General features: G+C 45.4%; 8 protein-coding genes across 17 annotated transcripts in view; 6 read left to right on the plus strand and 2 right to left on the minus strand.

Moving 5' to 3' along the window:
- LOC105697727 (AP-1 complex subunit sigma-2) overlaps nt 1–2,176 on the plus strand; it is a 6,475-nt gene extending 4,299 nt beyond the window's left edge. The window contains exons 5-6 of one of the 2 annotated variants that reach the window (XR_001103874.2): nt 312–453; nt 820–2,176. Coding sequence is in view for 1 of the 2 variants with exons in the window: in XM_012421331.2 (XP_012276754.1) it covers nt 312–356 (45 nt within the window). In the remaining variant the exon portion in view is untranslated. Of the gene's footprint in view, nt 1–311 lie in introns of both variants that reach the window. The other variant, XM_012421331.2, reaches the window with a different exon arrangement.
- Nucleotides 2,177–4,853: 2,677 nt separating this feature from the next.
- On the plus strand, nt 4,854–19,424 carry LOC105697733 (diacylglycerol kinase theta). Of its 4 annotated transcripts, XM_023432560.1 has the most exons (18): nt 4,854–5,319; nt 7,588–7,667; nt 7,743–7,845; nt 7,912–8,132; nt 8,213–8,399; nt 10,185–10,328; nt 12,594–12,734; nt 12,949–13,083; nt 13,161–13,278; nt 13,355–13,542; nt 13,628–13,840; nt 13,917–14,051; nt 14,137–14,311; nt 14,399–14,721; nt 14,792–15,080; nt 15,167–15,323; nt 15,536–15,643; nt 17,691–19,424. In XM_023432560.1, the coding sequence occupies exons 1-18, from the start codon at nt 5,184–5,186 to the stop codon at nt 17,802–17,804; spliced, it is 2,967 nt and encodes a 988-aa protein (XP_023288328.1). In that variant the 5' UTR covers nt 4,854–5,183; the 3' UTR covers nt 17,805–19,424. The 4 variants fall into 4 exon arrangements, with proteins under 4 accessions (XP_023288328.1, XP_012276766.1, XP_012276767.1 ...); XM_012421343.1 differs by lacking the exon at nt 10,185–10,328; XM_012421344.1 differs by lacking the exon at nt 10,185–10,328 and having other exon boundaries at nt 8,213–8,384.
- A 2,420-nt stretch (nt 19,425–21,844) lies between these two features.
- Nucleotides 21,845–24,594, plus strand: LOC105697498 (protein toll). The gene is made up of 3 exons (XM_012420857.2): nt 21,845–23,022; nt 23,159–23,468; nt 23,596–24,594. Exons 1-3 carry the CDS (start codon nt 21,845–21,847, stop codon nt 23,923–23,925), a joined length of 1,818 nt encoding a protein of 605 aa, XP_012276280.1. The 3' UTR covers nt 23,926–24,594.
- LOC105697546 (cation-independent mannose-6-phosphate receptor) lies at nt 24,265–40,069 on the minus strand. Of its 6 annotated transcripts, XR_001103850.1 has the most exons (17): nt 39,756–40,069; nt 39,308–39,515; nt 39,073–39,224; nt 38,653–38,930; nt 38,323–38,461; nt 38,101–38,219; nt 37,924–38,039; nt 37,603–37,847; nt 37,298–37,501; nt 37,050–37,196; nt 36,800–36,964; nt 36,556–36,739; nt 36,413–36,483; nt 25,889–26,006; nt 25,673–25,827; nt 24,509–24,783; nt 24,265–24,414 (listed from the first exon to the last, which is right to left on the minus strand). XR_001103850.1 is itself a non-coding variant. In XM_023432565.1 (16 exons), exons 3-16 carry the CDS (start codon nt 39,124–39,126, stop codon nt 24,691–24,693), a joined length of 2,088 nt encoding a protein of 695 aa, XP_023288333.1. In that variant the 5' UTR covers nt 39,127–39,224; nt 39,308–39,515; nt 39,863–40,069; the 3' UTR covers nt 24,265–24,690. The 6 variants fall into 6 exon arrangements, 5 of the variants coding, with proteins under 5 accessions (XP_023288333.1, XP_012276338.1, XP_012276340.1 ...); XM_023432565.1 differs by having other exon boundaries at nt 24,265–24,783; nt 39,863–40,069; XM_012420915.1 differs by having other exon boundaries at nt 24,265–24,783.
- LOC105697545 (protein toll) lies at nt 28,443–36,404 on the plus strand. Its single transcript, XM_012420914.1, has 5 exons — nt 28,443–29,201; nt 31,779–32,998; nt 33,129–33,447; nt 33,556–34,161; nt 34,269–36,404. Exons 2-5 carry the CDS (start codon nt 31,809–31,811, stop codon nt 35,412–35,414), a joined length of 3,261 nt encoding a protein of 1,086 aa, XP_012276337.1. The 5' UTR covers nt 28,443–29,201; nt 31,779–31,808; the 3' UTR covers nt 35,415–36,404.
- A 97-nt stretch (nt 40,070–40,166) lies between the features above and the next one.
- LOC105697550 (uncharacterized protein C630.12) lies at nt 40,167–42,730 on the plus strand. The gene is made up of 8 exons (XM_012420921.1): nt 40,167–40,350; nt 40,600–40,721; nt 40,806–41,015; nt 41,086–41,248; nt 41,310–41,441; nt 41,538–41,672; nt 41,735–41,966; nt 42,057–42,730. The coding sequence occupies exons 2-8, from the start codon at nt 40,705–40,707 to the stop codon at nt 42,230–42,232; spliced, it is 1,065 nt and encodes a 354-aa protein (XP_012276344.1). The 5' UTR covers nt 40,167–40,350; nt 40,600–40,704; the 3' UTR covers nt 42,233–42,730.
- A 322-nt stretch (nt 42,731–43,052) lies between these two features.
- Nucleotides 43,053–47,416, plus strand: LOC105697549 (transmembrane protein 135). Its single transcript, XM_012420920.2, has 9 exons — nt 43,053–43,458; nt 44,040–44,170; nt 44,498–44,624; nt 44,697–44,851; nt 44,993–45,251; nt 45,348–45,515; nt 45,610–45,750; nt 45,831–45,997; nt 46,080–47,416. The coding sequence occupies exons 1-9, from the start codon at nt 43,312–43,314 to the stop codon at nt 46,192–46,194; spliced, it is 1,410 nt and encodes a 469-aa protein (XP_012276343.1). The 5' UTR covers nt 43,053–43,311; the 3' UTR covers nt 46,195–47,416.
- Nucleotides 47,417–47,454: 38 nt separating this feature from the next.
- On the minus strand, nt 47,455–49,895 carry LOC105697547. The gene is made up of 6 exons (XM_012420918.1): nt 49,780–49,895; nt 49,596–49,688; nt 49,199–49,532; nt 48,937–49,124; nt 47,857–48,836; nt 47,455–47,757 (listed from the first exon to the last, which is right to left on the minus strand). Exons 1-6 carry the CDS (start codon nt 49,830–49,832, stop codon nt 47,477–47,479), a joined length of 1,929 nt encoding a protein of 642 aa, XP_012276341.1. The 5' UTR covers nt 49,833–49,895; the 3' UTR covers nt 47,455–47,476.
- Between the last annotated feature and the right edge of the window lie 14,569 nt (nt 49,896–64,464).

Raw genomic sequence — 64,464 nt, forward strand, 5'->3', positions numbered from 1 at the left:
TCCTTGGAATGGTCGTTATCGCAACGCAGATTTCTGAAGCATGTTACATTGATAAGAATGGACGCGTGCAATTGGCACGACGACGCGTTTAAATGATCGGTCATATGAAAAGGGTTCAGTTCACCATTTGAAGCTGCAACCGGAGAAGATAACTTGTTACGAAGTAGGTACGTGCACTTATATTTTTGGCTAATTTACGTATCCGCACAATGCCTTAGTGCGCAGCATCAAAGTAATTGACCCCTATTCATATCTCGACTGAAAGCGCGGTTAGCCATGTACTCAACTGGGATGTTTCTTTTATGTTCCAGGAAGAAACTCCTCAAGGATTTTTCGAAGACCACGGATTAGGATAATCCTTTCCAGCAGCATACCGGCCGCACTTTTCCTTACTTCCTTTTCTTTGTCCCTGACCCTTGGCGTGAGGGTTACACCCGAAAGAGACTATAAAAGGTAATACGGTCTTGCATCCTCGGTTGTAAGAGTCATACCGATCATCGCGTTCCCATATCCGTGGGATTTTCTCTCCCCGGTGCTTTTCGGATTCTCCTCGGGTTATTATCACTAAGGAATGGCATTTATGGTTGTTCAATCGGAGCCGGGGAATTTGCTCCATTTTTCCCACGATCGTGTAATCGCTGGGGACGTTCCTTTTTAGATGAGGAATTTTTTTTTTTTTTTTCATTCGCAATTACTTCTGGTATCGTTGATATCGATTGATATTGTGAGATCTTCAAGAAAATTAGCTTGTAATCGAGAGGTCCTAAGAGAGCGCCCTTCCTGGCCTACCGCAACGTTATGCATTCCTTCAATTTGTAGGTTTTAATTCTGGACCAATGTACTCTACGTCCTCGTGGCGGTGGAAGAAATGGCCTTTATAATTATGTACTTACAGCAAGCACCGTTTCTTGCGGTATTTTAGTTTAAGTGAATTTTTCTCTGATTTCCCACAAATGTTCTGATGAGAACTAATGTAAACCGTATACGTACACTTGGGACGTTGTATTGGCTCTTGAAAGATTATTATCGCGATTAATAGGTTTATCAAAGCACTAGTGATATATACATATATTTTTACATCACATTTTCAACCATTGGACTCTGGCAGGAGTGAGAGGAATCTAGCGTGTTACACTTGTTACTGCTGAAGTAGGGTTTAAATTAATCGAATGTTTAACCATTCCACTGCCCTTGGGAGGGAGGAATAGCCAGTGATGAGTTCTTCGAATTTAATAGAGTAATGGATTTTCTTCATGTTTGCACCACGCGATGGTGCTAATAGGCGGTCGTATAAATAATTCTTACAAATATCTAGATATTCAAGCAGGCTCAGTGTCTGAGAAAAGCGAATAACCTTTCATTTTATCTCGTCGTATCGATACCCCGATGAATTAATATTAGGCTGTAATCAGACGTAATATCGTTATATTTTTAAGGAAGCTCGAAATGTCCATGGTAATAAGGTCTCCCGGTACTTAATATTTACAGATTGAAGCAGATTCTTAACAGGTTTGCATCGCATTTAATAGCGTTATTTTTTTTTTTTTTACTATCGTGTATATGCGATCCTAATCTTATATCTGCACAACTGACAATTTTTTTTTTGATGATGCGACTGCGAGCAGGGCAGCATTAATCAAAATGTATAAGGCGTTAAGTACGTGTATAAGTTTAACTAATGACTGTAAAATAATGTCACCTTACACACGTGCGTTCGTTACAATGGCAACTAATACAGCTGCACGGATACATATTTCACGATTTCCTCGCCTCCGTAACTTGACATGTTATTGCACTTATATTTACTACTCTACGAATTTATTCATCTTTTTTTAGAATTAGCTACTAGTAGGCTTGAAAGAAATTGCATTTATTCTTAAAGTCGACGTTGAAAGTTTTAACGTACGAAGTTAAAATCGAACGTCGCATCGAAGACCGCGCTTCAAACTCCGTCCATGAGAACCTATCTAGTGTAATATCAATTGCCACTAACTACACCGAGTACATTCTTTACAACGTTATGCTACGTTATCGTCAATTATGCACCTCGTTAACGTGCACCCTTCGCTAACTCACTAGGCATTAATGCTATACATCAAGATATATATACACATATGCTGTAACAGTGTACACGGTATGGAGTAAAATATAAATTATCGGCGAGTTTTAAACCATACCCGATAAGTACCTCGAATGTTACGGCACGGTAAAAATATGTCCCACGGCCTAATTATAAAATCCGAGAAATTACCATTTCCTCGTATTGTGGAATCTTCGAACGATCGAAATAAGTATTACATCCGTAAAATCATGCGAAATGACAGCGAAAGTGTAATTGCAGCTGCCGCAAATTGCGTCACGTGTTTCGCCCCAAAACGGAACGCGCGTTGGCAATATTGTAGACATGACCCAGTTTGAAGAACGGCAAGCCGCGATACAATATCGAAGACATTCCGAAATCGTTTCTTACGTGGTGCATGGACCTGCTACGGACTCTACCGCTGTTTTTTTTTCTGTGACCCATTTTTTTTCCCTCGGTGCCCGGCTACTTTACATATTTTTTTCTCTCGTTCTTTACGCGGCGTCGACCACCGTCGGTCATTAGCGGCTTCGAATTGATGGAACCGAGTAGTTCCGTTTTGTACATTTTTTTTTTTTATTTACAGCGTTGGGGTGCAAACGGCAGGTATAAGTGGAGGACGTGCGATCAATCGCCGATCGATACGTCCGACTATGTCGCGAGCTCTCTACTAATTGTCCGGAAATTCCTCGAGTTTTTCTCAGGACGAGTGGTTTCGGGCATCGATTCGTCGGACGGGAAGGATACCCGGTCTCCCCGGCGTCGTGCCGCCCTCTCGGCCGTGCATTGGAAACTGTCTTAAAATCTGGAACGTTCGTCGGCGAGCTCTCAGCGCGTCGTCGCGTTCCGCGATCGGTCGTCGTGACGTCACGGACGGTGTTTCCTCGCTGGCCCAGTTTCCCCGAGAGGGAATTTCGGTCAAGAATACGCGACGGCCGGATCGGAGGGACGACGAGGAGCCGAGAACGTCACTCGGGGAAGGAGCTTTCCGATTTACGCCGAAATATGTCCCCCTGTAGCCGAGACTTTACGGGGATGAGATAACGAGTTCGACCCTGTATCGAACGACGGACGATTCGATATCGTGGCACCTAATCTTCCACGTTACGCGTCCTGCCCTTCGACAGGAGTCTGCGGACGAAATCATTCGCTCGTCGATACGCATATTTCGGGTCGTGGGAAAAAAAATTCGCCTTATCGATACGCATATTTAGGGTCGTGGATGAAGCGCGTGGAGGTATACTCCGTATTTTTGGAGGGCCTTCGAGAGACTCGTCCGTTAAGTTGATTAGGATTTTCTGAATAAATATTGGGAGGCGTTTAGGTTTTCCAGCGGTTTCGAAGGATCTCTTCCTCGGGGTGAACCGAAGCGATACAGGTTACGTGGCCTGACGTCACTCCGGGGCGCCGACGCTTCCTCGCTCGGGAATATGGAGCGTCTCCCGCGCAGGCGCGGACTCCGCAGCGGGACGCGCTCCCCGAGTACGCGGCTTCTTCCCTTCGGAGAGTAAAAATAAAAAGTCCGACGAGTCGGAGAAAGATTTCGGCCGGCGACGAATTCTTCCTCCGGTCCACCTAGAACGGCCGTCCCGCTCGGGCTGCGCGTGGGTGGCAGCATTGGGAATTTCGACTCGCACTCGCGAAGAGATCACGTGCGAGCCCCGATGCTTATTGTCGAAACATATTTTTACGTGGGTTGAGTGGCGTATTTTTAAAAGACGCGCGAACTTCTGCTAAGTCTTACCTCGACCAATCTCTTCCCGGATCCGAACGGATCTACGATTATTGGCATGCTTGGCTTAATTGCCCCCGTTATGAGAGGAACCTTCTCGTAGATCTTAAAACGAGACTCGCGGTATATCCGGTTTAAATGGTGCATGGCCAAAAGGCCGGGCCAAAGAAAGGAAAAAAGACCCGGTCGCTCGAGGCATAGCCGGAGCAGTGGTCATGTATTATTCGGCACGAAGTACAATCGACGCCCCTCGGGTTCCGCATCGAAGCAAAGGAACCGAGCTCGAGCTAACCTTAAATACCTGCGGAAAGGTTTTCAACGTTTCATCCAAATCGTGCCCAAGCCCCTGATAGCGCAAGCTCGAACGAGATGGCCTCTGCGGTCGATCGTTTTTTTTTTATTCGTTTTTATCATTTTTCGCTAATATTTCGGAAAAACGGTTACTACGTAGTCGGTAGTTCGCGCCGGTCGATCCGATTGGCGCCGCCATGTTTGATGGTCGCCCCGCGCAGGCGCGGAGGACCTTCCCTAAGCCAGGAAACGATTCGCCAATCGAATCCTAGAGGACGTTTGCGCGCTCGATTTGTCGCGGCAAGTTTCAAGCGCGTTCGAAGACCTTCACCGAGAGGACGACGGATCGCCCTGCCGTCCGTCGAATCCTATTCGCCGAACGTCCCGAGAAAATTCCAGCCCCGTCGAAAGTTTATCGTCCCAACCGGCAACCCGGTCCGGTGGGGGCCGATGACTCGAGCGCGACAAAAAACGAGGTAGAAGCCTAAAGTATAAATAAAAGATGAACGTTCTCCCAAGGAGTCGATATTCTCGGTAACCCGCGGGACGTATCCCGGTTACCGGGGCGGTTATCTTCTCCGATTTAACGTTGAGAATTTTCGAACTCCGAGGGTTCGGCTCACGGCCGGCGGCTTGGGTGGCGCTGGCGTCGCTCGGGGCGCGGTGGGGTCGGTTGGCGGCGCTGGGGTGCCGGTCGGGTGGCGCGTGCGGGCCGCTGGCAGTGCAGCCGTCCGGCGCCCGCACCGTATCTCGGATGCGCGGCGGCCCGAGCTTCGGTCCACTCGGCCCAGTGATGCTCGGCCGCGAGGAGGGTACGGTACGCTGCGGGCAAGCATCCGGAAATGCGCCACGGGCATGTAACTGAGAGCGGCGAGGACTCCCCTGGACATCGAGATGCTCGCCTACGGCTGCGAGATCACGTAGCCATGTAAACGGGCGAGCGGGAGAGCGAGGGAGAGAGAGAAAGAGAGGGAGAAAGGGAGAGAGAGAGAGAGAGCGAGTGTCATCGATGCGAGGTGCGAGCAGTGCGGCCTCACGGTGAAAATCTGGCGTGAACGGTGCCGCGGTGGATCGGGGATCATGGCGTCGGCCCCGGCCGAGCCTCCGGCCAGTCACGGGCACAGCTTCAGTAAGAGGACGTTTCACAAACCGACCTACTGCCACAGCTGCACCGACATACTCTGGGGCATCATTCAGCCGGGGTTCATCTGCGACGGTACGACGCCAGGAGGAGCGGCGAGCCCCGAAACCCACCCTGGCGGCCGGCTTCCCCTCGGGCCCCGGGGACCGGCCGGAAGTCCCGCCGCCCGGGCCCGATCGCGCCCGCCATGGACATATAGCGCGATTACGCTGCCCTGATCGATAACCGCGGAGTAACGAAATGTCGACTCCTCGGGACCTTCGCTCGCTCGCGGCAGGCCAAACCTGGCTGACCTCCAACGGGCGATGAATGGAAAGTGCCCATTCAGGGTCGCGTCCGCTTTCCGAGGGTGGGATTCGCGCGGTGGGTGGGAAGGAGGACGCCTGGCTCTGGCTTCGGGACTCGGGCCCGACGGGGCCCGTCGACGCCGCGCTCCGGGAACGAAGGGGCGCGCATCGAGAGAGGCCCCGACGGCCACGAAGCAGGAGGAGAAACAGAGGGCAGAGGGTGCGCGCATCGCGGCACTCGCGAGCATTGATCGAGGGGGTGAGGTGGGGAGCGGTGAACGCGAGACCAAAGGGGTGAGAGGGGTGAGGAAGGGCGAGGAGTGGGGAGCAACGAGGATCGACGGATGAATACCGATTTGTCATCTCTGGGAGGAGAGCACGATGTCGGATGCGACGTGCCATCCGTTCGTTAGGACGTCGGGGGTGAAATAGGTGGCCTGGTGGGAGCTGGAACGCGAAGAGACGACTCTCGGCGACGGGAGACCCCGAAGACGAGGACGGAGGACGCGAAGAGGGAAGATCCGAAGAGAAATTAGAGATTTAAAAAATTATTAACTCCGGAATTTCCATGAAGGCCGATCGGGGATCGCCGAGACTCGTCGCGTCTCCATCGTTGAAGGAGATATAAGAACGATGTCGGGAAAATTCGCGTAATGACGTTGCACGGTGGATCGATAATGATTTTTATTTACCGTGCACCGTGCTTCCGTTATCCGCTGGAAAATAAGCGTAGACCTCTGAAAGGGCCGCAAGGGTGCGAATAAATTCCGATTCGCCCCTCGAGTGGAGGCGCCTCGAGCTTCCCTGAAACCGCCCCGATCCGTGGGGTCTCCCGTTTCCACTCTCGTGTGGGATCGCTTCGAGGTGGAGTGCCGGGATCCGATAAAGAAGAAGGTGCTCCCGACTCTTCCCCTCGCCGGAGAAATTTCGGTTTGCCGTTTGGAGTCGAATTTTTGGAGGGATCCCGGCGCCCACTTTGACTCCCACCGTGCATCTCGATTCCATGGCCGGATGGAAGGAATCGTTTTACGGAAAGGGGAACCGCCTCTCGGTGGTGTCGTCGGGCGGAAAAGTGTCGCTGAAATTTCGGAAGAACTCCTTCCTGCCCTTTCGAACCCCCTTAATTATAGACTCGGCTCCCCGTCCATCGGCCAATCACGGTCAGTCGCCTTCGCTTTTCCAGCAGCCCTGTGACGTCAGTGCGCCCTCCAACCCTCGATTGTTCGTTCCGTCCTTTCCACGTCCACCAAACTGGACAGACCCGTGATCAAGAGGCTGAAAACGTTGCATAACTTCTTCCAATGCCCCCGCTTCCACGTTAGCCACCGAAAAACTCCACGTACCTGACAACGACATTATTAATATCGATGTCAATATTATCCGATTCGCAAATTTATGGGAAATATGTGAGATTCGTTCCTCGGAAGAGCACCTAAAATCTCGTACCTTCGTCGAATTTGTGGGATTCTGAATTTTAGAAATTTGGAAAATTGGGCCTACGAGGGCCAATCGTACCGGATGAGCGGAGAAAGTTCTTGCAGTTAACCGAGTCAAAGGCGTTGCTTTTTAATACGAGGATTAGTCTCCCGGTCGCGTCACGTAATGTCGAGGTTGGCGGGAAAATCGAGGCCGCTTCCTTTCGCTCCGGACTCGCGGAAAAGATTCAGGAAAAACGATACGATATCGGCGAAAAGTCGGACGTAATGTCTCCCATTCGGCGGTCCGTGTTGCCGGTCTGCCGCGCTTTGTTATGCCAGCCAATTGTTCGGTGGCATTGTTCCAGCACGCCATTGAGCACCGATAATGTCAATAACGAACACTGAGCGTCGAGACCAACCGGGACGGCCAGGCTACTTACAAGAGGTGTCATTAGTTGCGATTTTTTCTTTCTTTTACCGGGGGATACGGATGGCTTTTACCGAGACGCGACTTCTCGATATAAGCGTCGGTCTCGCCGTCGGTAGCTCGAAATAATATTATAATATCGGACTTGGATATCGTATCCTCCCCTCTGTACCCTGCTGATCGTTAATTCCGTTTAATTTTAATGTTTCAGTGTGCAACTTCGTGGTGCACGATCGCTGTCTTAAGGCCGTCGTCTCTCCCTGTTCCAGCATCGCGGCAAGCCTGATTAAGGTAAGAAACAACTGCGTTAAATTAATCTGCAGATTTTTTGGTGCACCCTGTTAACAACCGATCCCGTCCTTTCAGAACCCTGTGGCGCACTGCTGGTCCGAGCAGGCACACCACAAGAAGAAATTCTGCAACGTGTGTCGGAAGCGGTTGGAGGACAATCTGTCCATCCACTGCGAAAGTAAGTCCTAGAGGTAGATCCTGAAAGAGCTAGGAGACACCCATCCCCGTGAATTTCTCTGTCCAGTATGCGAGTACTTCGTGCACACCGACTGCCAGGATTTCGCGGTGGCGGACTGCAAGGAGAACGCGACGTACCTACCTGGGAAGGACTTGGCGTCAGTGAAGCACACGCATCACTGGCGCGAAGGAAACCTCCCTAGTAGCTCGAAATGCGTCGTCTGCAAGAAAGGATGCTTTTCCGCCGAGTGCCTCTCAGGAATCCGCTGCGAGTGGTGCGGCGTCACGGTGAGGAGAATAACGAAAAGGACCTCTTCGGCGCCTTCTCCGTCGTCTCGCGATTGATACGGTGCCCTTTGTCCTTCCAGTCGCACGCGTACTGTTACAAGACCATGCACACCGTTGTCAAGATCCCGGAATGCACGTTTGGCTGTCTGAAACCGATCTACCTGCCGCCCCACGCAGTCAGCATCCCACGCACCGAGGTTCCCATGGAAGCCATCATTGGAGTGCAAGTACGACGTAAGGAAGTCCTGGCGCGTGAGTATTCCTGCCGTAAGTGTCTGCCTCCTACGTTCACGATAGCGAGTAGAGTGTCATGGCGTAGATATACATATCCTGTCGCAAAGTAATCCGACGTATCGTGAGATACGATGGGACGTAATACACGATTGGAAGAGTGGAGGCGCCGATTGTTTCGTTTCAGGAGGAGCCCTGACGGAACGATAATTATATGCGTCAGCTTCACTTTGCGATAGACGAGGTTCGATCGATCCGTTTAGACCAAGACCCTTCACTGATTTGCAAACAAGTGGAACGGGGGTAATTCTTCGCCGACACCTCAAACCGACTCGCCGTCCGAGAGGAGAGAGAAACGGGCGTCTTGTCGTTGTTTCCTCTTCTTGTTTTTGCCACCCTACTAACGAGCGGACCGAGGTTTCACGGATGTTCCCTTGAACGAGGATGCGAATAACGAGGAACGATCGCCCCGGTTTAATGTTGCTCGGCGAGACAAACGGTTAAAGGATCACCCGGTGAAGCGATTTGCGGAACGTGCACGGTCACGTACTTCGTTATTGATTTACTGTCTCTGTAATATTACGCGGTGATTTTACAAAGAGTCCCGCCTCCTACGAAAGTCCTCTTTCATCGGCGGCGTCCGAGGGTCCGTACGGTGCGTTAACGATGACACGATTCGTTTTAAAAATCGATTTGGGCATGTCGGGTTCTTACCGTACGAGCATATTTTGAATTTCGCTCCGGACCGAGCTCTAGTCTCTGTTATTAATTTTTATTTGGAGCTGAAAAGAATTCCCAGTAAAGAGAAAAGTAGATAAAATATGTACTAATTTAAGGCTGGAAAGGTCGACCCGGGGCGGACGTCGAAGAGGAGGACTCTTCTTATTTATGAATTTCGCCTCCTCGGAATTGGTTAATCCCTTTCGAGACTCTCTCGACCGAACGTTAATCGCTCTCGCTCTCCTTTGTCGCCCGAGATAAGAAACTTTGCCGTGTCGTTCGGTCCCCATGAGTATATCCGTAACCATTCGGATCTGTCAGTCGTCGCGTTTCCTCTCTTTTATTACGCACTGTTGCACGATTATGAAGTCTAATGTCTAGTTTACTGCACTAACACCGTTAAGTCAGCGACCCGTAAAGGTGCTCGGTGCTGCAAGGGTAGGTACAGGGCCGTCTTTACATAAGGGGCGAACAAGGCTGTACGAGAAAGATACCATCTTCCGTTCCGTATACTCGTTCCTCTTTTTCTCCCTGGAGTATTTACGAACCTCGCGAAAGCTCGAAGGTGCAATTTGTCTAAGGACGGCCCTAAGTAGTCACGGGGATGAACTACGCCTTTACATTTTTTTATTTCTTTTTTTTTTTTCTACAGAATCGTATCGCTCCCAACCCCGAGCCCGGATCGAATTTCCTTCCGATCGGGGCTAAATCACAACCTAGTCGAAGAGTTCGCAGCCGATGTAGAATAGATCGATTTCTTTAACTAGAGGACGGCTCCTTGCACGTGAACTTCGATAATTACACGTACATACTTAATCGAGCTTTGTGTACGTTTTTAAGATCTTTTCTCCATGGCATGTCGAATATCCGTTCCCTTTGGAAAAACAGTCGCCATTCGATCATTCATTTGCACTCACTATCAATGGCCACTCGAGCTAATTGTCGCAATTAACGTGGAAAGTTATGAAAACCAGGAGATACGTAGGTTTAAAGTGACACTCGAGACGACGCGATGGTCGCTACGGAGATCGCTTAGAAGACCGTCGTCCTAAAAGGCGAGCCTTTTAAAGAATTCGGACCACCGTCTGCTTCTATTTGAAGATTTCACCGGCGAGCGATTCGATTTCGCCGAGAGCGAACAAATCGGGGGTGCAGGCCACCTGGCCGAAGCTTTGAGGCGCCTTTCACTAGTTTTGCCACGTAGCTGCCATGGAAATTGTCATGCTTCCCCTCCTTATGCTCGAGGTACTTAGATTATTATCGTCATCGTGCAACCATGTGTGTGAGCGTACCGACTATTAGAGATATACCTGCGCTCTTTATTCGGACCACGTTGCGGGGAGACTTAGTTGGCGGCCGATTACTTTTCCGCGTTTTCGCGCCTCGGGAATGTTTTCTGCCCTCGATGGAAGAACGAAGGGAAATGGGGCATTCTTAACCCCTTGCCGGTCGATTTAGATCGACCCGGGTGACGAGTCCGTCATTGTAAAGGCAAAGGGTTGAAAGCGCGACGACGCGTGGCAATGATGGCGCCAAAAAATTCTCTCCGTTAACCGTAGCTGTTATGACTTCGCGTACGTATTGTTACTTAGACCAGTGACTAGTCGGTAGACTCATCCGAACGACGCTCTTCCTTTTTCAAAGTTTACAATGCTTCTATGTATCGTCACCCTCGATGGAAACTACTTCCGAGATCCCTCGTTAATTCGGCACCTCGTTGATCAAGGAACTGGTATTGAAATTAATGTCGGCCTGGCGGGGTTTCTCGAGGTGTTTCCACCGGAGGCTTTTGAGTTAACGACAACGCCGGAGGCACGTAACACGTTATAGGTGAAACTAAACCTTTGGAAATTCGTCCTTCGGATTGAGCGGTTTGATCGCCAGGTGGAACTTACTTTTTCATCGGGCCGATTCGATACAAGGACGGCAGAATTCATCGCCGGTTTATACACGGCCGCGATGAAAAATGAACTTCCTCCGTTTGAGGGCTGTGCGACCTAACCGAGTTTAACTTTTTCGCCACTAAGCTTCCCGAGCTGGTCGCGGAATCGCGTGGATCTTACGGAAAAATGGTAATCGATTGCTTGGAGGGATTCGATACTTTTATAGTCCACGGGGAATCCGGTCGGTGCGATTCGTCCTTTCTTTTTACGATTTGCAGCTTTTACAAAAGGCATATCGATCCCTGCACGGTCATGAGATCATGTTTTATCCGAGGATACGGTTTCGATGTGACTAGAGAATGGCAAAAGGTTTTTCGATGTAAAAAAAGATTGAGTGAAGCCAACACCCGCGAACTCCCCTCGATGTGTCTCCTTTCAGAGAATTACCGACGTACCTGGGACAGGTATTCACTGATTTGGATCGGGATAAAATCTCGAATTTATTATTGAAATTTTTTTTTTAACACTTTGATACATTCTCATCGTACACCGTACTTCACGTACATCTTAGAAAATTGCTTCGTGTACTTTAAAGCGTGTTCGCTTCTCTGTGCCACATCGCATTGTACGTATACCCTCCTCCACCGCAATACGTGCTCCTACGACCAGAGGTGTGACTTTAAAAATTGAATTTCCGGATGATCAGGAAGTTCTCGTTGTGAATAAAAAATAATGTGTGCCGAGGGGATGATTTAAAAACGGAATTAATTAATGGAGGAACGAGCTCTGGACGCAGGAGCGCAAGGAACGCAGCACAGTTTCTCAAAACGCACGCTTTCGTTCTAAGTGTTGTTTAAATCGAGCAGTTTATTTGAACGTGCGCCCTTTCACATTGTTTCTTCAATATTTCGTTATTGGCCATCTCGTTTTTAGCATGTAGACGTGTTTCGCTTCGTTGCATGCGCTGTCACTCAGCCCGCTGGATGCCGTGTGAGATTCTGTCACGCTTATCAGACCAATGTGCTGTGAAGTCGAGAGCAGGAATGCCACTGAGCACCCCTAATATCTGTGCTTCGAAAGAACCTTCGTAAGCCTATCGATGGTAAGAGGATCAGCACCTTAATTAGAAAACGACTAGAAGAGAGATAAAGGCAGTAGTATCCTCGCGTTCGGCATTCTCGAAACTCTCCTTCGAGACTCAGTCCTTTTTCTGTGCCATGCAAGTTCGCGGACAAATTTCTAAAGGTTTGAACATTAATTTATTAATTTATTAATTTTTTTCCGGTAAACCGAAACAATCGAGCGATAATTAGATTCCCAGCACCGTTGGTCGCTTCTTGCCACCTGGAATTTTTCTTCGGGCGTGGAATTATTTCCAAGGGAAATTTGCTAGAGAGAAAAATTTGTCCGCGAACATGGGGAACGAGCCGGTAATTGGTAATTATAAACGTGGAGGGGTACTACTGGTTTAAGCCGGGAGGGCGGTGATCCAGCCGAAATGGAATCAGAGGATACTTTTTGATCCTCCCCGAGCCGGTAACCGAAATCGCCCTTTATCTGGAACCTCGTAGTCCGGACTTGCAGTTTCTTTGACCTGGAACCTTTAAAAATGACCTCTTTTCCGCAGCGCGAAGCATATCCGAGGAGTTCAGCAGCAACGACACGCGATACCGCGATGCGGCCGACGAGCCGGCACAGTCGAGCGGAACCCACGGCCGTGATCCCAGGTCTCCGAAGGAAAAGGACGATAAGGAACGAGGGGACGAAGGTATCGCTCCTAAAAAGGTTATACTCGAATAGAACGCGACGTCACGAACGAAGATCTAGAAGGAAAGATGCGCCGACCTAGGACTAGGATACCCGACGAGACTCGTTCTCACCTGGTCGAAAGGACGAGGGGAAAATACCGATTCGAGGGTCTTAACGTATAATTGAAGAGGCTCGATGACACCGCGATTCATGTACCATTATTACACTTTCAGAGACGATGAAGGTGTACGATGGCAACAATTCTTTGAGAAGGCGCATCTTTCGAGTTGTCACGGTGTCCCGACAAGCTACCACGGAGCAAATTCTTACGTCGGCCCTCCGAGCGTTTCACATTACAAAAGATCCGAGTACGTTCGTTAACGGGGACGCCTCCAGTGGGCCGTGACAATGGCCCCTCGGTTTACACATTAATCATTCATTTCAGGCAATTTTTACTTAACCGATTTGTACGCCCCGGACGAGACTCCCCTGTGCGACCCGTTACCGGTGCAAAATTTACATCGAATGGAAGGCAAGCGTCCCGCTGTCTTCCTCAGGTTTAAGTAAGTTACGATTTCGGGTCGAAGGACGATCCTCGATTTTTCGCCAAGCGATCTAAACTCTTGTACGTTTCTTCAGGGATAACGACAGCGGAGAAGTGAGAGTCTATCCAGGGAAATTGCAAGTTTCGGAGTCCTTCTGTTTGGTACCCGTTACGGAAACCACCACTGTCGACGACCTGATTCGCGAGGCTCTTCATCGTTTCGGGTTGCAGGACATCAATTGCGAAGATTACCGATGCAGTGAAATTCTTTTGGACCGGGGTGGTTAGTGCTCGTTCCTTCATTTTTTTTCTTTTTTCCTATCTGTTAACGCTTCGGAAATAATCCGATCGACGGCGTTTCGTTTTAGTTTCGGAGCGGGTGCTCTCGAGGGAAGAGAAGCCGTGGGAGATCGTCAAACAATTAGGGAAGGATTCGATTAGACAAATGGAATTGATGCGATTTTACCTCCAACTTAAGCAGGACCCTCACGGTCCCAATCTCGCTCTCTTCGTTGGGAACTTACCGCCGAATCTGTCCGAGCGCAATTACGAGAACATGTTGACCGAATTCTTAGGAAAAGGTAAACCACTAGTTCTCGAGATGACCGATCGCTCACACTCCTCGTTACTAAACGTTACCATTTCTTGCCTTATCAGAAAATAAGTTTTCGTCCATCGGTCCCATTTATTACGAGTACGGATCGATGGTCATTATATACGAGGACTCGAATACGGCGGTCAAGGCGTTGTACGCACTGCGGGAATCCAAATACGAGGACAAACATCTCTTAGGTGAGCATTGGGGAAACGTTTTAGAGAACCACGATTCGCTCCTTGTTACCTCGAATCGGAGACAGACGTTGTTAATTATTTTCAGTGATGCTCCTGCCCAGTATCGAGCCAAGCATGGTACCACCTGGTGTTCACCCATTACTGGTATTCGTAAACGTTAAATCTGGTGGTTGCCAGGGACTTGAGTTGATCTCTAGCTTTCGTAAACTCTTAAATCCCTACCAAGTATTCGACTTGGACAATGGCGGACCTCTTCCGGGGTGAGTCTTCTACACCCTACTTGCAGCGAGGCCCTTGCCGTTTTGGATGCCAATCGAGTTATTGTCTCTAATATTTTTTATTTTCAGGCTATACGTCTTTCGGCACATAAAGAATTACAAAATCTTAGTTTGCGGCGGGGACGGTACGATCGGCTGGGTGTTACAATGCCTGGACAACGTCGGCCAGGACAGCGAGTGCTCGTCGCCTGCATGCGCAATTGTTCCACTTGGTACCGGAAACGATCTTGCGCGCGTATTACGCTGGGGTTCGGGATACACCGGAGCCGAGGACCCCCTGAGTCTTCTGCGAGACGTCATCGATGCCGAAGAGATAACCTTGGATCGATGGACGGTAGTTTTCCACCCCGAAGAAAAGGAAGACAAGTCGCAACAAGTGGCCAACCCTGCAGGTAAAGGAGGTACCGCACGAGAGGGGAAATTTCTAAAACACAAAGGTTCACACGCTTTTGCGGTTTTTAGGAGTTGGGTCGACCAGCGAAGACAATACACAGATATTCGTGATGAATAATTACTTCGGGATCGGAATCGACGCGGACTTGTGCCTCGATTTTCACAATGCACGAGAGGAGAATCCGAACAAATTCAACAGTCGGTTTCGTAACAAAGGTGTCTACGTGAAAATGGGTCTGCGCAAGATGGTCGGGAGGAAACCGTGCAAAGACTTGCACAGGGAAATTCGGCTGGAAGTTGACGGACGGGTGGTGGATCTTCCGCAAGTCGAAGGCATCATCATTCTCAATATTCTAAGGTAGTCCCGAGGCAAGACGTTTTTTAACCCGCGTCCAGAGTACCGGTCCAAATTGTTCATCGTGGCCCTTCTTTTCCGCAAATCAGCTGGGGCTCGGGAGCGAATCCTTGGGGACAGGACAAGGAGGATCAGTTCAATAAGCCGAATCACTGGGACGGGATGTTGGAGGTCGTCGGCGTTACGGGGGTGGTGCACTTGGGGCAGATTCAATCTGGTCTTCGCACCGCCATGAGGATAGCTCAGGTTGTCGAAACGTTTGTTAAATATTTATTTATCGCATAAACTCCGTGATCCCGTTTCCCTTAAATCTTGCTTCTACCTCCCTGCGATATTCCCTCTCCTTTGCCGACCCCTTAATTCACCTTATGCCCTCTGTGATCGTCCCCGGTGAAGCCGTAAGTCTTGAAATTCGTCAACCTGGAAAATCATTCCGATAACAATGGCACTGTTTCCAGGGAGGTCACATAAAAATCCATTTATATTCGGACATAGCGGTGCAAGTGGACGGCGAGCCGTGGATTCAAAGTCCAGGGAACGTCGTGGTCCTGAAGTCGGCACTGAAGGTAAGCTTCCTGCTGCATTTAGGCCCTGAGTTTTCCCAGATGCGATGGACGGTATGGTGTAGATATCCGAGAGTGCACACCTTCATAGGCAACGCACGTATCTCTAGGCGAGAAAAGAAAATGCACGCACGCTTTGACTCTCATTTCCGAGCTTCTCGATCGAGTCCGACCAAGCCACGAGCGAGAAAGAAAAATCAGAAGAGACCCTAAGGGCGATTCACGCCAGCCGCTTTAGCCGAGCCCGAGATTGTCCATTCCCAAGTATCGAAGCGCATCTTCCGCGTAAAGGAATCATTTGAAACGGATCCCCAGGTCCATTCTTCGATTCCTAGCTACCGTGAAGCCAAACCATGACACTCTTTTCATCGTTGATACAGTGCACTCTGCACACCGTAATCGGCACGGTAGACTCCAGCTTATTTCACGTAGCGGCGCTCCAGGGCCGCCACACTGCACCGTCCAGCGCTTCGCTCGTGATACCGAGTTTCCTTTGTGATAACGACCGATCGAACGTGGCACGTAAATCCGATTCGACGGAGAACTATCCCGTACATCCTAGAAGTAGATCCCCACGTACCTCGTCTCGCGATCGCGCGTAATCCCGCCAGGGCGTTACCCAAATCCAAAGGCCGATGGTCCGCGAGCGCATGCGTCCTCCCTTCCGCCCAGTCGCACTCTACTAATGACTCCTTGTTCCTCTGTTCACTCCAGGCTACCATGTTGAAGAAAAATAAGATCAAGCGTCGGAATACCGAACCGTCGATCCTACCTGCTAACGGGGAGGGGGGCAAGAGCACAGACGAGTAGACCAACGGCCATTCCGGCAGCTCTCGCAGATAGAATCGGTCCATTCGATGTCGTTCCTCGTTCCGTTCCGCCGAGTCGGGCAACCTCTCTGCCTAGACTCCTCCGTGCTAAAAGCGGCCAAGGGAACTCTTCCGGGTGGATCGAGGGGTTATTCGCCCACGAAATCGGAAATCGCTCGAAACCAGGGGCAATAAGACCCGATACGATTTATTCGAAATCCGTGGGAGATTGATCCGGTTCGAAGGAAATCCCAAGCGGAACGTCGGATATCCCTGAAAATCGCCGAAACGTTGTTACGGAAATTTTCACGCCGAACGTCGGATATCCCTGAAAATCGCCGAAACGTTGTTACGGAAATTTTCACGCCGAACGTCGGATATCCCTGAAAATCGCCGAAACATTGTTACGGAAATTTTCACGCCGAACGTCCCTCGGTATTTAATTACATCGTTGTTTGTCCTATGAAATCGGTGGCGATCGGCCCTCGAAGAAGGACGTCGTTTTCTCCGATTTCCGAGCGAATAGCCCCTCGGGGTGTATCTATCGTCGACCGATCGAGCCGCGATCGGTTTTCCGAGCATGCGACATCCGCTGTCTCCTGCGAACGCGACCGTCTCCTCTCTCGTTATCTCTCTTTCCCCTCTCACTCACTATCTGTCTCTTTCTCCGATCCCTCTCGTGTTAGGAAGCTATGGGACCGTGGTCCGAAAATGCGGTAGAAAACGGTGCCCGTTTCCTTTCTCGTCCAGCACTTCGTCGGGTTTGCCAGGCGAAGGAGTAGACGTTAGAGCTTTTCGGCTTCTTCATTCGGAAGCAATAAGTACGTTGTAACGATTAACGCACACGCGTGTACGCGCATAGACGTGGAAGATGGTAGAACGCTGAAATAAATTAGACGAAACTAGAGGGGTTCCCGGTTGGATGCAGGTTTTTTTCTTTATTTTTTTTTTCTACCCATAAAAGTTATCGATCTAGCGTCAGTCGTGCGAGGAAAGGTGACAGGGTGAGAATAATTCGTTTTTTTTTTTCTGGGTACGACTTTTAGGCAGGATCGGTGCGTGGATGTCACGGTTAAAGTCCTACGAATCGGTCGCGCGAGTACCTCGATTTTCCGTCCCCAATTTGGTTGCCGCGAGCGGGTCGTTGCCCTTCTACTCAATATACCCTGGCCGTGTTCGAACGTATTGGCTTGTGTATCTGAAGGTCCTGTGTGCGATCCCCTGATCCTCTCCCTTCCTAGGCCACGATGCTGAAGAAGACCAAGGGCAAGATGAAGCGGCGAAACACGGAGCCGAGCATGCAACTGGCCCTGCAGGCAGCGGCCTCGAACGAGCCGGATTCCGAGGTCTTCTGAGCACGGCCGCCCTCGAGGCTCCTCTGGATTCGCCCCGAGGAAAGCGAAGGAAAATCTACTAGAGGTCGAGGGAAAAGCGAGGCCAAAAAACGGGGCCTCTTCGGGTTCCTTTTCGGGGGCCCCGCGTAGCGGAGCGTCGTGCGGGGTGCCAGGCGTCCCAGGTATATAAGGGCGCGCGAGGAGCGCGCGGAGGCCAGTCGGCGCCCGGTCGGCCGCCGGGAAGGACCTCCCGGGCTCCTCCGCGCGACCCGCGACCCTTGACTCGCTGTCGAGTGCGCTCTCTCTCTCGCGAGGTCTCGCCGCGCGTCCGCCGGCGACCTCGCCGTCCCCGAGTCGACGACCGGGACCGACGTAGATCCCGTTTTTCAATGTGACGTCACACCGTACCATCCTACCTAGCTCCACCGATGAATCATTATTTTCTAGAAAGGAGTGCGCCCAGCGTTAGAAAAACCGCCGATACGGGAGGACTTCCGATTCGACGCGCTCGCGGTCCCTTTGTATTTGCGTTGCGTCATACATATGCACCCATGTATACATAGCGCGTTGCAGATACCTCGAGAAATACGTACGCGGTACTTGCGAGGAACGGGAGGCGTTAAGCGATTACCGCGGAACGTCCCGTCGTTTCGTCCGCCGTCTCGCCGGTCGACGTCGGGGCGTCCCCGACGCGACCCGCGCGCACACGGGACGCAAATCGCACGGGAAGGGAGACTGGTTGTTATCGATTATTATACCAAGGTATTTGCAATTAAATAATCAATATATTTACACGAGTAGGTGTCGAGTCGTCGAGTTTCGCGCGACGATTCGGCCGGGCAGTCCGAGTCTCATCGAGGACGCGATTCGACGCCGATCGGGGAGAGAGAGAAAGAGAGGGAAAGAGAGAGCGAGAGGAAACGGAAACGCGGATTAATAGTAATAGAAAGAGGCGACCTCGACCTCGCGTTAAACTCGTAGGTAGGGGCGGCCGATTTTCGCCGACGAGGCGGACGTCGACGGGCCGGACGTCCCGCGCCGTTGTCGGTTCCGATAACTCGATCCGAAAATCCGATCGCCTTGCCGGAGCGCGAACGCCTAGCTGTACGACACATTCCACCGTAACGTGGCGGAGAGCATTATGTAAATCTTACGACACTTATGCCAAAGAGTTTTAAGGATGGGCGAAGACCTAACCTAGTTAGCGGATCGACGGCCTCGGGCCGGGAAGCGCGCGGGGGTCGAAGTCGGGCGGGCAGTCGCGACGGTGGCGCCGCCGACCGGCGGAGTCGGGCCCGCGCCGAAGCTCCGCGACCCGCGGTCCTTGTCTCGGGGCTCATGGCTAGAGTTCTAAATCCGGTAAGTTACGTCAGAAACGAAGAGAAATTCCCGGTAACTTCTCCAAAGCCTTTTTTATCGAGAAATTATGAGAATTTGAATTTTTCAACGGAGCGAACGAGAGGTTTCGATTAGCTATAGAGAAACATCGTAGAGGGGAATTTCCGCTATACGTCCTCCGTAGCCAATAAAAACCTCCCATTCGCTTCGCCGCAGAATAAAATATCAGTTCGTTTGAAACAAATCTCATGGAATTTTCCGTCAAGTTGTACATACGTGAATATTTTTACCTGGAGGTAAATACCACCCTATAATCAATATTTTCTAATAGTAATTATTACTCTTTAGCTTGATCTTTGAAGTTAATTGAAAGAAAAAAAAAGTTATTTAAACGAAGAAACCTAAAGTAGAAGTAACAAAATTTTCTCTTAAATTCTCAATCTTCCCGGTAACTTACGGTATGTTTCACAGTTACCTCCTCCAATTTAATCTTACCGAGAATTTTTGAACTCTACTCATGGCAGGGGGTGGCCGACCGCAACCCAGGACACCCTCTGCTAAGACGGGACCGCGGGACCTCGAACGGGCCTCGGCCAGGGTTCGCTCCCCCGAGGAGTCGGGGGCCGCCTCGTCGGCTCGGACGCCCCCGCGGGCTTCGGCGGGAAATCGCGGTCGACGGGGCGTCCCCGCGGGGCGGGGCGGGCCACCTCGTTCGCTTTCCGGAGGGACGTTCTCGGTGCCAAATACACGATGTACATACGTATACTATTAAGCGTCTAGGGGGTAAGGCCGGTCGCGCGGAACGGCTCGGTGGGGACGCGCGTCGGGCCCGGCGCGAGGGGGACGCCGCGTCGGGGGCGCGGGCGGCGGAGAGGGTTAGTTTCGTGTTTATTAGGGCGCTTGTAGAGACGCGCTCTCGCACCTAGTCGACGAGACGATATTGGAAGGTGGTGCGAACCGATTCCCGTAGACTCCTCCCCGCTGGATGTCTCGAGAGCGAGCTGGGAAGACGCGTCGGGCCCGCCGCCGGCCCGGCGCCGACCCGGCGAGGACGAGGGGACACGCCTTTGTTAATATGAACAAACTGTAATACTGTAATAATTACTGTTGCTATAACACGGATAGACGAATAACAAGCTATGAACAATCTACCTATAATAAATGAATGTGCTACGAACACCTCTTGGCTCCTTCTTGCTCCCGAGGCGACGCGCTCCTCGGATCGCCTCCTCGAAGGCGACACGACACGATTTTAGGATCGATCTGAGGTACCATCGTAATAAAACTATTTAAATTACCCGTTGACACGTTTCGGAGATGTCTGGCTCCTTCCCTTCCTGGTTTTCTTGACAAACGGCGGTTCAAGAAGTCGTGTGCTGTTAAGGTGAAGTGAAACATCCTTCAAATCAGTCGATTCGAATACAACACTTTTTTTTAAGGGTATTAGGCCAAACTGTCCAAAACTTTGACACATAACTCCTGATCATCTAAGAATTGTCCCGACACATTGAAAGTTTGGATTTTTCAACCAAATTTTTTAACTCAGCCCAGACAAGAACCAAAATGGCGTCGAGATCTGATATTTCGATCGATATACAATTATCGAAGGGTCTAATATGAGAAACTAAAGGGTCAGGTCAATTTTACGAGAATTTAGAACACTCTGGTAATCGATAAATTCGCATTTGAACGGGATAAAGGCAAAAAAAGTGTTGTATGCGCTTCTATGCCAAAATGATGGGAATACGACGTCTCGGGGTGAAAATTGAATTGACCTGGAAATCACAGATGGCGCAGGGGGTCCCTCTGCAGTCAATTAGGGCCCAGAAGGCATGAACTTCGATTTCTTCATAATTATTGTACGAAAACGACAGGTGGAATATGCCATTTGGTACAATACCCAATATAATTCGACCCAGCTGTCGATATAAGAACCAACGTCGGCGACGTAGGCATTTAGAAAAATCTTCTTTATCGACGTCGGTCAAGTTCCTCGACGTGTTTCACTTCACCTTAACCTCGCGATTCAAGATGGCCGACCGGCGGAAGCCATTCCCAGGTATTTTTCGTGCAATTGGACTTTCGGAAAACACGAGTTACGGCGTGGAAGTAATTTATTGAGCGATGGCTTCGATTAGGAAACGAGTAAACGTAATTTACGCGGGCGGAAGATGTTCGATAAATTTGACGCTAGACCGTTTATTTTAAAAAAATGTAAATTTATGCTCCTGAACAGGAAACGAAGCGGGCCGCGAGACAGAAGCGCCTGTCTAGGGTGCAGATTTGTCCGTGAGATTTCTGGATAAAGATGAATAATTCATTGGATCCGATCGCACGGTGCCATTAAACGATAGCGACGATACATTTCTGACGCTCGGGGAGATCAATGATTCCGGCCTAGATCAGCTGTGTAACCAGTGATTTTTTTAAGATACGGAAACAAAGATGATGAACGCCGCCGCACTTGTGTCAACGGGTAAGGAGATCGGCATCGTCGAAATTTCATTGCTGCGTGTCAATAATCTCGTATATCCGCTATAAATACCGTGGAAGTGTCCGAGCACGGTGAGAGTGTTGCGTTCTCTCTCTTGGCGCAGGCGACCGGTGAAAAAAGTAAGGGCAAAACGATGAATAATTACAATTTGGACCTTAGAGAATGATCGCGGTCCGAGTTATGGAAGGAATAATTCTTTGATTATTTTTCTTTTAGTTAAATCGGCGCGATGGCAGGAGCACCCTGGATGTTACTCGCTTTGGTGGCATCCTTTGCTACCGGCCAGGTTCAAAGTTTCACCTGCGGCGACGTGGAAGGCTGCTCCTGTACCGAAGAGAACGACTTCGTCATTCAATGCGACCGGGATAAATCGAGCGAGCTGGTGATAATCAAACCCGATCACTATGTAAAACTGCAGTGCGGATCGCAGCTTCCTTGGCCGGTCCTTCCCCTGAAATTCCGGTCGGCCTTCAACGAGACTAAGCTTGTCATAAAAAACTGTCCCATGCCGGAAACGGGAACCCTCCTCGAATTTGCGGAAGGTCTGGAAATGCCCAACCTGAAGGAGCTCGTCGTCACTCAGAGTAACCTGCGTGACACCCTGAGGAAGAACCACTTGAGGGGATTTTCCAATCTGGAGGCGCTAACTCTCACCCGCGACAACCTGACGGATTTGCCGGCTGACCTCTTGGAAGGATACCCAAATTTGAAGCAGCTGAGATTTCTCTCGAACGCCATTACCGAGATTCCTGAGAACTTCTTCAAGGCCGTTCCACACCTGAAGGGGTTGGAATTGTCCGATAATCCTCTAGGACGAATTCGGCCGGGCTCGTTTGCCGGTTTAACCGAATTGGAGGGCTTGTATTTGTGGAACGCCAAGCTCGTGGAAATTCTTCCTGGAGCGTTTGACGACCTCCCGGCCCTGAAGGCCCTCGACCTAGGTGCCAATAGACTCCGAGGACTTCCCGCCGATATCTTTGCGAATCTGACCAATCTCAGGAGCCTACATTTCTCCGGGAACGATTTCGATTCGTTGCCCGAGGGCTTGCTTAGCCGCAATAAGCAGTTGGAGGTGTTCAAGATGGTATTTAACAGGAAAGACTTCCCCGCCCTTCCTAGTGGATTTTTTAAGGACCTGAGCGAGCTTCGGACAGTCGTGCTGAAGATGAACAACCTTCGCCAATTACCGGAGGATCTCTTTATTGGAGCCTCGAAGTTGACCAGCGTTAATCTCGATGGGAACGCTCTCGATACTCTCCCTGAAAGTATTTTTAAGGACTGTAAAAACCTCGAGAAGTTGAGTCTCCGCCTTAATAATATCGAGTCGCTTCCGGATGAAGTGTTTCAATTTAACACTAATCTCCAGGAATTGGATCTCTCGATGAATCAACTCTCTGCCATTTCTGGGTACGTACATGTATCTGCTTTAATTATCAATGACAAATTCTAATGCTAAATTTAATTCACAATGGAGATATTACCTGCTCACAAAATTTTGTGGGATCGCCGATTAATCGCAATGCCTTTTAATTGTACCTTTCAGGAGACTTTTCGCTAACCTGAGAAACCTGAAAGTGTTGAGCATAGAAGAGAATAAGTTAAGAACGATTCATCGCGGCGCCTTTCGAAGTCTGCGAAACTTAAATATCGCTAAATTGACAAACAATCAGCTCGACCTAAAGACCAATTTTGAAGTGGAGTTTGGATTCGTATCTCCTTTCAGTACCTGCGTGGCTTTGAAGGAATTGCACTTAGCCCGCAACAATATTTCTAACATATTCGCCGATTGGATAATTTCCATGACGCAGCTTAGTTTGTTGGATTTGAAGTTCAATCAGATAAGCTCTTTGGAAGTAAGTATTCCTACGTTACACGTTAATTCGTTAAGTAACAATTCCTCGTCAAGAAGTAGGAAAGAAGATGCAATATTTAATTTTATTCGACATTTGTTAATAATGATTAATGTCGACTTGTTTCCAGACCGCCGATCTACAATTCGTCTCGTCGAGCTTGAAGGTTGATCTTAGGTTTAACAATATCACTCATTTTTTCCTAAGTGACCTTAAATTCTTGGGAGGCCAACAATCTTATACCAGTGACGTGCAAGTATACATTGACAAGAACCCCATCGAATGCGACTGCTTCTTGTATGATGTTTTGCAAAATTTGGAGGGGGAAAAAGATTCAGACGTTAGGAAAATATTTACAATTGTTCCTGAGAATCTAAAATGTCACGGTCCTGCCGAATTTGTCGGCAGAAGGGTGGTTACTTTACAGTCAGAGACGTTTAACTGCAAATCTAAACATTAGAAATACCGTACTCATGAGTTCATTCACAAACCTGTTCAACATTTAAGGATAAAGTTTCAGAATTTATTTTTTTTTAGTATCCTGGAACAGCATTAAATAAATAATCCTTAATAAAAATAGATTAATTATAGAAACATAAATAAGCTTACAATTAAACGCTTTCTTCATTTAAGATGAAACTAATTTACAGACAGCTTAATAATAATCTGAAATTCGAGAATCTGTAATATCCGAAGTATGCCAATTTTTTTTTTTCATATGCCTGGGTAGAAACGAATATACCCGAATATTCAAATCTACCCCGAATCTCATAATTCTTTAAACCCAACAATTTTCATATAATTTTAAGATTATCAACTCTTTAATCTCCATTCCCGGTACCATGGATATCCACGTAGTGGATAATTATTTAGTACCGTATCGCGGATAGATTTCTCTCTAATTTGTACAATTGTTACATCAATATCTTGTATTAAAAACAACCTGGAACTGAAGAGAGAGGAACGTGTAAAGGTACACTAGCACTACAACCGTGTTACGTAATTAAATATTAAAATTATCGAATGTTCTTTGGAGCAATTACCATTCGCAATTAATGTTAGTGCACAAGACTGAGAGCTCTGGAATCTTGACTTGCTTATTTCGTTTATAAAAATAGAATTATTCGGCGATGATAATGTTTAATTATTCCCGGAATGTTGAGATTTCTTCTAGAGCACCTCACTTCCGACCACGACCTTTACGGTTTTGCGAAATCAGGGAAAATTATGCACACAATAAATCCTCGTCGCTGTCACTTTGACAATGCGTTGGATCAGAAGAGTCCAGTAATGAACAAGATTCTTCATTGGTGCTGACCTGCAATTAGTATTTTTTAAGTAGATTTAATAGCCTGCTGGATACGTATGTCCTTTTACTCCGAAATTTTGTACATGACGGCAGGGAAAAAGCGGCAAAAAGAAATATAAGGGACCACCACCACATACGCAAGTTAATTCGAAACTTGAGTGCGTTATTTCATTGTTAACGCCACAGTTTGGTGATATAGCAGTGTGTGATAAAATGATGGCTTGCACAGATGATTATGAATTATTTTAATACTACGACCATTCTACACAAAATATCAATATAGCAAATACTGGTACATGCGGAATAAACATTTAACGTTGCTTAAAATTACCGTAATCTGATACACATGATTCACATATTTCAAATACAACATGCCCGATTACTGATTTGTAAACAAATTCGTAAAACAAAAATTGTAAAGCACATGGCAACGGCGTAAGCTGCTTATGATAAATTCACATATGAAATAAAACTTGCTACTTTGTACTGAGTCCTAGTGAGGTAACTAAAGCAATACTGATGCTCGCATAATTAATAAAAATGCGAAAAAATAACTGAAAACAGTAGGTATAAATAAATGGCACATCTTACATGATTTTGGAGATTCATAATCAACGACTTAAATTCAGGAGTTGGAAATGAACTTTCTTAATCGAATTTTTAATTGAAAACAATTTCATCAACGATTAATTCTTTTTCGGGAACCAAATCGCGAGTAACGCTCTTGACCGAATTAAAAAAGAACATCTACTAATGAATGAATAAAAACAAATAAAGGAAAATATCGACTGGAATATCTTACGATATTTAATAAGGAATTAATATTGAAGCGTGCTTCTTCAAGTTCTACAAATCATGCGGAATGATACAGTTAGTAGTTATTTTCTAGTAAACCTACCCGATAATACTGAGCTCGTCCACTCGGTGTATCCGAATTGCAGCATTTTAAGTAGGAACGTAAACGCGCTCTTCTTGCTGGACTGTATAAACAGAAACAAGCAATCAGGATGACCAGCACCAAGATTGCAATTGGGCCTGCAATACTGCTTCCGCCTAAAAAAACAATTGGTTGATCAAGACGGATTTTGCAGTTCTATATAAACAACATATGTACCTTGAACTTCATTTGTCGGGTCAATCGGATCGCTTGCAATGGTGATCGTTTCGCGAGTGGTCAAATTTGAACAAACTACGCTCGTTTGCCACTCGAATTCAACCCTGCAATCAGTTTCCTGAAACATTAACGAGTTCGAAATTAAACCTCCATTACATTACGATTATTTGATAGAAAACAGACCATCGTTTCAACATTTGCAAACACATTATTCACGACAATGTAAACAGATATTACGAGTACAGAGAATTTGAGATTGTTCTTCGCAGGCGGAGTTACAGATCACGTCAAACCTTGCAATCTAAAAATGGAAGAGAGGCTAAGAAAAAAATAATTCAGAGCTGCATCTTAACCGAAAGGAAGCGGAAGTCATCCCACGTGAAGTCGACATCTGCTAGTCCGGGTCGAAAAACATACGACGTGCCTCTTCGGTGCTTAAAGAGACTCTCAAGGGAAACCCTAAAAAGAATATCATGATTCCACTTCCTGCTTCCTATCCGAAAAATTCGATTATCTGAAGCATTACTTATTAGTTGTACCGCGACGTGCGTCTTCGGTGATTAAAGAGACTCTCAAGGGAAACCCTAAAAAGAATATCATGATTCCACTTCCTGCTTCCTATCCGAAAAATTCGATTATCTGAAGCATTACTTATTAATTGTACCGGAATGAGATATTTGGTTCTCCAGAAGCGCAAACAATTTTTCGACTCGAGGGCCCGATTGAAAAAAAATCGATTCCACGACTCGTTAAGGATCCTCCGAATTTCCTCCGCACTCCCCTTGATTCGCTCTATGACTCCCCTGAAAGGATGTCCTTACAACTCGCAAGGAATTACGGGAGAAAAAAGAAAAACAGCCGAAAGAAACTTCGCTCAGGAACGAGGCGAGGCGAAAATCTCTTTGAATCCCGTGGGAACGACTCGAGGGTAGAGGAACCGCGGAGCGACGCGATTGTTCCCGGTGCTCGAAGTGGAACCTGGGCCGATCCAGGACCAAGGTTGAGGAGGAAGTACTCGGAGCTTCTCGAGTGGACGGGGCTGAATTTAGGGCCTGGTTTTCGGGGTCGGAGCAACACGGCTGGCGAACACGTGAGAGGAAACGAGAGGCTGGTCTTCGTTCGGTCGAGTTTCGGTATCTTCGAGGAATCGACGTCCGGCGTCTGGCAGGAAATGGGCGCCCAAGAGAGATCTTTGGAGATCCCACGCACCCCTCTACACGGTACAGGAGTCGACGCGAATGTCTTCCCATCGTCCTCGGACGGAGCGATATCCGCAGGGAAAGCATTCATGTCCCCCAATGTACTTCCAGAGAGCTCGTTCATTTATATTCTGGAGCATCCACCAGACGACGCGGGGTGCTTTTTTGGGCCCGATAACAACGAGAAAGGAAGACGAAGCTAGGTCGAATCGCCATTGCACCCTTTGCACCTTCGACTCGGTCGGTCGCATTTATTGCCGCAGCTTTTGGCCAGGGTGATGTCGTCCACCTGGAGGTACCTCGGATTTTACGATCCAGGGACCGGGAAAGCCCCAATCGCCGGCTTTTGAGACGAGCCGTCGCGTCGGTCATTTACGAGCAACACCAAGCGTGGAAACGTTGAAAGCCATCGGGGGATTAAGCCGAAGAAAGGGTTGAACCGTGGGGGCTGCTAAAGTTACCGGTACCTACGAGAAAGACACAATGGGGTAAATTTATACACGGCCAAAATGCTCTGGAGCGTTTCGGCATTCTACCGCGGGTTCGGGATTGAAATTATCCCTCGATTTTATACGCTGAGTAATTTTCCTGGGGTACAACTTTTAACTTAAAAAGAGCGAGGTACTCTGGCTCCGATAATATTTGCCCGCTCGTTTTAGAGTTTTTGGAAGTAAGCGATTCAGCGGGGCGTATACGAAATTACACGGACAGTCAGCATTTTGGGTTTATTTTCTTAAATGAGTAAAGGAACGAATTCCAAATCCACGACTCAAGGCTCAAGTATAAGTAGATTCACCGATGTATTTGGATGAATTGTATCGACGAAGCGATAAAACGTTATTTAACCCCAAGTAAATATCTCATCGCTCGTTACCGTGGGCTTCCTTCGATTTCTCACGATTCATTTTTTTTTTTTTCGCCAAATCCGATAAAATGGCACGTAACCGCGAAACTCGGAGGCCACTATCAAACTTATCGGGGAATTCGACGGAATCATAATTTATAATACGATCGAGTGATAACCTCCCTAATCGCGCGTTTCGATCATGGACTGTCCACATTTTGTGTTATTCTCGCGTAATCGGCAAGCGGCAGCCAGATACTCCCAGTAAAACATGACCGAGTCAATTCCAGACAGGAATCCACAGTCCTGTTTTTTCTACTTCTATATCATTCGAGTACTTAGCAGCACTAATTGTTACATCACGCGCATCTTGTTTTCAGCCGCAACGGCCAGTTGACCGCGTGAATTTCAACGCAAATACGCAGTATTACAAATATGAATCCCCTTCCCATTTTTCATCCTCGAGAGGAGTATAAAAACATTGGATATTCCTAAGAAAAAGGGCCAATTTAACGAAAGACATCGGGGACAGTCCAACTTTCCTCATTGGATCGCGAGATAATTCCGAGCGCGCGCAATTAATGCGGCGTCGGATTTTACAAAGTGACGCGGTCACTTAAGTTCTCCCACCGACTCCACTTTACGGATAAAACGCCTGGTGCAAATTTCCTTTTTTTTTCTCTCTTTCCGCGACGTCAATTGCCAGTGGTCATTAGCGGCAAAATCCTCCTTCTCGCACGTTTACCCACTTCCGGCAACAGTTTCGTCCTTCTCGGCTTCGGATAATCAACCACTCCTCTCTTTTAATCAGCCGTTCGTATCCGAGTGTGATTTTTAATTTTTAAAAAGAAGAGACGCACCGTCATCGCGATTCCTCTCATTTCTTCTTTTTCATACAAAAGCACCATCCCGGATGTACCTTTAATCGTACGTCCCATTCTTCCTTTTCGCGGCCCGTCCATTCCCTTGGGCCGCTCTTCTACATTCCGTTGGAGCGGAGGCCGACCAATGGCGGCCCGCCTCGGATCGACGGCCACGTGCTACTTTCCCCTGGTACCGATACCGCGGGCCAGTGTCGGCCCGACTCGCCCGCATCCTCAGTCCGCGCTCGACGGTCGGCCCGTGCGCATCTCTTGATGATCGCTCTTGCGCGGCCAGGGGTCTCCTCGAAATCCCGTTATCGTGTGTGCCCGGTTCCGACTGTTTCGAGACTCCCCTGATAGGCCATTCCACTTTTGGCCGAATGGCAAGGAGCAAGTAGTCGTGCCTGGTGAGTCCAACAACTTGTCACTCCACAAGCTCCGAAATTCCCGCGGTGTCCTCCGGTTTTGAAAATTCTTCCGCCCTGCTCCGCGGGACTTTCGTTCGGTAAAAGTCGTTTCCACGAGTATTTTCCCAAAATCTCGATATAAACGGTACGTGGTAATCCAGGGGAGAGCGTAAAAATCCACCCGGAATGTCGCGACAACCTGTCGATGAGCGAGGTTGAGTAGCTGTGCGCCGATCTTGAGTAACGAGTATTTAATGACCGCGTAAAACGGTTGCGAATGCGGTTGCGTTTCAGTCTCCGGGTTTGTGGATTTTTACCGATCGGCGATTTCTACTCGGCTCGGGTATGCGCGGTCGTGCGAACGCGGTACACACCTCGTTCACGCGTTTTCGCTATAGGACGCCGCGGGCAGTGACGTCAGCGAAGGATCGGGCAATCTTCGCTACTCCCCGTGATTAGCCGTTCTTCGCGACGAGCACATGATCACCAATTAATTCGACCCGAGAGAATTTTTTCATTCATACCTTCCCTAACATTTTTGTTTTTCCGACCGTCTCGAAACGACATTTTTTAATAAGAAGTAATCCCGTTGATATTTTACGCCGAAACCGAAATTCCAGGAAATATTTCCACCGAGCAGAGATCAACCGGTGGAAAAAACGCTCCGGAGCGTCACTGATAACTGCTCCCAAGCGTCGCTCCATGCGAATGTGTATCTCCGGCATGTTTTACATAAGGTCGAATGTATATTGAGAAAAAAAAAAAAGAGAAAAAAAATATTGGACGCAATTCAACCTATAGCGGAACTTGTTGCGAAACCGGTAATGTCTTTAAACCCCGAGGAATGTCCGATTTTATTAATATTGCGATTTAATGAGAGAAAGGAGATTTTCATAAAATCTGCCGTATTTTTACGGCCAACCGTAAGGTGAGAAATCTAAACGTATCCGTACATCGCCTATCCGACGCGTTTAGAGAAGTTGTTTGGTAAGGTGAAGGTGTCCTTGAATTTATTAAGCAGTCCTCGTCCGCGATGTGTACCCGAGTGAATGAATGATGAATCTTTACTAAACGGTTGAACGAACAATAGACGTTCTTTATTTTGTCTGGATCCGTTTGATCCAACTTTCAAGCACGTAATTTTTTCTCTGGATGGAAACTGAATTAGCCCGAACGAGACGTGCGAGAGCGTCAATAAGCTTATATTATGGTGCATTTCATGACTCACGGAGTTCCATTCTCCCGTTGCTTTATCAGTATTTAAAACGCGCAAACATTCGACAAGCGGTTGTTCGAGTCTTCAAATCGACTTCGCGAACGCGCAATGATTCTTTCGACGGGACAAAAGAAGGGTCATTGAATTTGCCGAAAAACGTCGTTTGAATGACAATGGGCGTCTTATTAAAGACCCGCGTCCTCCCTTTGTCGAGATGTACGGAACCTCGTCGAGCACTTTTTATTATTTCCGCCGTTTAACGCGCTCGTTGTCAACGAAAATTTTAGGCGGTCAAATTTTACTCGCATGCCGACAAGGATTCGTTGATTTCGTTCGATTTTCCCAGGCAAAGAAAATGGCCGACGCTCTGGATTTTAGCGATGCGAAAATTACGAGGACTTTTTATTATTTCCGCCGTTTAACGCGCTCGTTGTCACGGGAAATTTTAGGCGGTCAAATTTTACTCGAATCCCGACAAGGATTCGTTGATTTCGTTCGATTTTCCCAGACAAAAAAAATGGCCGACGCTCTGGATTTTAGCGATGCGAAAATTACGAGCACTTTACGATCGAGGACTTTTTATTATTTCCGCCGTTTAACGCGCTCGTTGTCAACGAAAATTTTAGGCGGTCAAATTTTACTCGCATGCCGACAAGGATTCGTTGATTTCGTTCGATTTTCCCAGGCAAAGAAAATGGCCGACGCTCTGGATTTTAGCGATGCGAAAATTACGGACACTTTACGATCGAGGGCGGATAATCGTTTCCCTTTCGCTACTCGGACCTTCCTTCTCAGGAGGTGATTATAGCCGTTTCTATCCTTTCTCTTTCTTTTACTCTCCTTTCCTCTAAGTGCCACCGATCGCGCGGGGAAATACGTCGATCGACGTGATTGCGTGAAAATGCGTACGATCCGATTGGAACGGGTAAAAAGTGGGAATACGGTAATGCCGTATAGTATACGGTCCGTATAACAAGAAAAGAGGCTGCGATTATGGTTCGATCATAAATCAAAGCCGTGACTCAACGGAATCACCAGTACTCTTTTAACGAGCTCCTTTTGCAAGGCAAAGTTCGACTATCGCGGTACTTCGGTCGTCGAAGAATCGTGGCGATACGTCGACGAAGGTCGACGTCGATCTAAGATGAAAGAACACTCGATAAAAATATCGTATAAACGAGTTTTTAGCCACAACGGGGGACGAGTATGGCGAGATCGGCGAGATCGCGTTAGCGTCCAACCGAGAGCCCTGTAGCCGCGAGGAGGAAATAGATTTCCTTATCAACAGGATGAAGGAACTTAGGGAGCCGCGATAAGTCGGGCGCAAAATCGGCCGAGGTGTGACTTGACTTTTCTTTCAGGGTCACCACCGTGAGAGGAAGGACCTCGAGATGGAGCGACTTCGATCGCTGATCCTGGCGGCAGTCCTGGCGACGATCCCGGTCACTACCATCGGGTTCCAGTGCCAGAACGACGGGATCTGCAACTGCCAGATAAGCCACGACGGTGATTACGAGCTCCACTGCAAGGCGGAGGCGAATTCCGCGTTCGTCCTGAACATCGACCCCGGGAAGTACGTGCAGGTCCAGTGCCACAACTCGCCGAATTGGACGAACTTTCGATATCGCTCGGCAGAGCCCTTGAACAAGGCCCGGGAGATGTACTTCAAGATGTGCGACCTTCCCGAAGAACCCCTAGTCGAGGTGGCCCGCAAAGTCGGCGTGGAGGATCCGGAAATCGTGGTCTTCCGGTCGTACGGGAGCCTGAGCTCAACCCTGAAGAGCGACCATTTGAGGGGTTTGGAGAACGCGAAGAAAGTGGTCTTATCGAGCAACGGATTGACAGAGCTGCCGGTCGATTTGCTGGACCATCTTCCAAATTTGACCTCCCTGGACCTCAGGGAGAACAACGTGGCGAGCTTGCCTGCGGGCATTTTTAAAAAAACCGGGAACTTACGGGTCCTCGAAGTGGGGAACAACGACATCGAGTACCTGGCGGCCGGGACGTTCGCCGGTCTGAGGAACCTGACCCTCCTCAACCTCTGGAGAAATCAGCTGAAGGGTCTCGAGCCAGGTTTGTTCGACGATCTCGTCTCCCTTCGGTCTCTCGACGTCAACTCTAACCTCTTGACGAGCTTGCCGGAGGGGATCTTCGACAACCTCGCGGACCTCAGGGTCCTGAACTTGTTCGGCAATAATTTCTCGAGCCTACCCGATGGGCTGTTGCGCAATAACACCAGGTTGACGATGCTCAACTTGTTCAACAACCGGCGGAATTTAACCGCCCTGCCGAGGAGGCTCCTTCAGGGCCTGGGGGAGCTGAAGGAGGCCAGGTTTTCCAGGAGCGGACTGTCCTTCTTGCACGAGGACACGTTCTGGGGCGCCGCGGCTTTGAGGAACCTCAGCTTGGAAAGCAACTTCTTGGAGAAGATGCCGGAATTGATTTTCAGAGACCTGAGCGAGTTGAGGACGCTCGATCTCAATTACAACGAACTTCGATTCTTGCCGGAGAGACTCTTCGTCGCGACCAACAAGCTGGAGAGGATCAACTTGTCCAGGAATCATCTCAGCTCCATTTCTGGGTAAGAGGGATTTCGTCTGAATGCCCTGAAATTCACCTAAATTTATCCTGGTCTTTTTAACCTTGAACATTAATCTCTTCTACGTTCTTGGGTCGTGGAAATACGTTGATACCTTTAATTTCGTTTACAGGCCCCTCTTTTCTGGACTAACCTCCTTGCGGGTCCTGGAGATCGAGAGGAACGACATGATCGAGATCTCGGCACAGGCGTTCACTGCCCTGAGAGAATTGCGCATTGCGAGGTTCTCCCACAATTCGCTCACCCTCAACTCCTCCTTGAAGCAGTTTCAGGACGAATTTGGAACCAGATCGCCGTTTCACTACTGCGACTCTCTCGAGGAGCTGTACCTGGCACACAATAACATCTCCGAGATGTACGCTGACTGGGTAGTCAGCAGTCCCCAGCTCCGCGTACTTGACCTTCGGTACAATCAAATACCATTTATCACGGTAAGAATTGCAAAAATTCCCTCCGCACAGAGGAACACTTTTACACACTGGAACGCCATGTCCTTGAGAGTGAAATTCACGCTTTCGATCTGACATTCTGACTCGTAGACGGCGGACGTGCAGTTCGTGTCGGAGAACATCAAGGTGGACCTGAGGTACAACAATATAAGTCACGTAATCCTGACCCAAACCGAGACCCTGGCGGAAGCTCAGAATCGTACTACTCCTCGGAACGTGGTGATCAAGATCGAGGAGAACCCACTTGCCTGCGACTGCTTCCTATACGATTTCCTGCGATATCTGGACGGTGAACTTCGCAACGCCCAGGCACTGTTTTCCATAGATCCTGGAAACTTGACGTGCAAAAGCCCGCGGTGGTTAGAAGGGATGCCCCTGAAGAGGTTGCACTGGCATACGCTTAAGTGCGCGGTAAAGGGACCAGAATTCGGTGGCTACTGTCCAAAGGGCTGCGAGTGCTGGATACGACCTTATCGCACGAGGTATCTGGTCGATTGTTCTTTCGTGAACCTTAGGCAACCACCGGAGAGGATCGGTCCGCCTAAAAATTACAACATCGAGCTCAACCTCACGGGGAACTTTTTGAAAGAGACCCCCTCCATGGATCTTCCCGGATACGAACAAGTTGCGGTATTATCGCTGTCGCATAACAACATCTCGAGGATACCCTTGGAGACTCTCCCGACGACCCTCGAGGTGAGTAGATTTTTTAGGGTATTTGTTTTACTATTAAAAAGAAAAAAAAAAAAGAATCATGTCCAAAGAGTCATTCCCGAGATCGATAATCTGAACTCGATTCCCAGGTGTTGGAGTTGCACAATAACAATCTGACCAGGGTGGACGGGAGATTCCTGGAGGCATTGAGGAACTCCTCCTTGAAGAAGCTAACGTTGGACAAGAATCCATGGAGGTGCGACTGCGAAGCCCGCGACTTCCTGAACTTCATCCAGGCGAAATTCACCGAACTCCCGGAGCTGCTGAAAATCAGCTGCGGGGGCGAGAACGTGCCGATGTCGGAGATGACGATAAACGAGCTTTGTCCAGCGGCGACGGGAGTTGTTCTCGGTATTAGCCTAACCGTAGCCTTGACGGGTCTGATAGTCGGAGTCCTGGCTGCCTTGTACTACCGCTATCAGCGGGAGGTCAAGGTCTGGCTCTACGCCCATCAGCTGTTCCTCTGGTTCGTCACCGAAGACGAGCTCGACAAGGACAAGCGGTACGACGCGTTCATCAGCTACTCCCATAAGGACGAAGACTTCGTGGTGAACGAGTTGGTTTCGAGGCTGGAGGACGGTCCCAGACCTTTCAAGCTGTGCCTGCACTTCCGCGATTGGCTGGCAGGAGAGTGGATACCGACGCAAATTGCGAGGTCCGTCGACGATTCGAGACGCACCGTCGTGGTCCTCTCGCCGAATTTCCTCGAAAGCGTCTGGGGGAGGATGGAGTTCAGGGCGGCTCATAGTCAGGCGTTGAGCGAGGGCAGAGCCAGGGTCATCGTCGTTCTCTATGGAGATATCGGACCCACGGAAAACCTGGACCCCGAGCTGAAGGCCTATCTCAGCATGAACACTTATGTCAAGTGGGGGGACCCTTGGTTTTGGGATAAACTACGTTACGCCCTGCCGCATCCGCCAGAGCTCACCAAGAAACGCAGCCGGGGGAGGATCTTCGAAAAGCAGAGACCCCACGAGGTGAACGTCGAGAAGAAAGACCTGGTTGGCCCTCAGAATGCTCCGACGACCCCGCCGGCTCAAACTACGCCACCGGCCGACTCGATAAAGAGTTTATTCGCCGACGGGAATCTCAAGAACGGATGCATCCTCATCGAATCCTACCGGAAGGAGAATCCGTCCTTAAATGGCGGCGTTGATTATAACAAGCCGAAGGTCGATGATCAGGCGTTGAAAATTTTGCCACGGATCAACAAGATGCAGTGCACCACGGTGTGATGGGTGAATGCGATATCCTGAAGATGGAATAACCTGAAAGGATCAGGATTAATGACTAGGAAGTACGAGACCCGAAATACATACCATACGAAAGCAGAAATTAATAACGTCGCGCGTATCATGACATACGAGAAATAATCGGCTGACGTACAATTTTCACTGTATATTTTTTACGATCCGGAGGGAGGAGCGGGCATTTAATATGAAGACCGACAACGATCTTGGATCAAGATTGTTTATCACTGATCGAGCAGCCTACCCAGATGCCAAATGCTTGGAGTGAACTTTACGGTAGAAGAGGACTTATGTTTCAATTAGAAGTGCCACTTAAGAAGGTATGTAGTAACGTTAATTTTAACAAACCAAAGAGAATAAGGAGTTAACGTCGGAACTGCGTTGTAACGAAAATGGAAATATGGATTTACATTTTACACGTATTAAAGGTACGCGGGTGCACTTAGTGATTCAAAGTGCGTTGACGTTAACTTAGGAGAAATACTCGTTCCATTTTACCATCTTTGAGATAGTAGAATTCAGAAAATGCCTGATCGAGGCAGCCGTAAGGTCTTGACGTTTCCTATCGAGGACAAACTTGTAAATAACCGTTATAAGACTGAAAACTTTGCAACGAGATGCTCATGTAAATTCAATGCTGTAATCGATGTTCATTTTGAAATTATTTTTAATACTTTATGATTAATATTAGAATTAATTTGTTAAGAAATTGTGTTTTGTGCCGTTTCAAAGTGTCATCAATTTAAGTGCATTGTTTTTATACTTTCTATGTAAAGTTAAAATCATATACGTCATGTTTTGTATAAATTTAAGTATACTTTTAGAACATTTAATTGATGAATAGTTCATTTATTTTATAAATACCCTAGAATCATTTTCATTGTGCACATCCTAGTGATTGCTTTGCAAGCAATAGATTTAATATTTTGCTAACTTCGATGGAAATCGAATTCTCATTTAATAAACTATTGAAAAAGACTTACCGACTTGATTTGAGGTGCGTTGACTCCAGCCGTCATGTTGCATTTTAATTTTATTTCAGAGTTAAGTGAATCTGTAAACACAATCGGTTAGACGTAAATAATATATTGTTTATAAAATGTAAGTAAAATTACTTCTAACTTACCATAAGAATTATTTGTACATTTGGTGCCATTACTGTACTTAAGGGTTACAACATTTCTTCTATGATCAAATAATACATCAGTTTTTGATCCGTAGCCATTATTTCCTTCACAGACTACTGAACCGTTGCAATGGCGACTACCACAAATGCTTACCTCATATAATTTCCCATTCCTTCCTTTCACCTGTAAACGTTATCATATTTGAAATAATATAATAATTAGTACATAATTGAATTAACTTACATAGTGTACTGATTCATTCGGCAATGGGAAAAGAAAAAACTTGTCTGATGTAAGTGGTATTTCCAATGTACACGGTTCAATGGATGTTGTTGGTACTTCAGAAACGACACTTGTTCTCACATCAAACTTGTAAGTACAATCCCCATAATCTTTATATTCTATTTTCTACAATTTGTAATGAACTGAATTAATATTTTACATCATTACCTTTATTTTTTTAATACTTTATAAATATATAGATTGAACTCACAGTTTCAGTGTAAGGACTACGAAGAAACGTAATATTTGTCGAAATCAGTTTCTTTGGATTTTCTGGACATAGTACATTGCTTTGATACCTTAGGAGTGGTTGTCCATCACTCCCAAGATGTGGAGGCTCATTAGGAAATCCTAAACTCTAAGATAATAAATAAATTACCCATAAATTAATGAATTACCCGTTATATTAATATACTATTTATCATGGGAAAGATACCTAATTCAACTATTTTTACTTACGGTGAAATTGATAAGTTGCCCTGTCGGATTACGTCTCGCTTGACAAATTGCAGCACCTTGCGGGCAATTTACATTGTTCATAGGTAAAAGAGGCCGGCAGATATTTATATAAAAATCAACATCCTTAGACTTAACTACGTAATTATGATCAATACGAATTAAACTTGTTAGATTTACTTCATTATTTTCTGTTGAACACTTTATCTAGAGTAATAAAGTAAAATTGTAATGGCGATAGATCTTAATTTATACACATTGACTGGCGTAATTTTTAAAAAGAATAATTTCAATTTCTGCTAACTTACAGATTTTTCGCAAACCAAACTTGTATCCCAATGAATGATTAAACTACATTTATCTTCTTTTATAATACGCGGCCCATTATAGGAGCTTTCAGATCCACAGAAAAATGAAATCAGTGTATAACGTCTTTGTCCATGATTATTACATATATCACCATTGGTATAATTTAAGAAAGGGCCCTTTTTTTGCCATGTTAAATTTGTATTAGACTGTCCAAAGGACGTTCCATTTTTAGAAAAACAAACACCTGCAAATATATAACGTTTTCATTACAATGCTTTTCATTTAATTTTATCTTAGTAAGCACAAAAAAAATATTTTACCAGTTCCTGATTTGCACGGATTACCGAGAAGGGGTCTGCAAATTGCTATCTTATATTCTGACCCATTCAGTGCTTTAATAGTAAATGCTCTACTCATTAATGTTTGTAAGTTATGCCTGAAACGTTATAAAAAGTGTGATATGGTGGAAAAGTGAAATTTGTATTAAGAATTCTTACTGAAAATTTGTCACTGGATTTGTTGCAGTACATAAGTCAGGAACACAAGCTGCATTTGTTCTCCAACTTAATTTGTAATGAAAGGGACCGCTTTCATTCATATATGCAGGATCAGTATTCTGTAAGAAAAGTAAAATATCCATTAAGTTGAAGATATTTTAGTTTACTGATTAATAAAAATGTATATACACATCGAAGTATATACATATAAATTATACGTACATTAGCGCTAGGGTCGCACACAAAATACAGGGTGATATAAGTATTATCTAGAGTTTTCTCATCAAAATACTGAAGTTGTAACTGACCATCTTTAAAGACTGGGACACTGGATGAATCTACATTGCCTAGGTTTTCGTACCTGTAATTATTGATCGTTATGTAATATATTTTACATAAAACGGCGAAAGTATAATACATATGGAAAAACAAAGAGACGAGATTTAATGAGCATTCCATAAAAATATGATAGAATAGAAAGGCTAGCAAGTTGTTAATTCATTGCAGACCTAAGTGTTTCTTTGATATTTATTTTTATCAAATATCACAAACCATGTGTCATTGTTGGTTTTGGATTTTTGCAGACATGCACCAGAGTTTGGATGGCATTTAGTATTATCTCCAAATATTAATGAATGACAAATATTTAGTATAATCTTTTTGCTAGATGTGTTGCCCACATCTATAATATAATTGTCAGAGATTCTGGTTAATGGGCTTAGATTAAAACTGCGACCAGAATCATCTTTTGCTGTACAATTTGATTTTATGATGTTACCACAAGCTGCTTTTGTATACCAAATCATGTACCACTCGCAATGATTCTCACTCTATAAAAATGTTAAGAAGTACGTTAGCCTATATTAAAAAATTATATAACTGAATTATTTGGATACAGATTTTAGTCAATTATATTCAATATTATTTAAGGTATAAACAAGTGAAAAATTCCAAGTTAGTACTATAACTTACTTTTTGAAACATATGAGGGACAGTTTCATGAACTGCTGAAGAATTACACTGCATTATAATCTGTACAGTATAGTTAGTATTCGCGTTACAACGATCTCCAAAGAATTTAAACTTTATCCCTTTAGTCACATTTACTTCAGGTGGCGCTTTTCCTGACGAATGAACATGACTAGTATAACATAAAAGTAATTTAGAATAACATTCAAATGATTTTTAACACTGTGTTTTTAATTACCCAAGCCTATTTTGGTATTATTCTTTGAAAGACAAATACTATATCCATATTGCCCGTTACAATCAGTTTCTAAGGGAGAACACAAACGTAGATGTATCAGGTCTTTGGCATCGTCATTAATGATTAGATCCTCCAATGATAAATTTTTGAAATTAAATTGATAATTAATATCTTCATTACGCCACGAACAGTATTCATCTGTCCTCTTCTGTGAAAACGAAACGGTTAACATTATTCAAATCGACGATTATTCAAAAACCAAAGCTAAATTATGTACTAACTTGACAAGTAACAGTGCTGAGAATTAGAAATAAAGTGAAAACAAGCCGAGATACTTCCATTTTGTCGTGTCGTACCAGAGTAACAATGAACTCTACTAGTAGGGAGTTTCATTCCTCAGAAAAGATTGTTTTCATGACTTATCATGCATTCACACTACTTTGCTTACATCTCTTTTCTGCGAACTACGGGAACTGTACATAGCTATGTCGACTGTATCCTTATATCTCATTCACATACATTCGTGCACATAATTACACATTATTCTACACATACACGATTCAGCTATTCCAGCTCCAGCAAACTGCTAGTATTATGAGCATGGATCTAAGATTAAGAGATTGTAGTCTTCTCTGCGTTTGAAGCTCATGGTCTGGATAGCTCAATCGCGATTTGTGCTGTTCTCGATGGAGAATGCGGGCGGTTCGTGCACTTACCCCCTGATACCCCCTGAGTGGCGGTTCAACTCAGGGAGCCACTGGGGAGGTATCAGGTGGCAAGTGCATTCTCCACCGACGACAGCACAGGACGCGATTGCGCAACCCAGCTCGTGAGCATTCTTCCAACTCATCTCTGTCCATACTACGATGACGTAGATTCACCTTTTTCATAAGAAATAAATCTCTAGTGACATTTACACTCATCGGGTTTATACTTATGGACTGAAGACGTGAAGTTTGCCGTTTGTGCCGAACATCGATTTGTACCTATTTCGAATAAATTGTTTGAATGTATTCGCGGGCATTTGTCGGGCTTCGCTAAAGGTGAATATTGTATTCATTCTAATTTTATCCATTTAGTTCGTTTAGACTTATTTACTCACGTGTGGTTATCGTGTAATTCGTGTTGTTTCACGATGCATTTCATACGCGTTTATAAACAAGTAATAAATTGTGTTAGATATAAAAATAGAGGTTATGATGCATTGTATGAATGTACACATGTTCTGCATTGATTTCTAACTTTATAGCAAGCTATAGAGCTCTACTTATTAGATTTTAATTTTTTTTAAGGATTCTTTCGAAGTATAGCTCCAATATCAATGAACTTAATAAGACAATAATTATTTTCCGAGCGTGGTATTTCAATCTTCAAGGAATAACATATGTTGATTAAAAATGGTATGGCGAAACAGGTATGATTGAAAAAATAATCTAGATAAGTCTAAAATACATTTTTACAATTTATTACATATTAAAAATAAATAAATCTCTATTAGGGCACGTCGAAAAGCAGTTCTTGTTGGTATAATTTTGGGGTTTACTATTATGTACAATGAGTTTATTATCTATGAGATTCAAAAATTGCGGTGGGCAGTGCATAACTGTAAGGATTGCGTCAAAGTGTTGCTGGTTGCCGATCCACAGATCTTAGGTGAAAGGAATGAAAATTATTTTGGATCATGGTTGGCAAGATGGGATAGTGACAGGTAAACATAATTCTGGCATTATTCTAACTTTAAGAAATTTAATAATACAAAGAAATCACTAATTTTACAGATTTACAGCAAAGACTTTCTCCAGAGCTTTAAGACATTCACGACCACATGTCATTGTATTTCTTGGAGATCTTATGGATGAAGGCCATTTAGCATCTAACGATGACTTTAAAAAATACAAGCAACGATTAGACAATATATTTTATACTCCAAATCACATAATGGTATGATATCAGATATTAAATTGTTTCCTATTGACTGTTACTGAATTTACTATGATTTCAGAAAATATACCTACCAGGTGATAATGATATAGGAGGAGAGGAAGATTCGGTGTCAACAAGAATTCACAACAGATTTAAATTCGCTTATACTCAACCTGATACATTGACTTATAAAAATGTAATATTCTTTAAGGTAGCTATATATTTATTTCAGCAATATTTTATCTGTGACAATAATTTTCCTAGAGTGATGTACTCTCATTATTGAAAATTATATCACCATTGTTAGGTTAATAGGTTGACTCATTTCATGCCAGCAGCCCCAAAGGATGCCTTTCTTAATGACTATACCGAAAGAAACACAACCAATATTGTACTTAGTCATATGCCTTTATTATTTGTACCTGGAAATTTTGTACGAGACGTAAGTACTTGATAAAAGTGATTATTGAATGGGTTCTTATAATGGGATTTATCTATATACAGGTTCTTAAAGAGCTATCCCCGCAAATAATATTCACTGCGCATGAACATAAAGCTCTCCATATGAGTTTGGACACTGCAACGGATCAGCTGAGCGAGGTTTGGATTCTTCCGCCTCATAAAAGTCCGTTTTATCAGCTGAGATTAGATGTGGGCGATGTTCATGAATTGCAAATACCAACCTGTTCCTACAGGATGGGAACAAGGCATATGGGCTATGGTTTAGCCTATATTAGTAAGTTATCGAGTTTGTTCATTTTTAATTACGTGACCTGAACCAATTTTTCTATAAGATGGTTAATGATTATTATGCGTTATTTTTCAGATACGCAAGAAAAGATAATGGAATTTACGATTTTGTGGTTACCTAACAGATTTACTTACGTGCTAGTATACCCTTTTGTGATCGCGGCAATTGTTGTACTTTTGATTCTTTTTACATTTGGGTTTGGTTGTTGTTCATACAGTCGACCAATTTACAGTCGAATATCTCCTAGTTAATCAGACCCAAGCATGTATTACTAACGATTGCAAATACTTAATATTAATAGTTATAATACTCAATTTGCTGATCCGTCCACTAAAAGTGATCTGTAATCACTCTGCAACCAATGAAAGTGTTAGCTAAAAATCATGCTCCAGTAGACATAACTAAAAGTGCTTATCGACATTCTAGGTAAAGAAAGTGTCGAATAAACGTCGGATTATTACCAATGTACTCATAGGTTTTAGGAAAGGTCATTGGAAAATATTAATACGTTGACGTCATTATTGGTATTCCCATAAATTGTTTTTCTTGTGGGAAGTTATCGTTGACCATGACAGCAGAGAGCGACTTAGTTTTGTGTAAAGATAATTGTAGTATTTCTATGTGTATACAAATATTTTATATTATAGCGTTCTCTCAGACATTGTATATTATGTACTTATGTAATTATGTATTTCATTAACACGCAATGTACTTAGAAGACTAGTAATAAAAACTTTTTAGTCATTGTACTGGACTGTACCGAATAATTTCACCAGTACGCGATTGCGGGAATATTTTCAAAATTTGAATATGGTAAGTGTGCCTCGGTATGCATAAGCAAATAATATACTTATTCACCTCATTATGAATTCTTGGGTGTATATTGTAAGGTTTACTAGAAACTTGATTACATCATGTAGGATCTGTTATTTACAAATTGAACTCTTGAATTTATTGCTGCCTGATGCATCTTCCATTTAATGTAACGGTGGTGAAATAGCGGAACTTGAATTTTTTCCTCCCCACTATTTGAGTGGATTGGCTCGACCGATGAATTCGGAACGCAAGTTCGGAGTTCATCGTTCACGTGGCTTAATCCTGTTAGAGCGCTTGTGTGGGTCACATCGTTGTTACGAAATGTCTCGTGCTCATCTCTGGTGGTAGATAAACGTGGTGGGGCAGTCGAGCTGGCTGGAACAATCGCGAGGGCCGAGAACTGAGAGACAGAGGCAGCAACAGTCTGAATCGGTCCACCCAGCTGATCGCGGAACGTGGCAACGAGGAAGGGAAGGGCATCGTGGATGGGAACGCATTGCTTCGCAATCTGAAAATGCCACCGCGGTTAAGCAAGTTCGCCGTTCCCTGCAGCTGCAAGGAGTACGTGCATCCGTGGGTGGACTCGTGCATTAGCGCAGCTACCGGCCTGGGACTCCACACATTCCAAGAATCTCTCAGACTTTACTCCACGGTCTACCTAGTGCGTCATCTTGCCTTTGTTTATGACCGACGCCTCGATTATCTCGAGACTCTCGGCAATGACGTTTCTAATCAGGCGCGGTGGAGGAGAAAATTTTATTCATGTCTAATCCGCGTCACAATCGAATTACGAAGATATTTTTTAATGTTTCTATTCTCAAACTCGTTTTCAAGCATTATTGAATGATCTCGCGATGAATGAGGTTATGGTGATAAAAAAATATGTGCCTTTTTTTGTCTTCAGTTTTTCTTCATTTATCCTTGCGGCATGACGCAGAACAAATGTATCCTTGAACTTGGCTGATGCAGATATTGTATATAGAGATTCATTGCACCTTTGCAACTGGCACGATTGTATTCAAAATGACGTTAGGTTAGGTTAGTCGATGCCGACATAGAGGGGGAATTTACGTTCGTCGCAGCTGATCGCACACCATTCAAACCTTTATTCAAAGAATGAAATGAAGTATTTGTTTTTAAAGTGCCCTCGGTGTTCGATTAAAATCTCAGATAGTCATAACTAATAATCATACGTTTAGTTAAGTTAAAAAAAGAATAAGCGATATTTGCTCTCTGTCACAGATAGCCTTTATGACGAGAAGAAAAGTGCCAAAAGGTGATGATATCAGAAAGATGTTACTCGGTATACTCCAGTCTGCAGCTTTCTTGTCATGGAATGGTTTTGCATATGCTGCGTATCTTTGCATTTTAAGGTATTCTATATTTAAATTTTGGTTGAATGTATTACACATGTAAATTATTGTATTATTTTTCGTTCCCTTGATGCATATTTATTATAACTTTAAAAAAGTCATTCAAGGACTGATTTTCTTCAAATATCATGGTTCATGACTTACATTAAATGCAGTAATTACCTTTTATGTAATAATTTTGTGAATTAATTTGTCTTGTGTAATTTATTAGTTTTATAATTAATTCATTCAACTGTTGTAATTACTAACAAGATATATGCTTATGCGTAAAATAATAAATTAGGTGAACCATTTTAAACAGTAATTGATAATAATATTTTATTCCAGGCGCTTATTGGGGAACTTTAATATTTTGACTGTATCGTTTCTTCCATCATTCCTAGCTAGTTTAATGGCCATTCTTATAGAAAGACCCTCAAGGCGCACGTTGCTGTGCCTTTATGTCTCTAATATTGTAAGCAGAATCATTTTATAAAAGTCTTGGATTATTAGAAAAATATGTTGAACTAACGAATTTTTTTTTTAGGCAACAGAAACACTATTCCGAATGGGCGTATGGCGAGGTTATTTCTCTGTTTTGCAGAAAGGAGAAGTTTATATCTTTGCCATTAGTGCTGCCTTATTGTTACATTTATACCGTAGTAAAGGAAATAAAGAGGACAGTATTTTTAAAATAATCAGGTAAGAAAAATATCAAATTTTCTAATGAATAAAAAGAATATTATTAGTACAAATGGTAAATAAGAGGATGAAACGGTATTAGTGCTGGGTATTGCTTATATTAATTAAAATATTAATATTCAAATAAATTCTGTCATTTAGGCATGTTATTGGGCCATATGAAGAATACAGATATCAGGAAAAACAAATGTTGCAGTCATCGAGATCGACAGAAGTACTGTCTGATCCAATGACCAGTTTCATAAATGAAAATCAAGATTTGAATTCTTCTAAAAATTCTGTGTTTAATGCTGTGTGGGAGGGGTTCAGAATGTATAAGGACATAATTGTATGGATGAAATCGCAAAGTAAACATCCATTCTGTCCACATCCTTATAGTTGCTTCCATTATGTTTTAATGGTACGTACATATGGCTTATTAACTAAATTCTGAATTTTATAAATCGTGATATGTTTTGTTAATAATGTATTTGATTTTATTGATTTTCCTCTTTAGGGATCTGCAAAACTCTTCGGCTACGGCGTGTGTGCGCAATTAGCACTTAAGTTAGTTTTTCAAGCAAAACAATTAGTCAGAAGGCCGCAACTCTTTAAAAATGTTATTCTTAGGAGGGAAAATTTATACTTAGCCACATTCTTGGGAGGATTCCCTGGCATATTCAGGGTATATTAATTTTATACGTATGATTATTTTGGAATGAGTTATTAGGTTGGAAATCGTAAATTTATGTTGAATTATATATATGTACATATTTTAGTTAACATCCTGTTTGCTGAGAAGGGTCTTTAACGGAGATTCACAATTTTTTGCTATTCCTGCAGGGGTACTTGCAAGTATAGCCTTTACAATGTACCCAAATAATACAATTGCGCTCTATGTCATGTGGAAGGCACTGCAGGTAAATGTTTAGTTAGTAGTAGTACTTATAGGAAACATAAGAAATAAAATCCATTTATTAAAATGTTCCTACATTTTTAGATACTTTGGGCTAGAGGAGTGGAGAGTAAAAAATTTCCCGAAGTCAGGTGGTTTGTTATTTTTTTGTACAGCTTCAGTACAGCGATACTTTTCCATGCTGCAATTATCGAACCGCAGAATCTGAGAACTTCTTACTGGAAATTTTTGCACAACATATCTGGTGGAAGGTAAGACATCGTAAATTAGAAACATTATTTTATAACTAGCACAAACAGAACGATTGATTTTCTTTACCGATGTGTTTCATAGAATCGCAGCGATGGCTCGATTACCATTGGATGAGTTTGGTTTAAATACCAGCTCTAACGTTCAAGACATTTTGAGAAAAACTCGTACCATGGATAAGCTAGTATATTCCTTTTAAAGTTGTCAGTTGATAAAAAAGATAGCACTACCTGTTTCTGAATGAGCCATGGTGGTCTAAGGCTTTATCAAAATTATTGAATCGTTCAGCTCTGAATCATTTGAGCAACATACGATACAACAAGAGAGGTGTTCAGATTAAGAGCACTCAGGACTTTATGACCATTTGAATTATGCTCTTTTTGAATGTTATAAGGTTATTTGACACATAAAAAGAAATGTCTAAGGTACATGCATTGGATGTTTATTTGTCACATGAAATAAATATTTTAATGGTAGGGGGCTATATTAACATTGATGCAAGTAAGACCAAAGAATGGAACAAGTAGGTAATACATTAATTTCAGCATGTAATATTGTAAATGGAAGGGAATAATCTAAGTTGGCACATAAATATGCTTATACGTACGCTAAGATAGTGATTATCTGTGCACTTGAAGAAATTTAATGCTTTATTAAAAAATTATCGTGCAAAAAGGATTTTAGATAGCACTGATGTTTGCACATTAAGAATACCAAAATTTACATAAACATTTCAACACATTTTGACAACAGATATTTCACTAACAGCGCTGGCGCACACCTTTATCATTTAAGTGAGTTAATTTGTATAGTGATAAAATGTATTTATTCAAATGACTTATGATTACTTAGTAGGAACAACGATGTATTTTTACAAATTTACTCTTCGAATTATGTTAAAACTTCGCGATAGTTAATGTTCTGAATAATGTAGTCATTAGTACACTGACGGACATGAATGCCTTCTTGTGGGTATGGTGACGACAATATAAAAAGGGAAGACGTACATGTCCACTAGTGTACAAGATGCAAGCAAAATAATAAGATTTAATATATCATTGTATTAAACCATTGGTGCCTGGATATAATTTATGACATAGCAGGGCTTATTGCATTTATACGTACGGGAAGTTTCTCACGTTTTTCATATAATAGGAAGTAGTAACAGATTTACAATTATAAAGATAGATATTGCAAACTATCTTAGTTCTACTTGTTCTTCTTCACTTTGGCTGTAAATATGCCGTGATAAATATTTATTGGAAGAGAATACTTTTCTGGGCTAGGTTTGACGTTTATTTTCTAGTTTAAACGGTGCAGTAATATTTTATAAGACATCACATTTTTATACGTTTGTATGCTGTGACAAATTTTATGAGAGGGGAGGTGTTGTATATCAATAAATTTTACTTGAACTGTTACACGTAGGGCACCAATTTTTAATATAAAGTATCATCCACATTAGTACATTCATTGATTAATTAATGGCAATTCTTAACTACCTCGAGTGCTCTATCTACCATAATATCTGCCTTACCCTTCTGCTTTTTCCTCTTAACCTTCTTCTTTTTTCGAAGGACTGTGTCCCACTTAACGTTACTTTCCATCTTTAAATCATTTTTATCAATCATACCTGGTATGATATTCGATTTTGTTGATACATATTCTAATTTTGATGATGTTGTAAACGGAGCCAGAGTTTCTATACAATTTATTTGCCACGGTAATATTCCGATGTAACATGCATTCCAATCACTGTCACCTGAAAAAAAGTCGAATCCAAATTGTTTGAAGTTCTATAATATTGAACAATGTGGTGTAAAATATTTCTGTCCTCGTATATATTAATGTACTAACATACCAGTAGCAAGTTGCCAAGTATTGGTACGAATGGTACAATCATAAACTTCTATTAAGTTTTTTCTCATTGAAACACTTTCTGTCTTATCTATCTCACTTGGTACATCATCTCGAGTTTCATATAAATCTATAAGGTCTTCAACAGTATATATTTTATCTTTATCGTTGAGTTCATAAATTTGATTATCGTAATCACCCATATATATCTTGGTCATTCTTAAGAGTGACTCTTTTTCCTTTTCAGAACTAGTAGGAAGGATCAATTCAATAATTTGAGAAATGAAATTGACAGAGAATTCATTGGCATTAATGATTAATTCCTTTGCAAACTTCATATCTAATAGACAGCTTGGCACTTCACTTGTCACTTTTAACCATAATGATTGCTTAAGTTCAGGGTATGTATGATTGACTTTGTCCTGAATTTTATAAGAAAGAGATTCCAAAGAAATTCTTCGTTTTTTGTTCTCCACGGTATGCTCGAGTCTTTGCATGATTTTCCGAGCAATTATTATTTTATAAACACTTTGAACTATTGAACGAATCCATAAAGAGGCAATTCTTCTTTTATACTTGTCCTCCTGCGAATTGTTTACAATTTCTATTAATTTAAGGATCAGACTTTGGAGCATGTTCCTTTCTTGTAACAAAGTAATGAAATTTTCCCAAAATTTAAGCATCTTAACTGGCAAACGGTTTTCCTTCAAATCGTCTAGACCTTGATTTCTAGTGAATATGCTAATGAAATTTGAAGTTGGCAAAAATGCTTCACTTTCGCATAAAATATTTAGTATGATTTCGTCTTTTTTTAAAATGCAAGTGTTTTTGTTCAAGAATCGTGAAATCTCTGATAAGAGCATAGACTGAGCTGTCTTCAATTCGTATGTTTCATCGTTGTGAAATTCCTGTTGTTTACAATTATGTGCATTTGCGTCACTGTGGCAACTCAATGTATGTGTGCGCAAATCATGTAGGGTATCCCTAAAATAATCAAATAAATTTAATATATTCAGCTAAAGTTAACAGGAATGTTAGTATTTTTGTCTATTTCAATCATCAGTTAGTTAATAGAATTAGTTACCGCAGATCAATATCGGGGACTTCTATGACCAAAGAATAATCAGCCTCAATGTATAGACCCACAGCCATCCACAATTCAATTAGATCCGCGAGGTCCTGAATATCTTCGGATTCTTCCTTTTCTGCCGTTTCTTGTTGTTTCAGAAGTTGTTCTTTCATTATTTGCGCTTCGATGATCCAATATTCATCCTGATAATAATTATAACATTTGTATTCTTGCAGAATATAATTAAAAATCCGTAACTTTAGGACCGAGGACGTACATGTAGCCATCTAAGTAAAAAATTAGCAGCTATCCTAAGAGCATCGATTGATGGTAATTCATGACCGTGTGCCGCATCATGTCTCAAATTGACTATCCAATCTGGAATCTTTAATTGTTTTGCAATTTGGAATAGGTTCGACTGTTTCGTATCCCCTACGTTAGAAATGTGATTCATAAATCTCATTATCGTGATCGAGTACATTAGACATAAGTCATTTCCATAATACATTGGCAATTCATTCCTATCGATCTTTGGAGTTAACTCTCGATCGCGTAGGCAGGCCTGCATAATTGCGAGAGTACAATCCACTCCAACCGGTAACCTTGCAATTCTGAAAAATATAATATTTAATCACCTACTTGGTAAACTTTATCGCAAAACGTAACACCGCTACCTGGCCTTCCATAAGAGTAAGAACTGATATCCTTCGTTTTGCTCCGAAAAATCGTTGGAATAAATTTTCTTGTATACATTGTGCCATTCCGATCTGAAAGTAAATATTTCCGTTTGATTACATGTAATCTACAAATTAAGTGTATTCAAGTTAAAACTTTCACTGATATTTTAGAGTTACATACAAGGAGAACCATGGCACGTGTTTTAAATCAAATCGTTTTGCAGTTAGTGCCATTTTCACCGCCTTTTCTTGTTCTCATCTAAAATGCAGAGTAGCGGAAACTGTCCATGCTTTCGTCGTATTTCGATTTCTTGACAATCGATGTTACCGACCGTCGATACCCCGACGAGACGTAGTGCATCTATTCTCCGACAGATGTCATGCACAAATAGCCTGGCCGTCTCTAATAAGGCTTTTCACTTATAATCGTAATTCAGGTTGGATCGATTCTCGAAGACTAATTCTGTTAATCGAAGTAACCGTCGAAAGCAGCGTTAGGTATGTACCTTTTCGATTCTTCGTCCTCGGGGAAACGTACCCACCACGCTCCTACTTACAACCGCAAGTACGCATTTGGCGTTAAAATTAATTAATTCGTCGATCCGTGTCGTCCTAGGGTAAATAATTCCTCTCGCAACATTCGGAACGAAAAGCCCGGGAGACCGAGAAGTCCGGAGGCCGGCAGATCGGGAGACCGAGGGATCGGTAAGAGACTCGGTAAGTTGCGAAGGGTCCGTTTTTGTGCTAGACGCGCGCTCAGGGATACGTGCTCTGATAATTAAGACGTTTCCATTTAGAGTTGACATTCGCGGACATGTCGAGGAGTGATATGTCGATCCGCCGTGGTCGGGCGCTTTCGGCTCGGTGGCCAGGATAATCGGGAAAGAAACTAATCGTTACGAATTTATTATTAACACTACAATTTTAGGAACGGTGCACCGAGGACATCTCGAGAAGCGAGACGATCCGCATAGGCGTGCGAGACGTCGAGGTGGAACGTTAGTTGTGCCCATAATTATGAAAGTGGTCTAAGTCATATATTTTTTGTTTCGAAATTACATTGAATTAATTTCGTTTGAAATAATATGGCGTGAAATAACTGATAAACTCATTTTTTTTTTTTAATTTTGACTTAGACCACTTTCATAATTATGGGCACAGTTCTAATCTAAAATTCGTATCGATGCGATCGACCAGGAGACAATTCCGGAAAATGTTCGTATTAGCAAAATGTGTATTATTGAATTTTCTTCAAATAAGTTGTCACGGGGGGGAGATCCGAAACCGAACCGAACGGTCGGAAATACGTCTCGCGGGAGCAAAGGTGGTAAGGTTCGATATCCGACTGTAATTCGATGCTTCTGTACGTTCCAGGGGCCCCGTTTGGTTGCGCTTCTGCCCAGCGCCAAATTCGAATGCAGAACAGGGCCCAGAGGTTGACGAAATCATTAGGGGACTAAATCCAATAAAGGGCCCGTCGTCGGGCCGGCCAGAAGAAAAGATTCCCCGTGAGGCGATCCGTCGCATTGTAATCGACATCAATGATCGTATACGAGCGGCGTTCATTCAGCACACATCGGTATTTACCTCCACGGATCATCGAGCCTTCCGCTTTTTGCCGGACGCGTCTTGCTATTAAATTAGTTAAATAAACCGCTAAATAATTCCGCGAGGCACCAGCTCCTTCCGTTTGATGAATTCCACGGGGAACCGGTTCGCGGATGCAACTACCTCCTAGAAACTTGGCGAATCTCGAGGGGGACGTAGGTGCTTTTTCGAAAGCGCTACACGAGAAACGATCGTCGTTACGTTTCGCGCAAAAAGGGAGAATCGGGTCGCCCGGACCTGATTCTCCCTTTTTGCGCGAAACATCTTTTTCCATTGAAACGGTTACATGGAGATTTCGGCGTTAAATTCGGCGCGTTTCTCCGGTAGAGTAAACCGCTTTGGCGTTGTAACCACGGATGTATTTAACTTGTAAAAGAAGATCCCATTTATGAGCGATCGCGGGATGCGGCGAGACCGCTTTTCTTCGGGCTCGAGTCGGAAGGGAAGAAAATATTTGCACGAGGGGCACCCGAGTAATGGATATCTTTATTATCGAGGATCGTTCCTGCGGCCTTTCTCTCTCTCTCCCTCGCTCTTCCTTCCTTCGTCCCCCGACTGGACGAGATATCGGAACCGCCGAGTCCTTCTCGTCGGCTACTCCGACGCCATCGCCGGCGCATATACACTGGAGAACTTGGGTCCAATTGGTCGGACGGCATCAATATTTATTATGGAAACGATATATTTATACGCGAAAGACAAGTCCGCTCGGTTAAAAACCCGGGAGATTTATCGGGACGCGTTCTCGCGCGGACAGCCATTTCTGTCTCGATCATACATCAACCGATTCCTGATCGCTTTCGCTCTGGCTGCCTTTCGGTTCGCGTATCCTTCCTCGGCGTACGATCTTGCCAAGTGGAATATAGATCGAGTCTCTAGGAATCCATTAACCGATGAAAATCTATCATTCCGCCTGTCTCGGTCGGTTACCTCTCGTTAGCGTTTTCGCGTTTTCGCGAATTCTTGAAAAGGGAATTTCTGAAAATTTGTGCAAAAAAAATCCTCGACCCAGTAGAAAGGCGAGTCGTTTACCTGGAAATCAAAGGTATCTTGCAATGCTACGAAGGTGGATTTTCTATTCGGGATGCACAAGAAAGATATTTCCTCTTTACGCGGTCACGATGATGGCGATAATAGGAAGAGGGTAATTTCGGAGTGGTTTCTCAGTCTAATTTTTTTTTTTTTTTTTCTAGGTCGACAAGAGGAGGCCATCGGGACAGGTTACATCGCAAGAGCATCCCAAGTCTCCTCGAAGGCGAGCGGTCAGAGAAAGGGGTAATCGAGTGCCCTGAGTAGGCGGAGCGACTCAAGAATCGCCGCCTTCTTCCGCATGCAAACGCTCGAGGATTCTGCCGCTCTCTAAGGATTCCAGATGATCCTCGGCTGCACCAAAAAGGAAGTTTGCTACATGGAAGTTGTAGGTATTTATACGATTGATAGTAAAACCGATAGCATGTAAGAAAATGGAGAGGAACTCCAAGGTGAAGCCGATTCGAGTCGACGTCGGTTCCCCTGGAATTACCTCTAGGTCATAAGTACCTGTACGCGATTGAGAAGGAAGGACTCGTACCGTACTCCTGGGAAATGATTCATGCGACAGGGAATTCCCTGTGTACTCGTTGCGACTTGAAGTGACTTACCGTTGAATCTAAATGTCGACGCGACTCATACTTCTGCCCACTCGGTAGCGGTGGCTTCGAAGATGGGCGCAACGAAACGAAGAGATCCCGTCCTACGGTCCGTTAAAACCATGGCTGCCCTTCGACGGTAATGCGTATTAAAATTGAAATCGGTAGTAGAAAATACCGGGGGAGACGCCACCGTTCGTACAAGCTCCGAGTTAATAAATTTCCAATCGCGACTTCATTACGCGGATGGAGAAATTCAAGTTTCGTCGTCCGTTCGCGAGCGGTCAGAGAGATCAAAGCCGTTTGCTCGAGCACCGCGTTTACGGATCTTTAGTCATCGTTACCGAAGGGAACATTTGTTCCGACCTGGAAGACACGGTGCACTTATTTCATCGGGAAGATTTGCAGTGCCCTCGGCAGGCCGCCCAATAAGGTACGAGCAGGTACGAGTACGAGCATGCGTATCGGACGGAAGGGGAAGAATAGGAATAGAAGTAGTAACGGGGCCCGACTGGTTGGTTCGATTATCATAATATTAACGATTTGCATAACTTTGCATAGGCTGTAAAGTACGGGGAATTCATAGGCACCCGAAGAGGTGACGACTACCGCCTACCGGAGGGACGGTACTCGTTGATGCTGTACCGTTTCGTACCCATAATCGTGTCAGCGACCAGTCAATCACCGGACAAGTTGAATGTAGATATTCGAGAAAGACCTCTCCCCGGAAAGCAGGTTGCGCGTGATAATTTGATCGTTACCGCGAGTACAGATTTCTCGTCCGAATGACTGGAACGAAAATTTCACTTCCATCGTCCGCGGTCAAAGAACTCGTCCGAGGTGTCTTTCGTTTAATCGCGAGCGTGGCGAAGATCCGTCTAGGAGGTCCAACTCCGAGAGTTTGGTCAATGCAGAAAAGGCACCTCGGCGTCCGTTCGTGACGGTGCCGATTGCAAATTACATCATTACGGGGAATTATTGTGCAAAACCATGTAATCTCGGTGCCGTCGATCATCGGTCGGGAGTTGCTTTAGCGGTTTCCACGCAACTCGGCCGATGCAGATGTTTCCAATTGGCCCATCTGAAAGTCTAACGATACTGGCAGTCTCTCGGCGCTAAGTCCGGTGATTCAGTGATTAGGAACTGGAACGTTCGTGCCACGTCGACGCGAAATTGAATAGAAACGCGAACGAGCGTGGCCCGAGCTACTGAAAGGATGGGCCCTCTTGATCTTTTTCCCTTCCTCGGGACTCTTTTCTTGGACTCTTTCACGAGTCTTGCCTCGATGGGACAATGGGGCATTAAGTGCCAATTTGGCTCTTCCACGGGGCTTCTGGAACACTTGCGGTCGCCGTGAATCCGCCGTCATTGCCGCCTTGGGACCTTTTTTCTACGCGCGATCTCTCCGGTCGGCGTCGCGGTAGACACAGCTGGTGATCCGTCGAAAACCGCTAACTTAGATCGGAACACCGCTTGCCCTTCTCCGAACAAACGTTCGCATTTTCGCTTTTCACGCCGGACAATGCTCGGGGGCGCACTTTTATTTTCATCTACGTCCACCTCTCCCGCAGACGGTCCTGCACGTGGCGTAAATCGTCCTTCGATTATGTAATGCCAACCTTCGTCGCCATAGCGCTGCCTCTTCGGGGCAACAATGGGGAAAGGATGCGAGAGGATAATCGGAGAACGGTGCTCGGATTAAGGTGAAGTGAAACACGTCGAGGAACTTGATCGACGTCGATAAAGAAGATTTTTCTAAATGCCTATGTTGCCGACGTTCGTTTTTATATTGACAGCTATATCGAATTATATTGGGTATTGTACCAAATGGCGTACTCCACCTGTCGTTTTCGTACAATAATTATAAAGAAATCAAAGTAAAACTCGAGAAATCCTCTGGATTCGTGCTTTCTGGAGCCCTAATTGACTGCAGAGGGACCCCCTGCGCCATCTGCGATTTNATCCGTGGAGGGTATACTCGGGAAATGCCTTGTTCAAATATACGAAGAGGAGAGAAAATTACCTTCAAAAGAGCGAAGAGATCGACGCCATTTTGATTCTGGTCTGGGCTGAGTTAAAAAATTTTTTTGAAAAATCCAAATTTTCAATGTATCAGGACAATTTTTAGATGATCAGGAGTGACGTGTCAAAGTTTTGGACAGTTTAGTCTAATACCCTTAAAAAAAAGTGTTGTATTCGAATCGACTGATTTGAAGGGTGTTTCACTTCACCTTAAGCACCCCAAAACCGGGTCGAGTTTCGCCTAAACTAGCTTCGGGCATCGGCGTTCGATATCTCGTTCCTTCGGGAGGCAACCTAGCTGCCGTAATTCGCTCTTGATTGAAGCGAGTTTAGAGAGCAGTTCTGCGGTTTTTCGCCTTCCAATTTGCTAAAGTTCGCTCGAGGCTTATTGGTTCGACCCAGGCGCTCCTTTCAGCCGCCTAGGTTTTACCTTTTATTCCCGAAACCCGGTACCTGCCTATTTCCAACGAATACTCGGTATATTAGCCTTTCACCGATCACTCGATCACTCGACCGCCTTTTCGAGAGGATCTGTCGAAAACATAAGCCGCGATATTTTTCTCAGTCTCAACGATAACGGAGCAAGGAGCGTTATCAACTTTGTCGATATTTCATGGGTTTGGTTGTAACCACGAATGTTGCCGCAAAGCCTGAAAGTATTTCCCATTAGTCATTCGGACAATGCCACGGGTACGTGGGTATTATTTGCTCCACCTCCGCGACCGAAGCGTGATCTATGCGTTCGAACACCTTAAGGTGAAGTGAAACACCCTTCAAATCAGTCGATTCGAATACAACACTTTTTTTTAAGGGTATTAGACCAAACTGTCCGACAATTTGACACGTCACTCCTGATCATCTAAGAATTGTCCTGACACATTGAAAATTTGGATTTTTCAAAAAAATTTTTTAACTCAGCCCAGACCAGAATCAAAATGGCGTCGATCTCTCATATTTCGATCAATATACAATTATCGAAGGCTCTGATATGAGAATCGAAAGGGTCAGGACAATTTTACGAGAATTTAGAACCCTCTGGTAATCGATAAACTCGCATTTGAACGGGATAAAGGCAAAGAAAGTGTTGTATGCGCTTCTATGCCAAAACGATGGTAATACGAGGTCTCGGAGTGAAAATTTAATTGACCTGGAAATCACAGATGGCGCAGGGGGTCCCTCTGCAGTCAATTAGGGCCCCAGAAAGCACGAATCCAGAGGATTTCTCGAGTTTTACTTTGATTTCTTTATAATTATTGTACGAAAACGACAGGTGGAGTACGCCATTTGGTACAATACCCAATATAATTCGATATAGCTGTCAATATAAAAACGAACGTCGGCAACATAGGCATTTAGAAAAATCTTCTTCATCGACGTCGATCAAGTTCCTCGGCGTGTTTCACTTCACCTTAACTGCTGAACCTGTACTCGAAGTTCCACATATTTCCAAAGGTGCATCCACCCCGGCGAAGCTCCGTTTCCAATTTTTCGCTCTTCCCGGTCTACCCGATCCGAAGTTTCAGGGCGAGCTCGTCGCTCACCCGTGATTTTTCTCCGAATAATTAGACTCGAGGTCACTCCGGAGTTCCTCGATGGATATTCTCGGTGAAGACTCGGTGCTCGGTAGTTGGAGGAACACGTCCGGGTTCACAGAGCCATATTTCACTACGTGAACTCGTAAGCACCCGGGAAGGGTTGTTGGTTAACCAGTATCTTTGAAAGAGACTCCGGAGAAGGGAACTGCTACGTGGATGCGAATGACTCGTAGAAAACGCAGATTCCGAGTTCCGTCAGAGAACCGCAAAGCTTGCGTCGCGTTTTTCACCGATAAGATGATATCGATAAATAGGGGATACTTTTTATTTCCAATGTCGCTCCTTCGAGAGAAAAATGATTCCGGGGTACCCGTGTTTAAGGTGAAGTGAAACACGTCGAGGAACTTGATCAACGTCGATAAAGACGATTTTTCTAAATGCCTACGTTGCCGACGTTNAAATTACCTTCAAAAGAGCGAGTCCATAAAAAGCGATCGAACACCCGTCGTACCTCTAAATCGAGATCATTTTTCTCGGGGTGTCCTTCATTGCGATCGTTGAACTGCGTTAAATAAGCTAACATTTGTTTAGCCAATAAATATCTAACATAACAAAATCGTGGATTAAAGGGAACCAATTCAGGGTGAAAAAACGAAACGAAGATCATTTTCTGACCGACCTAGGGGATGCCACTAGGTCTCGAATTTTCGCGAAAATGGCAGCCATCCGCGCTCGTAATCTCCTTTACGGCGACGTTACGTCAAATTATAACCGCACCACCGGTGGCCAGTCTGTCTTCTCTCTTCCTTTTGCATCTCCTCGGGAAAAAAAAATGCGCTCGTAAAGAGGCGCATTCCACCAATCATCACCGTATCGCGGCTCTCGACCTCCGACCCACGTGGATGGCAGAAACGTCAAACAAAACGAAGCCCCCACTAGTTAGGGGAATTATTTTTCATCGATGCGCGAACGTTTGGCCGAGCTCCACGGTTTCGAGGAAAAGGTGTAAAATTGATTACCCGTTCGCGGGGAAATAAATCTAGGCGGATATTACGCGCTTTAACCTCCGAGGGGGGGAAAAAAAGCACACGGAATACGCGTCGTCATGGATTCTAATACCGTCGAGTTTTCAAGAGGAGATACAAGGTGCACGGTCGGATTCAATTAATACGATTCGCGTTCGGTCGATCATAGGGACATCTTTTTTAGTAGGTATCGATACGCGGCTCGCTCGCATGGGAACGTCTCTTTCTAAATGGGCAGGGCGATATCTCTCGGGTACCTTCCTTAAATGGATGCCTGAGCAATCGGGGAAGATGGATCGATCGATAGAACATGGAATGAAAAAATTTTAATCGGCACTCCCAACCGTGAATAATCGATGAATTCGACTAATTACCCGTAATTAAAGGTCTATGAGAACACGTGCCTGGGTGAAATTACGGTTCTGGAATTACGAATCGAAACCATGGATATTAAATATATAATTACTTTCTCTCCGTATATACGTTTCTCGACATACTTCTCATGTATTGTATGTACACATTCATATTTAAGCACAAACGTAGAAAAATTCCGGGGGTCGAAACTTTATAGTGGAGCACTTTCCCGATTCCCTGAAACTAGATTCAATTTGTATTCATTTTTAATTCATTTTCCAGGTTTCTAACGCGCCTAAATCTTAAATACCGGCAGAGTCCGTAGCGAGATCCGTAGTCGCTCCTGGTCGACGTTTCGGACACACTCGACTAGATGCTGGACTTATCTGGTTCGAGAGATCGGTAAAAAGCCGTGATTGCAAGCGGAAAGCCTGGAAGAAACCAGAAAGTGGGAATATCTCTGTACCCTACCTCGGCTAGCGGTTTAACCTTTGCCCTCACTCCAGAAGAAGGGCGTGGTCCTGGTAGCGCTTCCATCCTCCGGACGGGAGGTGTAACGAGGGCCGGGGTTGCATCTCTCGGGAACCGAACCTTTTACAAGATTCCAATAGGGAAATTCTGAAAAATTGAGAGCCTTCCTTAGTTTTCTAAAAATAAAAAAAAAGGGGATTTTTGGACCTCCAGAAAACGGTCCATCGTTCCATCCGGCGATCGTTGCCGAAAAATTGACGAAGCCGAAAGTCGAGGAGCCAAGCGGCGATCCCTTTACGCTTCGAGAAACGTTTCCTTGCGTTCTTCGGTGCGGAATCTCGGGCGAGAAAAACTCGCAACGGCACCGAGAGGACCGTAATCGTTCTCCGATGTAATTGCTGGTGCTACCTCGCGATGCTAGAAATTCGCCCCGAGCCGCGCCTCGAATTCTCCCAAAGGTAACGAGATCGCGAGGTAGACGTCAAGGATAAAATGACGTAAAACCGGAAACGAGAGACGGTCGGTAGGAGCGGAGTGGACATCGAGCGGGTCCGCCCCGGAGAGAAGCGTCGAGGTGGAGGAGACGCTCTGCGGTCCAGGAGAAAGATGACCAAGAGCGAGCCGGGGAGAGGTCCGATACGTTTATGGAGAGGTTCGAAGTCGGGAATAAGGGCCGGGAACATAATTATCCGCGAGTCAAGGAACTTGGGCTCGGTCTCGACCCGGCGAGAGGAAGAGGAGACTCGTAGGGCCGCCATGCGCAGGGAGGAGGTCGAAGCCGTGCGCGAGCGAGAATCTTATTCTCCTTCTCCGGCAGGAATCCGAAATGTTCGGAGGGCGCATTATCTTTTTGTCGAGAGGCCGTGCGCGACTCACGGATTCCGCGATACGAGTCTGCAAGGAACGGTCATTCCCGAGTATTGAAATAAAGTCCCGCTCCCGGCAAGTCCGAGGTACGACCGGGTCGCCGATGGAAAACCCGCCCGCCAAATCCTGCGGACACTTTCCCCGAGGGTCCTAATCGCTCTTACGTTTATACATTTTTCGGCGGATCGAGATCCGACGCGACGCTCTCGGTATAAAAAATTGACCCCGCGCGTCCGGACGACCGTCGACAAAAAACCAGGGGCGCCCATTGGTCTTAACGGGTCGCCGAGGTCTTCTTTCTCTGCGGGAAATTGTACGAAATATCGCGAGATGATCGACGAGACGTCGAATTACTTTTCCAGGTCGACCCGAGGAGCGTCGCTCGCGACCCCGGCCGATACGGGGTGTCGAGGGTCGGTAGCCGTTTACCCCGTAGGTGTTCGCCGCTCGGGGAGAATCCAGGCCCCTACCGGTAACGAGTCGAGACGGCCGAGAACATCGGCGGTGCCACTTCAAAGCGGGAATCCCGCGCAATCAGTCCCCCTTCTCTCCGCCGTGCCGCTGAAAAACCGAGCGAAGGAGTGAGTCTCCTGTCCGCACTCGGCCGACCGGCCGGCCGTGCGCGCGCAACTTATCGCCGTCACGTGGTCACGAGCGCCAATGACATCGGCCAGCGCCTCCGATCGGCGATGGAACGCGAAGCGATCGCGTCGGGGTGCCGATCGTCCGCGTCGAAGGAAAGCACAGCATTTCCGAGAGCATTTCCAAAGTGAGAAATTTAGAGGTTCGTTCGTTCGAAGGCGGAAAGTCGGACCGATCCCTTCTCGCGAGTCAACGAGGTCACGTGACCGCGTAATGTTCTAACGAAAAGGTACCTTGTAAAGGTACCCAAACCCTCGAAGTCGCGGTTTAGCGCGCGTCGGTAAAAAGAATCGCCCCTCGGTACCGATCGCGGCCGCTGGTCGATAAGCTCGGCGTCGGTAAAGGACGCCCTCGAGGATATCCCCGACGCCCTTCGCCTCCGCGCACGACGGAGACGTAAAAAGAGCGAACGTGGCCGCAATCGACGCGTTTGTCGGCGCTTTCGCCCTGGTTCACCCGAGAGGAGGGAAATATGCGGACCGGGCACGGAGAAGCTCCACCGATTGCTGCTCCCGGTTCCTTCGGCATTGTCGGAATCCGGTTTAAAGTCTGCTCCGAATCGGTGCCGTTTAATATCCATAATCGGCTCGTTTATCCCACCTTACGAGCCAGAGACGAAATCGATTTGCATCTGGCATCCGGAGATATCGAACCCCGGCAGACAATCGATCGACTCCGATTCCTGGGACTTACAATTTTTCACCCGGAATTGGGTGTTTCGGGGTCTCTCGATCTTCGATTTGACGGATCGAAGAGAAGGAACGAATAATCTAAGACGGAAGAGAACCGGAGAAACGACGTTGGGTTGTTTAGGGAAAATCTGTAAAAGAAAAAAGAGGAATTCTTGGAAAGACCATTAAGCGGCCATTCCTCGTGCGGTGGCTACGCGGTCATTGATGTCTCTTCCTATCATCGCGGATTTTCGCGCTAAAGGATGATGGCGATAATGATGATGATGGCGATGATGACGATAATGATGATGACGGCGGCGGGGAATAATATCAACGAAAGGACCCACCGGGCGTCCGTCACGTTCTTTCGCGACTCTCTTTCCCTATCTTGCTCTTTTTTCGCTCGTTACTAGGAAATAAATCGGCGAGGTCGATGCCGAGGTCGGGCCCCGCGGTCGCCGATAGGAGGTCGACTAACGTTGATTCACTATTACCTGGGATATGGACGTGGCTTCTGGGTGGTAATTAGCTCCAATCCCGGTAACAGCGTCGTATATCTCGCGGTAATTTTTACACGACTCTGCCCCGACGTGGCGGCCCCTCTGTTCATTATTGTTATGCCAGCTCTCCCCTTGCCGGCCCTACGCCATGATTTAATGGGGGTTAAACGTTTCATATCGTACACCGTAACAGCGGCAACGACCATTCGCGACCGGCGGTATCGACCGACTCGACTTTGACTCGATTCCGACCGAATGCGAAAACGCGCCGTCCCCGGACGCGAGAATGAGAGCGGAACACCCTTCAAATCAGTCGATTCGAATACAACACTTTTTTTTAAGGGTATTAGACCAAACTGTCCGAAACTTTGACACGTCACTCCTGATCATCTAAGAATTGTCCTGACACATTGAAAATTTGGATTTTTCAAACAAATTTTTTAATTCAGCCTAGACCAGAATCAAAATGGCGTCGATCTCTCATATTTCGATCAATATACAATTATCGAAGGCTCTGATATGAGAATCGAAAGGGTCAGGACAATTTTACGAGAATTTAGAACCCTCTGGTAATCGATAAACTCGCATTTGAACGGGATAAAGGCAAAGAAAGTGTTGTATGCGCTTCTATGCCAAAACGATGGTAATACGAGGTCTCGGAGTGAAAATTTAATTGACCTGGAAATCACAGATGGCGCAGGGGGTCCCTCTGCAGTCAATTAGGGCCCCAGAAAGCACGAATCCAGAGGATTTCTCGAGTTTTACTTTGATTTTTTTATAATTATTGTACGAAAACGACAGGCGGAGTACGCCATTTGGTACAGTACCCAATATAATTCGATATAGCTGTCGATATAAAAACGAACGTCGGCAACATAGGCATTTAGAAAAATCTTCTTTATCGACGTCGATCGAGTTCCTCGACGTGTTTCACTTCACCTTAAGGTGCGACATCCGGAACCGTTACGAAAAGATTGGACGAACGAGGAAAAAAGAACGGAACCGAGGAAGTTAGCCAGTTCCTTGGCTGTGGGAAAATGGTCGAAGGTGACGACCATCGGGACGAGGAACCAAATTCGAATGAAAATCACCTGTGGGAAAATCCCCGAGGAGGGGGCCGGAAGGGTGGAACGATGGGACGGGGCTCGTCGACGAAGCTCCTACAGGTGTCAGCCTGGAGATGGAAGAGTAGAGGCGGATATGGTCCGTCGAAGAAAAAGGCGGGCCCGCGTAAAAAACAACGAGCCCCTTGTGGTCCATATGTCTACCGCTTAACGCTCAACAGGTGACTTATTAATTACCGAACATTGAATATTAGGCTTTAACCATCGACCCGGTTCCTCGTCGATCGTATCTTCCGGTAAGGGATATCCGGTCGGGGTAAATTTATTTTTTCTTTCTCTTCCCAGAAGGTGAAATCAAAAGGGAAAATCATCTCCAGTCCATTTTCCAGCGAAACGATTTTCGTTACCGGCTCGCAAATCCTTAACGCGTCGAATTTAAATCGATTTCGGTACGAGTCCCTTAGTTTCCGGATTCGGTGATTTTCGGTAACGGCCCGAGTATCGCGGTGGCTCCCCAGAAATTGACAAACGAATTTCCACAGCTGGATCTTGATTGGAATGACTTTTGAAAATCGCAGCTTCCGTGATCGAAATAGAGACCTCTCTGGGTGTTCCACAATGACATTCGGTAGCGATCCTGCTGCTTCTTGGCGCAGGTATACATTTACTGCCATTAACGGAATTGCTTCCTCTTTCAAGCGGGAGCCCTACATCCCCTCGGACGAAGAAAAAAAAAAAGATATTCCAAGAAAAATTAGAAGGAATACGACAAAGAACGATTTCCCTCCGCCTCCCACGTAGGGCGAATCTCGAGAACGTTGCCTATTTCCTTTACCGTCTTACGATACTTTGTCCCGGAATTTCTTTGTTATTCCGAAGCCTAGGCAGACCACCCGAGCATTAAATCTCGGAATGAACTTAGCCGTACGTGGCGAGATATTTTTCCCGGCCAACTTGTTTTTTTATCCCGTGAATTAAATTGACCGCTTTATCGGACATGTGTCCATCCGCTGCCAGAATGTCGAATTGTCTCGTCCCGGGGTTAATTATTGACCGAAACGATCGAAGGAGGCACCGAGGAGTACCGTTGCCGGGTTTATAGACGGATCGTTGTCCGGCGACGTCAGGAGTCTCCATAAATCATAATCCGCGGATCAAGGACAAGAAATCCTGCGAACGGACGCAGGATGGACAGTTAACTAGTGACCGGGTGGCTGGGTCGGCGCAAAAATTTAATAAGATATAAATTAAAATTTCATTTAACTGCCATTTCCTTATAGGCAATCAATGCATGCTTATAAGCTCGGAGGTTATATGGCTGACCGAGTCCGGCTCGGCTTCTGGTTGCCTCGTCGAAGCGAGCGTCTCCTGAAAAAAGATCCCTTGGTTTAAAATCGTCCCGCGTAGGTACAACCTCTTTTTACGCCTCATCCCTCCACGTGCACCTTTCGTTTTCTTCCTCGCCGTGATACTAGCGCTGCTAAAAAGGGGAGCTTTAACCGCGACTTTTCATCCACCGCCTATGAAATTACCTAGGCCACCCATTGCGGCCACGCTGGAGGGAAATTCAGTCACAATGATCTCGTAAGAGTTGGAAGTCCTGGGAGAATGGACTGAACATAATGTCGGCTTTATTTCCCGCGCGGCAGGTAGCGTCCTTTATTCCCCTCCGTGTTTTTCACGCTTTCCTTGCCTCGACTCGTGCTAGGAGTATCCCTTTTCTCCCAGAGATGGTCCCATCGAGGTGCCACCGTTCGAGGGATCTTGCAATTATTTAACACATTTGTATAATTCCTCTTTATAAGGACGATCGTTGAACCCCGGGCATGGGTTCACCAGGCGGCGACGCTCAATCTGGATCTTTGGTGTCTCCTAAATCTCGTAAACAATTAACCGCGTAATCGTAATTACAGGGCTGATTGCTAATTACGGCACGACGGGCAAACGTGAAAATGAGGAGGCGTACCTGGACGGTATATCATCCGAATATTCGATAAAACCCGAAGGTTTCACAGATCCCCGATTCGGTCCACGGAGCTGATTTTTCGCCGATAATACTTCTCGTACGCGCGATGATTAATTCGGATCGTTCGCGGCACTATTAATTCCGATCGTAAGTGGAAACGGCACGAGCCGTACGTCTCGAATTCCCCTCGAGGATCCTCCTCTTCCGGATGCTGCGCTCAGGGCTTCGGACGTTTCTCCGAGTCCCCTTGCACGGCACTTACCTACCCCCATTAACGCACACGCCTCTCGGGATAATTTGGAACTTAAGTGAATTACGCCGCGACGCTAATTGTAGAAAACGTTAAGTCAAGCAGGCACGAGAAAGCCGTAAACGCATGAAGACCGCCATAATCTCGGCGAGGCCTGGAATTATCCGTCCTGAACTCTACCGCAATTTCGAGTCTCGTATAGGCTTAGAGTTCCAGAAACCCTTTTCCTCCGGCCGAGATGCACCTTTGGAAGCCTGCGAAGA

The sequence above is a fragment of the Orussus abietinus genome, unplaced genomic scaffold, assembly GCF_000612105.2.
Source record: "Orussus abietinus isolate OABI.00-Male unplaced genomic scaffold, Oabi_2.0 scaffold25, whole genome shotgun sequence".
Classification (NCBI taxonomy): Eukaryota; Metazoa; Arthropoda; class Insecta; order Hymenoptera; family Orussidae; genus Orussus; species Orussus abietinus.

What these genes read in the sequence shown, in the direction of transcription:
- LOC105697498 (XM_012420857.2), top strand. Translation starts at nt 21,845, where the DNA reads ATGGCAGGAGCACCCTGGATGTTACTCGCTTTGGTGGCATCCTTTGCT. An exon ending in CAACTCTCTGCCATTTCTGG is followed by an intron (nt 23,023 to 23,158) that starts GTACGTACATGT and finishes TGTACCTTTCAG; the next exon opens with GAGACTTTTCGCTAACCTGA. An exon ending in ATCAGATAAGCTCTTTGGAA is followed by an intron (nt 23,469 to 23,595) that starts GTAAGTATTCCT and finishes ACTTGTTTCCAG; the next exon opens with ACCGCCGATCTACAATTCGT.
- LOC105697546 (XM_012420915.1), bottom strand. Translation starts at nt 39,818, where the DNA reads ATGAGATATAAGGATACAGTCGACATAGCTATGTACAGTTCCCGTAGT. An exon ending in TCCGTGCAAATCAGGAACTG is followed by an intron (nt 37,848 to 37,923) that starts GTAAAATATTTT and finishes ATATATTTGCAG; the next exon opens with GTGTTTGTTTTTCTAAAAAT. An exon ending in GGCAACTTATCAATTTCACC is followed by an intron (nt 37,197 to 37,297) that starts GTAAGTAAAAAT and finishes TTATTATCTTAG; the next exon opens with AGTTTAGGATTTCCTAATGA.
- LOC105697547 (XM_012420918.1), bottom strand. Translation starts at nt 49,832, where the DNA reads ATGGCACTAACTGCAAAACGATTTGATTTAAAACACGTGCCATGGTTC. An exon ending in TTACTCTTATGGAAGGCCAG is followed by an intron (nt 49,533 to 49,595) that starts GTAGCGGTGTTA and finishes TATATTTTTCAG; the next exon opens with AATTGCAAGGTTACCGGTTG. An exon ending in TTTTACTTAGATGGCTACAT is followed by an intron (nt 49,125 to 49,198) that starts GTACGTCCTCGG and finishes AATTATTATCAG; the next exon opens with GATGAATATTGGATCATCGA.
- LOC105697550 (XM_012420921.1), top strand. An exon ending in GCAAGATGGGATAGTGACAG is followed by an intron (nt 41,016 to 41,085) that starts GTAAACATAATT and finishes CTAATTTTACAG; the next exon opens with ATTTACAGCAAAGACTTTCT. An exon ending in AAAATGTAATATTCTTTAAG is followed by an intron (nt 41,442 to 41,537) that starts GTAGCTATATAT and finishes CACCATTGTTAG; the next exon opens with GTTAATAGGTTGACTCATTT.
- LOC105697545 (XM_012420914.1), top strand. Translation starts at nt 31,809, where the DNA reads ATGGAGCGACTTCGATCGCTGATCCTGGCGGCAGTCCTGGCGACGATC. An exon ending in CATCTCAGCTCCATTTCTGG is followed by an intron (nt 32,999 to 33,128) that starts GTAAGAGGGATT and finishes TTTCGTTTACAG; the next exon opens with GCCCCTCTTTTCTGGACTAA. An exon ending in ATCAAATACCATTTATCACG is followed by an intron (nt 33,448 to 33,555) that starts GTAAGAATTGCA and finishes TCTGACTCGTAG; the next exon opens with ACGGCGGACGTGCAGTTCGT.
- LOC105697549 (XM_012420920.2), top strand. Translation starts at nt 43,312, where the DNA reads ATGCCACCGCGGTTAAGCAAGTTCGCCGTTCCCTGCAGCTGCAAGGAG. An exon ending in TTTACTCCACGGTCTACCTA is followed by an intron (nt 43,459 to 44,039) that starts GTGCGTCATCTT and finishes TCTCTGTCACAG; the next exon opens with ATAGCCTTTATGACGAGAAG. An exon ending in GCTTCCATTATGTTTTAATG is followed by an intron (nt 45,252 to 45,347) that starts GTACGTACATAT and finishes TTTCCTCTTTAG; the next exon opens with GGATCTGCAAAACTCTTCGG.
- LOC105697733 (XM_023432560.1), top strand. Translation starts at nt 5,184, where the DNA reads ATGGCGTCGGCCCCGGCCGAGCCTCCGGCCAGTCACGGGCACAGCTTC. An exon ending in GCGAGTGGTGCGGCGTCACG is followed by an intron (nt 8,133 to 8,212) that starts GTGAGGAGAATA and finishes TTGTCCTTCCAG; the next exon opens with TCGCACGCGTACTGTTACAA. An exon ending in ATCATTCTCAATATTCTAAG is followed by an intron (nt 15,081 to 15,166) that starts GTAGTCCCGAGG and finishes TCCGCAAATCAG; the next exon opens with CTGGGGCTCGGGAGCGAATC.